We start from the raw sequence: 69,167 nt of genomic DNA, 5'->3' as shown, positions 1-69,167 counted from the left end.
TTGGGAAAGAAATAAAGCCCATGTAATCCTTTAAATTGGCTTAAGGATAATTTATCTTACTGAACTGCCCTTCTGTTCTTCACCCATTCATTCTTCTTAGGAGGAGGATTCACTGCGAGCTCAAGTTAAGGACCTGGAGGAGAAGCTGGAGACACTGAAGATGAAGCGGACAGAGGACAAGGCCAAACTGAAGGAGCTTGAAAAACACAAGATCCAACTGGAGCAACTTCAAGAGTGGAAAACCAAAATGCAGGAGCAGCAGGCTGAGCTGCAGAAACAATTCAAAGAGGCTAAGAGGGTAAATATAAGAAATATTAAACAGTAATACTCAGTTTGTAAGAGAACAAAAATGACAGTTTTATTATAGTGTTAATATTATATTGTGATATAAATTTAGTAGTGGTCTGTAAAATACAGTCCCACTCTTGTCATACATGCCCAAGATTTTTTTACTTCTTCTATCCAGGAAGCACGTGAGGCCCAGGAGGCCAAGGACCGCTACATGGAGGAGATGTCTGACACAGCAGACGCCATAGAGATGGCCACACTCGACAAAGAGATGGCTGAGGAGCGGGCAGAGTCTCTGCAAGTGGAAGTGGACACACTAAAGGAGAAATTGGAGGAGCTCTCCATGGACCTAGAGATCCTTAGGCATGAGATCTCAGAGAAAGGTTTGTGCTCTCCTCACTTATTCAAAAAGGCCACTGTTTCACCTGTATTTGTGTAAATCTTTGTTGTGTTACTGCCCTCATCATGCTGTGACGCTTCCTGCTGCAGGCACAGATGGAGCTGCCTCAAGTTACCATGTGAAACAGCTGGAAGAGCAGAATACCAGACTAAAGGAGGCACTGGTCAGGTTGGTTTAAAAAGCATTTATTTTTGAAATAAGAAGAACTTGTTAACTAATAGTTGATTTTGCATTGGAAAATGCATAGAAATACACATAGAAATAAACTACCAGGTTAGTTGCACAACCTATTTAAGAGGAGGCCTACAACAGGGTTTGTGCCTTTTAGATGTTGACATTATATTCTGCAGGCAATAAACAAATCCTGTTTTTTGTCAGGATGCGTGACCTGTCTACTTCAGAGAAACAGGAGCATGTGAAGCTGCAGAAGCAGATGGAAAAGAAGAACACTGAGCTGGAAACGCTTAGAACTCAGAAGGAAAAACTGCAGGAAGAAGTTAAACATGCTGAGGCTACTATCGATGAACTGAAGGAGCAGGTACTGCCTAGAAGAAATGAGCATTAATCTGTGTTTACAGTATCTAATGCTGCTTTCTGAAAGTTACACACTATTGACTATAAAATATATTTATCTAGTAAATATTTAAAATTTGGGTTTGTCCTACATACATACAAAGTGATTATTCTTGTTTTTTGTCATGTAATGATTTAACTGTATGTACATGCTTGTACCAGGTGGATGCTGCTCTGGGTTCAGAGGAGATGGTGGAGACCCTGACAGAGAGAAACCTTGACCTGGAGGAGAAAGTCAGAGAGCTCAGAGAAACTGTAACCGATTTGGTTAGTGCATTCAAAGTTTTAAGAAACATTCTGGGCTAAAATCCGATTTACTAAATCTGAAACTTTAACTAGCACCCTTACAAAATTCATGTGATTTTTTTTTTTTATTTTTTATTTTTTTGTTTTTCCCATCTACTAACAGGAGTCAATCAATGAGATGAATGATGAACTTCAGGAAAATGCTAGGGAGACTGAAATGGAGCTGAGGGAGCAGTTGGACTTGAGTTCTGCAAAGGTTAGAGAGGCAGAAAAAAGGGTGGAAGCTTCCCAAGAGACTGTAGCTGATTACCAGCAGACCATCAACAAATACAGAGAGCTCACCGCCAGGCTACAGGTGGGTGGAAAGAAGTCAAAACATGCTTTAGGAAATGAGCTTGAGATAAACATATTGGGGCCATGTTTTGTACACAGTCCTGTTAGAGTTTGTGCTTGTTTCCTGTTTATCAGGAGGCCAACAAAGAACTGGTCAGCCAGCAGAATGCCAATGTTGAACAAGTACAGCAACCACCTGCAGAACTTTTTGATTTCAAGATCAAGTTTGCAGAGACTAAGGCCTATGCCAAGGTAGGGGATGTGCATTAAGAATGACCAATTTTACATCTTGGAGACTAGCTTGGTTGTTTGTTTATTGTTTAACTTATTTGTGTCTTCAGGCGATTGAGATGGAGCTGAGGAAAATGGAAGTGGCTCAGTCAAACAGACAGGTATCTCTCCTTACCTCCTTCATGCCAGACTCCTTCCTCCGTCACGGGGGGGATCATGACTGTATTCTGGTGCTCCTGCTCATCCCCAGGCTTATCTGCAAGGTTTGAAGCTGTGCCTATATTTACATGTATTTCTTATTTATGTTTTTTTTTTTTTTTTTTTACTTATGTTTCTGTATGTATTTGTCTTCTGATATGTTACAGGCTGAGCTGATCAGTAAACAGGCTCAGGAGAAGTTTGATCTAAACGGAAACGTGGCTGAAGGAACCAGCCTCAGAGGGCCCCGAGGAGAACAGTGCAGTTTTTCCTCCGGACTCGTTTACTCACTCAGCCTACTGCAGGCCACCCTGCACAAATATGAACAGTAAGCATTACGGCTTCGTCAGAAAAATAATAATTATTGTACCTAGGTTGCTCTTTTTTTCTCACAAAAATCATTAAAGTGCTCTGGTATTATCTGTCGCAGTATATTTAGATTTAACTTTAAACTTAACGGTCTTTCTGTTCTTTCTTTCCTTGCCCTGATTATAGGGCTCTGAATTCCTGCAGTGTGGAGGTATTTAAGCGCATGGGTACGCTCTACTCAGAAATGAGCTTCCATGAGCGCTCTCTGGATTATTTCATTGACTTGCTGCATAAAGATCAGCTAGATGAGACCATCCAGGTGGAACCTCTGACCAAGGCCATTAAGTACTATCAGGTACAAAAGCATTCATCTGAATTGCCTATTTACACAAATGGAGACACAAGTAGCAAATCTAACCACAAAACTACACACATTAATTGTACACAATTTGTTTGCATGTTTGGGACCATAATTTTCCAACTTTCAAGTCAACATAATATCCTAATCTAAATTCTTGTGGCATGTATTGGGTTCTGCATCTGTCCTATATTTGGTATCTGATAGAATTTCAATAAGCTTTTGTTTAGGGGCTCTCATCAATAAATATGTACTGCCCAATAACATTGTACATGCTAACATATTTACCACATGTACACAAGATCAGTGTTACAGAAGAGTCAGTTACTGTTGTTTTGTTTTTCAGCAACTTTACGGCGTCCATCTTGCAGATCACACTGAGGACTGCACAGTGCAGCTGGCTGACCACATCAAGGTGCTTAAAGCTTCTTTAGTGGCTCTACTGCTTTCATGTACTAATAAATACTTTCCTGAAATGGCAAATGAAAATATTATCCCCACAATGTAATGCATAGATGAGAATATATCCGTCTGGCCTTCTGACTTCATTGACCCAACCCTCTCCCCTCCAGTTTAGCCAGAGTGCCCTGGACAGCATGAAAGTGGAAGTGGCTCGTTTGCGGGCATTCCTATCAGCCGGACAGGAGAGTTCCGTCTTTGCGGTGCTTCTGAAAGACCTGGACACTTCCTGCTCTGACATCAGACAGTTCTGTAAAAAGATTCGCCGTCGCATGCCTGGAACAGATGTGGTTGGGGCACCTGCTGCTCTAAGTTTTGGACCACAGGTATTAGACAAAGAAAGTAAACACAAGGAAGCTCAGGTCTTGGGCTTTTGTGTGGTGTCCACTGATTATACTGATATAATGCACACATAAAAATGATTGACTTGCCAAATATGTTAAACTCATGACTTTCCGGCCAGGTGTCAGAGACTCTGACAGAGTGCAGGCGCCAGCTGACCCGTGTGGTGGCTGTGCTGCAGGAGGTGGCTGCAGCTGGAGCTCAGATGGTTGCTCCTTTGGCAGAACAGGAGGGTCTCAGTGCCCTCAAACTAGAGGATATTGTTGGCAAAGCTGTGGAGCAGGTAATGTCACATTTCACAAATATAACATTTACCCCATCCTCTTGACAGACGAAGTTTGAACACTTAAGAGATTTTCTTTTTGTTCTGATAAAACAGAGGAATGATAGTGAAATTAGCTCTCATCAAAACCCTGGCCAAATTGTTTGAAAATGTATTCCTTCTAACAAGGTTATGGTGTACATTATTCTACCAGATCTGTAAGGCTTAAATCATCAATTGGAAAACACTAGCAGGTCAGATTTATGTTAAAGGTTTTTAGAGCATGTTCTGTGTTCTTACTAAACAACTGTTGTTTGTTAAGTATTGCTGTTTTTTGATAAATATGGTGCTTTTCTACATTCTTTTTGTCAAGGTTTATGGTTCCCATGGCCTGAATGGGCCAGAGTGTCTACGTCAGTCCTGCAGCTCAGTCATTGCTACCATGAACAAGATGGCCACAGCTATGCAGGAAGGAGAGTACGATGCTGAAAAGCCTCAGGGCAAGGTATTGTTTATACTGTAGCCTTTTCACATGTATTTATCATAAACGTTAGATATGGAAATCCAAGCATATTTCTGCCCTATTCACATTCTTACCACATCATTTTCTCTCACATCTTCAGACTCCTCCTGTGGAGATAAGAGCAGCCTTGGTCAGGGCTGAGATGACTGATGCTGAGGGTCTAGGAGTTAAACTAGAAGACAGGGAGACGGTCATTAAGGAGCTCAAGAAATCTCTAAAGATTAAGGTAACAGAGAACACTTGAAGTAACCTGCATTTTCCTCTGAGATGTATGTATTGCATGTATTCGAAATAAGCCCACCAGTTTAAAGTAAAACAAACATCTAAAACTGATGTTGCTGTACATCTCTTTCCCAGGGTGAGGAGCTGAGTGAGGCCAATGTCCGCCTGAGTCTGCTGGAGAAAAAGCTGGACACATCCACTAAAGATGCAGATGAACGAGTGGAGAAGATTCAGACTAAACTGGATGAGAGCCTCGCCTTGCTGAAGAAGAAAGAAAAGTAAGTAATGTGCTTAACAGTAGATGGAGATTTAACATTCTTCTCTTTTTTTACGTATTTCATCTTTCTCTCACCTTGACCTTTTCTCTCCCGCACCTCTATTTGTTTTTTTTTTGGTTTTTTTAACCTTTCTTCTCTTCCTCTTCAGGGGTTTTGAAGAAACAATGGATGCTCTACAGGCTGATATTGACCAGCTCGAGGCAGAGAAGGCAGAGTTGAAACAACGCATCAATAACCAATCAAAGATGACCATTGAAGGGCTGAGGGGTCCGTCTGCTTCTGGAATTGCCTCCATTGTTCAGGGATCTGTAGGAGGTAATTACTGTATGATTATGGTCACTTCTTGTAAGCAGGTCAAAAGGTTTGATTTTTAAAATGGGATAACCTCTAATTTAACCTTATGAGATAACATTCTTGTAGCTGTCAATGTGTTATTCCTGGTATACAGATTTTTAGAATCATAAAAACTGTTTTGGGAAGAAAGACAGATTGTGAACCAAAGACAGAGACTGTTCTCCCTCTTCCTCCAGCAGGTCTGCCTCCCTCCATGGCAGGATCAGTGCAGGTGGTGGACTCTCCTCTCCTCAGACAGCGGGTTGAGGCCCAGAGACTGGGAATCAAAAATCTGAAGAATGAAAACAATAGACTCAAGGTAAACTGCTTTGGAAAGGGTATGGCTAAATTACTGTATTAAATGGCTGTAATAATATTGACCTTGAGATCATTTATTGTACAGGCAGACAAGATGAGAGCTCAGCTGGCCTCCCTGCCTCCACTCTATCCTCCCAAACTGCCACAGGCATCCAAAGACAGCTCCATGCCTCCAGAGGGACTAAACACAGGCATCTATCGCAGGACAGATCAACTGCTAGCAACTCTGCTCAAGCTGAGTGCAAAGGTTAAAGTGGTGGACATCACTGGGAAGACGGCAGGTTTGTGTTTGTACTGTATCTGTTTAGACTTTCTCTTCTTTGTTTGTGTTTAATGCTGTGCTTATCTGATTGCATGGCTTCATTGTCTTTGTCATATTTCCTCCAGTTAGTGCCAGTGCCCAGTTGCTGGAGCAGACAGCTAGACTAAAGAGCCTCAGTGATGCTCTGGACAAACTTAAGGTGAGAAAGCCAGGAGTGATGTGCAAAAAGTAGTACTGATACTCTTAATTCTGTGCTTTATTTAGTTGTTTTGTGTGAGAAACATTATAAAATTCCGATCTCAGCAGGTCTTGTTATTAGGCAAACACAGCCTTAGATTAACAACATACAGTCAGGTTTGTTAACATTGTAACAATAATTTTTTGTTGCCATGGGCAATACTAAGAACTACCTTTCTGCCTCCATAGATTTAAAAGGGGAAGTTGAAGGCAGCTGCTTCTTCTTACTAGCCAATCATTCATTGAGTCTCAGAAGGTCTGCAGACATCAATAAAAGCTGAAGTTTCTGTAAGATATGAGAGATTGATAGTCAAACAAACAATATTACATCAAGTTAGTGCTGTTAAAGGTGGATCTACAAGCTATGAAATAATGGGTACTTAATATTGTCCATTTTTTCTGTTTTGGCTCCGATTTATAAAAATGGCAGGCTTAAATAAGTTCTCTTGTTGTTTGTCTGAGGTTGTTGCTTTTGCCTAATACAAAGCCTGCTACAATTATTTTTACACACACACATAAAAAAAAAACCTTAGAAAAACAGTTACTAACTTTTGCAAATGAAATCTGTTCTATTTTAAATTGACAGTCAAACTAACCTTAAAAACTTTGATCTTTCAGGGAGAAGTAGCTGATCATGTAGTTTTGAATCAACTTGGAGCAAATGCATCCTCTGATTTTGCCACCTTCCCAGTCTCCTCATTTGTTAAGGTAAAACAACAATAAATCCACTATTGTCAGGTGCAATACCTTGGAGCTAGGTTTGGTTTCTGTTTAGAATGTCTTTTAGTGGGGGGAAGTTTTCTTTGCACCTGGACAAATTCCACAATTTGTTCAAATTTGTGTTGTTTCCTAGGCCAAGGAGGAGAAGCAGCAAGGAACTGTGTTAGTAGGTCGTGTTTCCATTCCATGTACCCTTGGACAGGAACAAGTCCATCGCCTTGTCCTATCTCAACAGCAGCTGCAGAGAGTGCACAGCCTCCTCATTGCATAAGGCAGCTTGTCATTGGTCCACAGTGACTATTAGCAGCACACTAAGTTCTTTCTCATTCCAGGTCCTTCAATATCCTTGTCTATTTACCACTTTTCCGTAATCTCAGGAAATTGACTCACATACTAAAATGTAAGCAGTAATAAAATGAGTGTCTTCATGGTGACAAAATGGGCTGGTGCTTTTGTTGATTTAAAAAAATAAAAATGAAGTTCATGTGGACCACGAATGTCACATTAAGAAAGCGTCATGTCTGAAACAACTTGTATGCACTAGTTTTGTTAAAATGAAGAAAATTAACCGCAACAAGTTTTTACTGAAATTGCACCTCTTTTGCTTTTCTTCTTGGGGTCTTTTGTATTTGTAGGAATTCAAACAATAAAAGTAAACTATACACTTTGGACCACAAATTTTCAGTTTTGACTGTTCTTATGTCCTTGTCCTTTTAACATTACACACACTAAAGTGGGTACTCTGGGCTGAATAGGGCTAGCAGTTAATCATAAAATGTATTTTTCTGATAATTGTCAAAATGTAGCAGATTGATTTTGAACTCTAATAAGTGATTTAACTTTAAGATAAACAAGTCTGTCTTCAAATCTACTTAAAATCCACTTTATTACAACACAGCATGTTACACATTTAAAAATGCTTTGGAATGAAAAGTGCAGTTAAAGTACATCTGGTGTCAATCAAACAACGTTACAAATTTACAATATAAGAAAATGACCAATGTGTATGTTACATTGAGTGTGAACTAAACAGTTAAAGTATTAATGTTTCTTCCTGGTTAAAAGCGTTTTGTATAATGTCAAGACCACACTTGTGTGAAATATTACTGCAGATGATGCAGGAGATGGACATAGGACATGTTACATGGACTTTGACCAAGATTGAATTATGTATGTATGTTTTAGTAGTAGTGGGCATGATGGGTATGTTGCATTGGTCTATGATGAGTGTATGGAGCATAGTGGTGTCTGGTGTGTCTACTCTTCATCACACGATGATGATGGTGCATGTTGTAGGGTTCAAAGTGATGGAGAGGACTGTAGTCAAAACCTGAAAAGCAAACAAAACGGTTATTTCTTTAAAAATTAAAGAAATGCAAAAAATAAACACTTATCAGCCATAACATTACGACCACTGATAGGACTTATGGAAATATGGGTAAGAGTAAGGATTTAAGCGACACACATTTAGCAATGACTAAAACTGGGTCAGAGAAACTCCAACACAACTGTCGTGGGATGTTCTCGGTATGACCAAGGTTCACCAATGCAGATGGGGAGCAAAGGCTGGACAGTTTTGTTTAATTCAGTAGAAGAGCTACTGTAGATAGAATTGCTGAAAATGTTTATGCTGATTCCAATAGAAACAAGTCAAAACAGAGTGCTGAACATGTAGCATAGCCGCACACCGGGCAGGGTACCCATGCTGATCCGTGTAAAATGGACAAGTAGCAAATTAATCACATTTTCTTTAACATGCTTGTGGCCAGGTGCGTCATTTACCTGGGGAAGAGATGGCATCAGGATGCACTATGAGAAAAAGGCATGCCACCGGAGACAGTGTGATGCTTTGGGCAATGTTCTGCTAGAACCATTTGGGTGCTTCTATTCATGTGGATGTTACTTTAACACACACCACCTAAACATTGTTGCTAACCACGTACACCCCTTCATAGAAGGGCTGATGACAATGTCATGTGTCAGCATGATAATGCACCTTGCCACACTGCAAAAGTGCTTCACGATGACCTCCAAATTCTCCAGATCCCAATCAAATCAGGCATATGTGGGATGTGCTGGAAAAAATAGAGGGCTCATCTTGCAACCTACAGGACTTCAAGGCTCTGCTACTGACAGCTTGGAGCCAGATATGACAGCATAACTTCAGACTTCTAGTGGAGTCCATGCCTCGACAGGTCAAAGCTGTTTTGGGGGAACCTATTCAATGTTAGGCTGGAGGTTATACTTTTAGGGCAAAGTGTAATTGGACCTTGATGCACACTTACCACTTCTAACCTGTCCATGTTTATACTGTTGCCTGTGGACTGGTAGAGGGGGCTGTGATGTGGTGAGGGCAGGTCTGTAAGCTCCAACAGCCCTACGGCGATATGTCTGTGGCTGTGGGTTGTTCTCAAAGTTCAAGTAGTCATGAGGAAGGGAATCACTGAAGAACTCCTCACTGTAGCCAGTGTAATTTTCCTTTGCGGGGTATCTCTCTGAGCAAAGAGAGACAAAGAGTGAAAGCTGAATAGATTCAAGAGAATGAGAGGGGGGAAGAAAACTATAATGTACAATTCTGTTAAAAAAAAAATACTTTAGAAGGAAACTGAGACCTACTATTTTCAGCCATGTTTTAAAACTGCAACAACATTGTCTCTTCTGAAAACATGTCTACAGCACATGACACTGAAATTTAGTGTTTATGGTTTAGATCTCTAAAACTCTTGTGCACTCACACTGCACTAAAAAGGAGTTAGAATTTGACATTGTATAGACAATGTAATTGTCTGGCTGTAAAACAAAAAAATCCCAACAAGACAACAAAACATGTTTAGTAGCTCAAGGACCAAACAAAATTAAAAAGCCTTAAAATTGTCTGTGTAGATGTTTTAAAGCTTACCCATATTGAAAAAATGGTTACTAGGGAGATGGTAGTCGTCGTTAGAAGACCTTGCTACTTGATGCACTCCTAAAAAAAAAGACATCAGAAAACAGATAATTTTAAAAACAAATGTTTTACTACTTTCTGCCGTTTAATCTCAGTAGGCTAAAAAAAAAAAAAAAAAAAAGAACATTAATTGAGGACATTTACAAATATCAACATAAAATAATTATGTTTTCACTGCGATCACCTCAACAATTTCCTTGTTACTGTGATGCAATATCTTTGTTCTGTCCAAAAAAACAAACAAAGAAAAACAAAAACTTATTATTACCTGACATTTTATCTGCAGAACTGAGAGAATTTCCCCAGGCTGGCTGCTGATCACTTGCTTTAGTATGATCTGGGGAAAAAAAGCAATTTTTTTTTTAAATTAATAAAACATCTATATAAAAAAAATCAAATAGCAAAATGAATGCATAACATAAATACACATGTTACTGAGTTATGCTATTAACAGTACTGAAAACACCACCCTATTACTGCAGTGTCCTTAAACTACACATTTTGCATTGGGAGTGTATATTCTGAGACTGTGTGGACTCTTCCTCCTCACCTACAGAAGTCAGTGGACAGGGCATTATGATGCCCCAGGCTTGTGCAATGTGCTGTAATAGGAGGGAGGTTATCTTGCGGTGGGCAAGAGCATTCCAGTGGGCTCCATCCTTTGTACGGTGGTGCAGGGAGAAGCGGAAGTTAAAATGGAGGTCCAGCACATCCATCCCATAGGCATCAGCCAGAGTTGCACTGTAGAAATTAGCTTCAATCACATCAAAACGCAGGTGGGAAGCCTTGTGTTGAATCTAAGGCCAAGGAAAGAGGACCAAAGCTGGAATAAGTACACAAACACATTACAAATGTACTTAAAGTACAAAAACACAGGTACTCCTCTAGAAAATGACATATTAAAACACTAGTCACCTTGATGCTGTTTGTTCCACATGTGCCTCAAAAAAACAAAACAAAAAAACCTTCCAGCAAAAATCTACAATTTCCAGATCTTGTTAAATTTATGTACATATTCGGGGAGAAGATTTGACCAAAAACCTGATTTCTGAGAATTTAATTTGAAAAATCATTTATTGTATTAACATATGGACAACACCCTCACTTAAAGGAATATTGGGGTATAAACACCAGTGAAACAAAATATTTTGTGTGAAAGGACAAAACATTTTATTTGTGCCGTAAACTGCTAAAACGGTTTAAAGCTAAAATGTATGGCAAAGAAATAAGTCTGATTAAAACAAATAGGGTCTATAAGATCTCTGTTATAATAGCAACTTGGTGTGAAACAGAAAATAGGCTGGACCTGATTTAACCACTTTATGTACTGACAGCTGGGTAATAACACATTGTTTATGTTAGACTGGCTTTTGTATTAGGATCTGAATCTGCACAGTGCATAGTAACTGAAGGTTTCAAAATGTAGAAAGCATAAAGTACATTTCCACCATAATTGTAGTGAAGTACCATGAAATATAAAGAGTATAAATGAGTACCTCAAAATTGTAAGTTTAGTATGTAAAAAAATGTACATGGTTAATTATCACCTTTGGAAATGGCAGGGCTTTAATGGTTCTTTTATAGTTGTTTCTGTTTGCATCCATAACTCGGTTGCAGGCTAACAACAGTATTTTATCAAACCTGTTAATGTCATCAATCTTTGTCACGGCTTTTAAATCCAGTGGGCTCCATCCTTTGGAAATCCTTTGAATCTCTGTATTAATTATCCTTGCATATAAATTACATTGGAATATTAAGAAACACAATGTTTGTTAATATTGATGAGAAGAACAAAGGATCTGGACACTGGGGAACTTTGAGATTCAACAGCTCTGAACAAAGGAAAGGAAATGGGGAGAATTGCACCTGCCATCCTATGATTAAATCACACAAATGGACAAAGACTGGACAAACTAATAATTAGGGCTGGTTCTGTTCTGGGGAGAAGCTGGACCCTCTGCATGTTGTGGCTAAAATGGGGAATGTTGACCAAACTCCTCTCAATCTTGGACAATCCCTCCCAGCTATTCCACTTCGTGCTGGCTGCACAAAGGAGCACTTTCAACCAGAGACTAATTCCGGTCACGTGCTCCACAGAACACCACAGGATTTCCTTTCTCCCAGTGGCCATTGAACTGTTCCAACTCATCCTCCTTCTGTAAAAAGGAGGAGGACTAAATGGTCAAAAAGTATTGTTTTTATTTCATTTATTATTTTTATTTAATTTAATTTCCATGCTTACTCCTCTAGCTTGGGCTTTTCTTACTTATTGATCAGTAGATTATACTTTGGTTTGGTGGAAGTTTTTTTACTTTCTTTATATGACAAGAGCAGCCAAAAAAATTTCCTTATGGGATCAATAAAGTTGTTGAATCTTGAATCTTTAATAGGTGAACACAAATATTATCAGTGTTTCCCACACATACAATATTTCTGGGTGAGCTGCCCAAGTATATTTAATGCATGGCCAAATATATTTAGTATATTTGGCCTGATGCGTTGACCTTTGCTGCATAAAAGGTCAACGCATAAGTGACCTGTACCACTGATGTGTGCATCTGATGTGAATTCCCAGGGAGAGTTTAAGAGGAGATATTATAGGCAGACTGTTACTGTAGACAGTGCCAATTTGACCCAAGTCCACAGTTTTGTCTTTCTGCTTATGATGCAGGTGGGTGTTGATATCCTACCTCAGGTACCAGGAAACCACCTCTAATCCTTTCTCCTAAGGGCATTGTGAGGCTCCATATGACCAGGGTTTCCTTTGGCAGAGTCCCTCTAAGCTCATCAAAGAACTTACATAGGTGGTTCTTGTAGTCATCGGTCCAAGTGGACTTGTATCTGCATACCCCAACAAAGACAAAGACATAACTATGACAAACAGATTCACTACGTAAACCTAACTTGTTATGCAGCAAATGTGTTCACATTAATTTGGATGTGTATGAAGTTTGTGAAACAGTAGTTTTTTAGGACACTAAAAACATAGCTGTATTGAATTGTTCATACTAACCTCCCCCATAATTACCATTTGAGTAAGGGGTAGAGATAAGATTTTGTGTGCACTGACAACTTTATTTATCCCAGAAGGGAAACTGCTTTGTCTTGGATAAGGAAGAAATGATAAATTTACACTTCAACCACATCTTTTGGGAAATGTAAACACAGTTTTTCCCAAACCAAACATCAATATGTCTGGAATTTGATTACAGGTTTGTATATCTCCAAATGCACGCTGACTTTTAAAAATAACATCTTACACATCGAACAAGTGCAATTTTAAAACATGAATAATCCTAATATTAAAAAAAAGATGTACGCAGACACACACACACACACACACACCAAAAGAGCAAAAATCTAGTACCACTAAATAGGAACTACAACTAAATAGGAACTTTAAAGTGACTATTTCAGTCACTTTAAAGTACTATATGTGATCTGTATCAATCTCTGCTAGCGAACAGCTTACCCACAACCGTTCAACACTGCGTTCTATTTATGACCAAGTCAGTTTTGCAATATAAAAGAGATTGCTAGGTAATCATTACTAGTAATACTATTAATAATTACTATGGCTACTGACCTTGATATATCCCAAACACAAGAGTTGACAATGACTACATCTGGTTTCAACCCATTGCGGAGGTCTTCTAGGATGCTCTGCATGTAGCAAGAATAGATACGTGTCACAAAGTAGAAGCGGACCAGGTGGTGGGGAGACTGAAACTGCCGAATCTCTCGATACGCTGTTCCATTGTGCATTTCACCCAGACAGCCCCCTTCCACTAGGTGGTCCTGCTCAAAGCTCATCTCACCCTGAAGAAATGAGGATGTGGGAGTGAAGACAAAAGTAACAAAAAGGATGACACACACAAGCTACCCATTTAATGAAGTAGGCAGTGTTAGCGCTTGCCTTGTTCTTGAGTTGGTTTAAAGTGAGGTATTTCTCCTTCTGTAGCAGCAGAACCAGGTCTTTGTATACAGACCGCTGAACTGGTGAGGAAATGCACAAAGCATCAAAACGGACTATGTGACAAGATCTGCGTTCACAAACCAACAATTTAATACAGGAAGCAAGATTAATTATTTTGTAAGGTTAATTAAAAAGGGTCACAATCTTGACCTGCTGGAGCACTGTTTGAATGAGGTGGTTAATTGAAACACTACTCACTGGAGTCTCCCACCACCACAACGAACTTGTTATGCAGCAGCTGACGGGCCTGCTGGTGGCTCACAGACTGCATCACCTCCCTCTAACAATGACAAAGGCACTTTTTGGCATTAGAACATTGAAAAAGTGAAACCAATTTAGTCTTATGTTATTGAGTTACCGCAAGAATATTTAATTATATCTATTTAAATACTTACCATTGTAGAGTTTAAGTGCACAGGTTAACTAAAGAGGCGTGTTTCAAAGTTTTCGCGCTGCTTAAAAAATCTAGTAAACACTAACGCTAGCTAGCTAACCTTAGCTTTACGTTAACCGACTTCACTGTTAAGGAAATATCACAACCTGGACCTATTTACTTCGAGGACTCAACCCTCATCAAATGCCCTCTTGCTCTTCTCTAAAATTATTTGGCAAGTCCCACTATTTAAAAGTTGACACTACTGAAAATATCATAACTTCTCGCCACTTGACTCTGCCGTTATTCTTACGTTTAACGATGCCTTCAATGACTATTAAACTTGTGCGCGCTTTGAACGCAGTCTCGCGATGCTAATTTACACCTGCAAATACGTTGAAGCATTTCCCATGCTCTGTGTCAAGTCATTAAGAAACATTATTTTCATATTAAATTATTTCATATTTAATATTAAAAACTAAATTAATAACATATTTAATATTAAAGTCTTAAAGCATCTGTATATGTAAAAAGTTCTTTCAATTGGACATAAAATAATAGAAAAACAAACATAAATAAATGGCAAATAAATGGTTTTTAATATTCCAAATGATTAACTGACAATTTACATTTTCTCTCTCTGAGTTTGTGCCCTGTTCCCTTAAGACTCAGTTACTGCATCCCTATGTTTGAATAACACCATCGTAGGTTCACCAAGTTTCAGTTAGTTTGTGGTAAAAGATGAAGACAAGTACAAGTACTTTGTTCCTATACTAAAGTACATTTCTCATTGCTTATTTGAGTAGATTCAATTATTGCTGCTTTGGCTGTTATTCCAATATATTTAAGAGCAATATTTATACAGTTTACTCAACTACATTTATAATCAATGTTGCATTATTAGATACATTATTAGTTACAATCACATTACCTCGAACATTTCATAATAAACCACTTTTCCTTTTTAAAGAAAAATTAAAACAAATCACTTGCAAGGCAGGAAACACTTCACTATAACAGGCACAGGAATAGTGTCAGTTCCTCCTTATATGGTCTTATTTAAAAGAGTTATTATTCATGAGTTTTTTACAGACATACAGTACAACACTCTAGCATAGTGTGTTATAAGGACGGACTACAAAAAGACAGCACTAGTCCTATAACCTTAATACCAATCTTACCACATGTCATCTTCAATATTTGTATTGTATTTCATGATAAATACACATAATTGTGTAGAAGCAAGTATGAAGAAATGTCAAGTAAGATCATCTGGACAAAATTGCTTTATTTCTGTGCTTTTACAAATGTGGATGGAACTATTAACATGTGTGCTTCAAAACTAACGCAAGTTCTCATTTCATCTCATTTAATCTTATTAGTAAAAGTCACTGTCATTAGAATCTATCACTTGTATTTGATTATGTTTCCTCTGTTCCTCTTGCTCCTCTTCTTCCTTCTCCTCGCCTTCCTCTTCGTACTCCTCCTTTTCCTCTGTCTCATCCTCTTTCTTGGTCTGGACTTTCTGTTGAAACTCCTGGTATATCCCATTCAAAGCTTTTGCTGCTTCCAGGGACACCTTCAGATTACCTATCACCTCCTTCTCTTCATCTACACTGAAAACTGGAGGAAAGAAAAAATAGTGGCAGAAATTTACTTTAAACATTATTAAAGTATACACATGGCCAATGACCTGCAATTGCCTGAAGCTGAAGGAGGATAATGATAAATGTGCAGTCTTGGAAAGATTGTTGGTAATATGTACTATGCTACCAGGCACAATGATTTTTTTTTCAGTGTTTCTATAATTTATTTTGCAGCCTTATTTTGCAACTTTTTTATTTTTTGTTTACAATACATATAAGCTATAGTATTCAACACATTGTGCTACAAACATTCTGGTCACACATAGATGCTCTAAAGTACTTTAAAGGCTCTTGGTAGTGCAATGGCATTAAATAGAGTAGTCCATATTATAAACACAGCCAATGGGTTTCACTTCTTCCTCAGAAAAATAACACTAAAAGTATCAATTAAATACACCTACTATCGATTTGCTGTTCGATGATATCATTTCCTGTGAGCAGCAGTTCCTGTAGGTCCAGAAAAGCATGCCCGATGTCCACACACTCCTCATCATCATCCATTGGCTCGCTGACTACTGTGAACTTTAACCTGCAATTATACAAACACCAACACAGGGTTACATTTTGTCATTTGGCTATAGAGACATCCAAAAAGACAAACAACACTACCTGCCCTGGTTGGGGTCAGAGCCCTCAAGCATGGTGTAGAGATATTGTCTGAGCGGAGCTGACTGTGAACCATCCACATAGATCACTAGTAGAAAAACAAAGAGGTTTTGGGGTAAAAAAAAATTAACAGTCACAATAAAACCTTGTAGGAAAAAAAAACATACAAAATCTCTCTCACCTCGTGTGAAGTTGTAGTGAATCTCCTCCCCCTCTGTGGGTTTGCGGAGGGACATGGGTGTTTCTGTTGTTTCCATAGGGACACCCAGCAGCCGATATTCCACATAAACCCGCTGCACTAATTCATCCAGCGCCACGTGTGAGGATGGTTCAAACGTTAAGGACATAATCTCGACTCTCAGCTTGTTTCCCTGAAACCCAATCAAAGCCTGTTCATTTAAGAACTTAAACAGATCAAACAAACTGAAACATTGCAGGTCAAACTTGTGCCAGATCTACAGACGTAAAACATACAAATGTTACACCACTTTTATTCCTACACTTCTCTCATTTATTTATTTAGCATGTACCTTTTTCATGTTTTGTTTTGGTGGAATGATGATTATGTCGCTTTCTGAAGAACTTGACTCTGAAGATTCAAAAGCTTTAGTGTCTTCTGCCATAACTGTAGGATAAACAAAGTAGCATGAGGGAATTTATTTACTTTAAAATTACACTGAAAATTTAGGTAGGTATTTTGGTTCCAACATGATATTGCATTCAATTGTTTTGCATGTTTACATTTGACACTGGCAGAGTAAAGTAAAATAACAGAGAAACTCAAGGCTTATGTTTAAAGGCCTATAATGTGTATGTGAATAGTTACCACTCTTATTCCTCTCCTCATCTACCTCCTCTTCATCCACTAACACATTATCCACAGAGGGAAGGTCCTAAAGAAAAAAATAAATGATACATGATGTACAGTTATCATATAGCACAGTTTTGACCACTGACATTTCCTGCAGAGGTGACTCAATCAGATGATGACAGAGTAAATGAGGACTTACCAGAGTCCCAGCATCGCTAAGAGAGCTTCTCCTGGATAGTGTGGCTGGTGATGCTCCCTCTGAACATCTTCAATAAAATTAAATAATTTTGTCAATATTTAAAAAATGATTGACTGAACTGTAATTTGAATCCTTTTTTCTGTTTACTTTTTATAATAGTTTGCTTTATGAGGATCCTGTTTTTGCACAACAGCTTCAGGAACACCGGACACAACAATAGTACAACAACAAGAGAGTGGTTTATTAAAAGGACAAAATATAATCAACAGCTTACTTGCTAGCTGGTAAATGAGAGGGTGTGGGCAGACTTGGCTCGGGTGTCACATGGGGTGTGCCAGGGTACAGGCCGGTTGACCTCTTGGTGGATCGCTTCCTGCCTGTGAACTGACGAGTGGCTTGTAGTTTCACGGAGATGGTTTCCTTTGGCTGGATGTTCTGTGAACTTTTCTGTTTGACAGGTGGAGGCCGAGGCTGTGGCTGTAAACAAGTTATTGGTAAAGAAACTTTAGTTATTGTCCTAGTTCTGTTTGGTGACTATAAATTACAGGTGTATAAACTTCACCAAAGGTTTTGTCTCTTTAAGATAGTTGATTACTCTGGCTAGAACTTGTTTACATAAGCCTTTTGGTGCCACAATGTCATTGCCACAATATCAGTAAAATGCAAACTTCTTGGAAATACATGAATTTGATCAGTTCTCTCTTTCTTTTTTGAAAACAAATGTCTATATACAACTGTACAAAAATATACACTATAGTTTCACCTTCACTCTGGGCTTGGCTATGGGCCTCTGTGACACATCGGTCTCCCCTGTCTTCTTCTCGTTCAGCTCAGTGATTTCCATCTTGCTGTCCTGCCTGTCCACTTCCTTTCTCTGTCTGCCCAGCATCGTGTCTGCAGGTGGCTGGAAGGGATACTTCCATTTTAGCATAACCCTGACCATGCCCCGTGGTGCTCCAGCTGGATCCCTCAAAACATAGTCACCTGACAGGAGAGAAACATTTCTGAACAGCTGAGTGGGCTCTTTAAGATAAGGCCTTGACTTGTCTTGTCTTGACTATTGCTTTTCTGACTTTGATGATATACTACTAAGTATTTCTTCTATTTTCCTTTCTCTTACCTCTGATCTCTCTGCCGGTAGCCAAAGCTCGCAGTGGGATTGGGGTCTTGGCCAGATAGGCTCGTGGTATCTGGTCATCACCGTCATCAAATACATACACCCAAAGACTACTAGACCTTGGCAAAAGTACAGTTGAATCTTTTTGTAATATTTTGCAGAAACGCGCATTCTATATCATTAAAATAGCATATAACATCTTTAGAATTGTTAAGAACATCGGTGATGTTATTCGTGAATTTGAGCGACATTGTGCTTGTATCCTAAATAACAAAAAAATACCTCAAGTATTGAAACAAATCAGTGGTTACAGCCAGTGGGTAGCTGGTGGCATCATTGAACACTGGGTCAGTGGTGCACTGTACTGTCTGAGAGACGTGAGGTGGCAGATCATAGAACCTGTATGTCAGGTAGGCATCAGGAAGGAGTCCAGGCCAGCGAGTATTAAGGCCCACACAACGTTCCAACATAACCATCAGCTCATTTGGGATCCCCCCTCCAAAGTCATGTAACTCCTGTTGTAATTAAAAAAATATCTCATACATACAATATAAATCTCTAAGAAGTTTAATAGTTTTTTTTTTTTATTGTGAACTCAGCAAAAGAACTGCAGTCATGCTCTGGAACAAATGACATCATCTTACCTCATGGCAAATGTCTTGCCACCCATTAAAGATCTGCATTGGACTCCTCTGTGTTGTTTCAGTAGGTCTCTCTACCACAGTATCCACTGGCTCTGCAGGAGGGAACAGCCGCACCCAGAAATCCACAACACCAACAATTTCACCTTCAGGACCTTACAAAGAGACAAAAATAATCACCTTGTTGGAAAAGAGTTGAATCCTGCTTTTTTTAAACTAAGGCAGTTAGGTGATCAAACACAGGTGCTTTAGGTTATTAGGATTTGTAAAATATGTATACCATGTGATTATATCAGACTCTATGCAGAGGGAACACAAAATTCTGTATTGTTTATGTATCCAACATTACTTACCTGTGATATTGACACAACCACCGATACGCTCCCCTCTCCTCTCAATTGCAGCCATAAGAGACATCCCCCCACTGCCGTGGGTCACAAACCTGACCCCTCCTAATGCCTGGTGGAGCTCTACTGTCACTCTTGACCCCTGACCTCCCAGTCTGCCCAGATCACGGGCTGTTAGAGCATAGCGGGACGTGAACCCATAGTTGGGCTGGTTGCCTGACACCAGAGGAGTGGAGTGCACCTCAAAGTCCAGGAGACAGTAGGTGCAGAAGGTCATGATCTCCTCACCTTTGTGCACTACTGGCCCAATGCTACCCATAGTCCGAAGTCCTGCCGGGGTGAAGGTGGCAGCCTGGAGGTGCAAAAACAGTAGATATAAGATTTCTGGGAGATTTGCTTGGACTCTTTCCGTATGAAACTAAATTATTTCAGGTACAAAGTAAGGCTTTCACCTTGAGGTGGATCTCCAACAGTGACTCTCCAGGCCTGAGCTGAGAAAAAGGCATGTCTTCCTCAATGGGCCGTACCACATCTTGATCTCCACCTGGCCAGGTGTACTGTATTGGTATGGTTCGTTTGTAGTTCCTTGGGCTGTATGCTAACTCTTTCAACTGAGCTAAAGAGCAGAAATAGGAAAATTCTGAAGGCTGTACTTCTACAGTACAGTTTTAAACACTCGGTAACAACAAAAACTAAGTTATCATGAACTTTAGTTTTAAGATACTGGTTGCCTTTGCTGTCATAGCTGTTTTTACCTTGTAAGGTGTAGATCTGTAGCGCTCTTTTTGATAAAAGTTTGTCCTTCTCTGCCACCCCTTTCTTGCTTTCCTCTATTACTTTTTCCATCCTCTGGTTGGCTGTGTTCAACTCTTCCTTGAAGATAAACAGGAACAGAAAATACAGTGACAGATGGCAATGATATCTGTATAAGTACTCACCGGAATTGTGTATATTTGACAAGTGTGTTTAGTGTGTACTCTACAGTATGTGTGCGGACCTGCAGGTCTTTGCTAATTCTGTGCTCGAGCAGTAGAAGTTTTCTGGTTTTCTGTAACTCCAGCGAAGTCTCAGCATGTGATGCCTGGATGTTTATCAACTCAAGGGGTGAATCCTCGACCTTCCCATCAGCTATTAGGAAACTCAGACCCTCCCTCCTCTCTTGCTGCATCCTAAATGCCTGAAGTTGCAGGGAGAAAATGAGGCTTTTAAACAATTGATTGAGTCTGTTCACTAACAAGCAGGACTAACAGATGTATAACAGAGTGCAAACCTTTATCTGCAAAAGAGTTTCACTGAGCTCCTCCACACTCATGTCGAACTCCTAGGAGTGAGGAGGCACAGTTAATTAAAACTATGTGAGGAGATGTTCCAAAAGCAGGGTAACACAGTGGAAACTGATTTGTTAAACAGCTCTCCAGGAGTATATTATTATTTTTTTTATCTCTGACCTTGGTGACAGAGTCCAGTCTTTCCTGCAGAGCAGACACCTTCTCTCTGTATTGGAGAGCCTCCTGTTCCAGATGCTCTTGCTTTTCTCTCATCATCACAGAAAACCCTATATAAAAAAAGCTCAGGACATTTTAATCTTTTTTTGGCCCATTGGGGGTTGTCAAATATTTTAAAAAGTGAATCCTCCTTGATTGAGTTACCTCTCTCTTGCTTCATTTGCTCCTCTAGTATATCCTTCTCTTGTCTCAGTTTCTCCTTCTCCAGTTCCAGTTTGCCTCTCTCCTCCCTCTGTACTTGCAGCATTTCCTTTAGTCTCTGGATTTCAGTCGTACAGAAGATTTCCTCTTCCTCCTCCATCTTTTGGTCGCCTGCTCTTTGTTTTCCTACTTTTCCACTGGGGTTGCTTTGTGCTGATAATGTACTACGAAAGAGGACAGGTGAACAGGTGAATAAAAACACAAAAGGAGAAACATGAAAAAGAAAGTTAAGATTTGTCATTGTCAAATGTTGAGTAAATACGAGTGTCCTTGTTTTCACAGAAGCAAATCTGATATCTTTCAGGCCTCATGGTTAATGTAGTTATCACTTTCAGTACATTGCATATTAGGGATTAGTTTGCAGGGAAGTAAAGACTTTATCATGCACCTTTCTAATAGCGAGTCATAGTTGTCTTTTATCAGATCTCTCTCTCCCTCCAGGTCTGATATTCTTTCCTGTAGCTGAAAGACAAAGAATTACTTGTTTCTTAAATAAAAGTCTTTTACACTGAAACTTTTATCTGTCATCTGTGGCTCTATATTTCATATTTACTTGCAGGCACAGACATGATACCTTTTCCAGGTTCTGTAATGACAGGGTGTTGGTAGTAAGTTGCCCCTCCAGTGCCAGTGCTCTTTCTCTCTCCTGCTTCAGCTGATCAGTCAGTTCCTCTACTTTCTCCAGCAGAGCTCCCTGGCTTTCCTTCAGTGACCTCTGACACTTGGATGAAAACATGACAAACTGAAATTGAATATGATCATGGTCCTGTAGTAAAATATTAATTGATCTTTGATTGTGCAAAAGCTTTTACCTCTTCCAGTTGATTCTCATATGTCTGGAAAGAAAGTTAAAACAAAATAAAATTATACAACAGCAAAAAAAATAAAACTTTTGTGTGATTTAAAAACCCAGCGAAAATAAATCACATGCTCCTAAATGAACAGCTGACAGACAGGCCATCTTACTTCTTGGAGGTCATTGAACTTCTCCTGCATTACTCTGAGGGCAGTGCTCTTGTCTGACAGCTGCTTTTGTAGATGGATCAAATCCACATTCTCTCTAATAGTTATTCTGACAGGAAAAGAAGATGTTATTACATAATTAAATACTTTTATTAAAAATGTTATTGACTGGTACACTTGTAGCCATACTGTGTAGCTACTGGTCGAAAGACCAATACAATGTCCTTCTGTAGAAAATGTGCTACTTCATTTATATATAACATATTAAATGGTTTTTAAAAATCTACTTGAGTAAACAGCAGTACTAGCTGTACTAACAGTAGCAGGAGTGGTAATTGTTGTGTAGCTACCTGTGTCTATCGGCCTGCTGCTTCCTCATGTCTCTAACAGTTTCCTCTATCTCCTTCTCTTTGTCCCTCAGTGTTTCTCTGAGTGCCTGTGCAGTCAGCTCCAGTTCTGCCATCCTCACCTGCTCTGTCACACTGGACCTGCTAGATAGTAGGGGTGGAGTGGTCAAGGTAGAGGAGTTTTAAGGTACAGGAGAAACACAGATAGTGAGATGAATATAAATGGATGATCAGAGGTTTGCATAAAGGATACAAGACAACGATGATTAATGATACAAACAGAAAGAAAAATAGGTGTGGAAGCACTTGTGGTGAATAAAATACAGAGGAGTTTTAAATAAAAGAGAACACTCTAGACACTTACAATCTCTCCATCTCTGCCCTGGTGTCCTCCAGTGTGGGGCCATAGCGAGGCGGGGCTGTCTGAGCTGCTCTCCTCACTCCAGCCTCTACTTCTATAGTTTTACCTATCAAGAAGAAAGTACAGATGAAGGTCAGAGATCTAAGTGGGAGAAATCACTGTAGCCTGTGTTTATATGCAAGATTGTTTTTATTTTTTATTTTTGCAACACACCTTTGCTGAACTTGTATGGTATACGTCCCCCCAGATCCATAATATGCTGTTTGGCCAGGCTGAGTTTGCTCTGTAGTACCCCTTTCTGGCTCTCCAATGTAGCCACACGAGCTTCCAGCTCCTGGATGGTGTCCTCCATGTCCCTCTCTTTTACCCCGCTGGACCCAGGAGTAGCCTGTTGGAGACGCAGCAGCCTTGTGGACATCCTGCGTTAAAGAAAAAGAAGTAAACTTGTCATTTATTTTAAGGGACTTGTTTTCATCATATAGCTCCGTAAATCACACATACAGCTGGAACAAGAATGGGTGTCCCAGCTTCTCCATTATTAATTATGCTCAAAAGGTGTAAAGTAAAGAGTTTGGTGTGTGTGTCACTGTCCCTGTGTCACCTGCGTAGCCTCTGCTCCTGTGTACGTGTGTGTTGTCTTAGCACACTGTTTTCCTCTTGCAGTCGATGACACAGGTCTTCCAGGTGCTCCCTGGGAAACCGAAACAGACGCTGAGGATCTGCTGAAGACAGGCAGCAGAAATATATATTTCCCTTGATTGAAGAGGCACATAGAAATATATATTATATAATGCTTACATATTAGACAGAAAGGCTATGTTTTGAAAAGCGCTGTTACTTTTTGTTACATGATGCTTCCTCCATGGCTTCACATCACGTAGGGTATCTAAGGTCATAAGAAGAAATTGACTTTTAAATAAAGTATAATTACAGACAGCCAAAGGTTAAAAAATAATATAATAAATATAAAATGTACTTCTACTGTTGAACTTTATACACCTGCAACACCAAACTGTATGTGATGGGTTGACATATTGGACAACATGATTGTAAAGCATTTTATGACACAACTGGTCTTGGTTGCCTTAATGTTTTAAATGTATTTTAAACATTGTATTTATAACTAATAAACGCCTACTCTCCTTTTATTTGGATTATAGTTGACTACTAACCTGCTATCAAATAACCGTGACCCAAAAATTAACATTTGTATGTCTATTTTATCCTTACTGTCTCCTTTTGAGCTATGACCTCTGGTGGTAATTTTTTGAAAATTAAATGACTTGTCACACACATGTAGACTTATTACAGATCATTGCACACATCTATACACACAGACCTGGGACAGTTGGCATCAGTCCTCCTTTCATCAGTCCAACATCTCTGACTGGGAGATCCCCAGCTGTCTCGTCCACCACTGGCGACATCACACCTCTCCACTCATACGCAAGTCAAGAAAAGGAACACTCAGAAGGTTTTGGTTCTTGAAATATCAAGTTACAAATTCAGACAAAAAATTAGGTTTTTAGGACTGCAGAAACACAGATGTAACTAAATGCATAGTTAAATAAATAAATAAATACAACTTTGTATCACGATCTAAGTGGCCATTAAACTGTTCAACTTACCCCCCTTCTATAAAAAGGACGGCGGCTGAATGGTCCAAATTGACAATTAATATAGTTTTTATTTCATTTATTATTTTTAATTCGTTTAATTTTACTCTTTTAGCTGTTTTTTCTTACTTATTGATCAGTTGTTTATATTGTTTATTGTCTTGGTTCTGTGGGAGTTCTTTGCCTTTCTTTCTACTTTCACATGGAAAGCAGCTGTAACAAGGCAACACAATTTCCATTCGGGATCAATAAAGTTGTTGAAGCTTGAATCTCAAATCTTTGCTGTTTTTTTGCCATTACAGTGAATATTTTTTTACTTTCCATCATTAGCTTAATATAGAGCAAAACTGCGAGAAGCAATACTTTCTGTTAAACCCAGAGAAAAACCTGTAAACTCCCTTGGTGAAATGGTACACGGAGAAGCTTTAATGTTACACTAACAGTATCGTGCTACATAAAAGCTTCTTTTTAGGACTCATTCTTATAGGACAGTGGGGCGTTTTGATACACCCTCCTACAGTATGACCCAGTAAGAGCTTTATTATATAAAGTTAATGTATGACTTACCCTTGTTTGCTGGTCCGTTAAAGCTGTTTCCCTCTAGAGTAGCATTCCTGCTTTAATGGTGTCCATTGTAATCTGCAGGCTGTCTTTGTGTGTGTGTCTCTGCTCTGTGCTTGGATGATACCATTTTAATCCTTTTTTATCCCTTCGTCTTTCACAGTCCATTTCATCCCGGTCTTTACAGATAGATTCCCAAGTGGAAATCCTTTCTAAAATTATTAACACTGTGAAATGTGTTTGTTTTTGCAATATCTGTGTTTGTATGCATGAATTTAGTTTATTGACATACCTTTTAGTGTATAGTTTTGTGTACTGCCAACCCCCAAGACTCAATCTTGTGTCAGTCTTAGTGCTCCATCTGCTTTGAGGGTAATCCTATATCTTTGCTAATCAGATTATCAACCATGAGGTTGTAAAATCTAAGACATGGTCTGAAGTCAGTATTGTACCTGTACCAATTGAGGTATTATTTGACTGTGAAATATCAACTGTCTGTACATAGGTTATAAGTCCTAAAGCAACACGTGATGGTAAAGAAACAAGGAGAATAACGCAAGGGAGGTTTGATAGATCGCAGTCGTAAGTTTATTAATGAAGGAACAAAATCAGAAACATGCATCCAGTGTGTTTGTTGGGAACGAGATAATAAAAGACATGATGACATTTTAATGCTATTAAAAAAAGAGTTTCAAGTCATTTTTTGACATTTACAAAAGTTTTATTTTGGAATATTTGTTCTTTATGTTTTATGTATTCATATGAACACTGAGCAATTTCATGTGGTGTACCTGATAAAAAAACAGATAGATTATAGATTACATTATATTGTAATATCATCTAAATCCCCACCTCCTCTGACTTCACTAACAGGGCAAATGACGAGGGGTGATTTGTTGCTGCCACTGTCACTCATTTCTGGGTTAAAAAAGGGAAACATGGTCTCAGTGAATTGGAACTGTGTAAAGGAATAGATGAGTGATTTGGACTCAGCATCATAAAAAGACACTGTCCCGTCGTCATAATCTAAAAACACCCCAACAACCTGTGGCCTCTGAGTGAGACACAACAGTTCTGCATGTTCTGCACATGCCCGGTACTGGATGCCCTTCCTCAAACAAATAGCCCAATAACCTTCCTCTGGGCACAGTGTCACCAAACCTTTCCGGTGGACTGACTGACGAGCTAGACCCAAGTCCCACGCTGTCTTGCCTCCTACCTTCACCTCCCAGTAGTGCCTCCCTGTGGTAAAACCCTGCAGAGAAAGAGAGCTTCAATCCCCTCTGTATATATATTTACAGTATATATGCAGTATAAGGAACACACAAACTACATATTTTTTTTCCCACCTTGGTAGCCAGGACACATGGCGCTGTGTCAAAACGTTCTGGTATGTCCATAAGGTTTTGTTCAACATCTCCATCCCAGACCTGTCTCCCATCTTCTGATAGAACCAGCCAAGGGTTGGCTGTCTTGGGGTCCAAACGAACATCAACTAGAACAAAGACACAGTTTACGTGAAACTTTAACTTGTTTTTTCTCCAGTAACAATAACAATGCTGACAGATAGACAGAAGAAATATGAGATTCTGTAAGTGTAAGTGTACCTGCATATGGCAGCATCTTCTCATTGTCTGTAAGAGAATAAAAGAGCCAAACTCTGTCAAACAATGTTCACGTGTTTGAGCTGTAGTGAAATTCAATAAAAAGAGCAAATGAAGAAATGAGAAACATTTTCAAATACTAACCTTCAGTGGAAAGCTTTTTCAACGCCAACTGAAGCTGCTCTTTAATTATGGCCACAGCTCTTGTTGTGATTCCCAAGCATGTGTCTGAATGGACCATGATGTCAGAGCAGACTTTAGCAGGTGGAGAAGAATTCAGAGCAGGAAATCTCTGATGCACAGAAATAGGAGATAAGACTGGACAAAGTAACATGAGACGAAATACAGTTTGAATAAAAAGAGAGGGAATATACTCATGACGTTTTTACTAACTTGATAATTTCATTTCAGTTTATTTCTTCAAAATGCTCTCTGGCAGATCTGTTTCTACTATATATTTCTCCCTTCAAAATCACATTTTACATAATGCTGAGTGTAAAAAGACGTTTTGTGAGGATTCAGAGCAAAACTGAATAACACAAGTATTCTTCCATTCAAACTCAAGTACCTACTTATATTTTTAATGATTTTTTCTTATAGCCTATCATTCCCTCTTGCTGTGGGTAAACTCCTAACCTGCAGAAGATGGAGGTGGTCTTCAGTGTGGTAAAGCTGCTCCATCTCAATTCTCTTTCTTTCCAGCTCTGTGATTTCCAGCTCCAGCTCTGCAATCAGCCTCTGTGCTCGGTGCTCTGCTGCAGCCTGCTTTCTCTGGATCATCTCCACCAGCTCAGCCTGACTATTCTTCATTAATTGAAACAGAATGGAGAAGACCCTCGTGCTTTCTTTAACATCTCTCTTTGAGTTTTCCTGGACACATTCAAAAAAAAGTTGTTTAAGTAGAGGCATCAGGAAATGCACGAGAAATGCTTATGGAGTTTCTTTAGTATTATTAGTGTAGGTAATATATTGCATGGTAACATTCTAAAAGGCCTTTTGGAATAACTCTAATAAACCACAATTTTTCTGCTATTTAGATGTGTGTGTGTCCTGCCACTTTTCTTAAATTTTTCTACATGGTAACATGTTTTAACTGCTTATGCAATAATCTAACTGAAGCACTTCTATGCTGTAATATTGACACACTTTGCTGAGCTGCACAGAGTGTTTGATTTCCTCCACTTTCTGCAGTCGATCCTGGATCATCTGTTGAACGTCAGTCTTGTTCTTTTTTATCTGAATCTGAACATCATAGGAGGAATAAAGACAAAACTGGAATCAAAGTCCAAAAGTCAATAAAGAATTGAACAATTTGATGATGAGGATTAAAAAATCTCACCTTCCTCTCCTGACTCTCTCGCTCCACTGGAACAGTATCATGACAGCGGTGGTCGGTTTCAGTGCACAGGATGCAGACACACCTCTGGTCGCTCCTGCAAAACAGCTCCAGCAGCCGTTGGTGCCTTTTACACATTCTGTTCTCCAGCATTGCTACAGGTTCAATCAGCTTGTGAATCTTCAAAGTAGCAACTCTTAGGTGAGGCTCCAGGTGACTCTCACAGTATGAGGTCAAACATATGAGGCAGGACTTCAGGGCCTTTGTCTCCTTCCCAGTGCACACATCACAATATATACATTTCCCTGCCATTGATATTAAATCGTTCTGCTTTCTCGCTCTTATCTGCTCTGACATTTCCTTGGCGAAAGAATTTTCACAGAGCTCTGGGCGGCCCTCAAAAATGGCCTGACATTTGGGACAGCTGATGGCAAAGCTCTCATCCCAGTGTGATGTGATGCAGGTGAAGCAGAAGCTGTGCCCGCAGGGGATGGAAACAGGATCAGCGAAGACATCCTGACAGATGCTACACTGAAACTGCATCTCTGACAACATGATGTTTGGGGAAGCCATGACCTTACAAATAAGTGGGAACATCAGTGTTACGCGATTATGAACAACAAATTAATATAATTAATAATTTACATTTTGAGTCACAGAGGCATTTTATGTTTTAACTGCAATCACCTCAGAAATAATGGCATCAAAACAAACAGTACAGGCCACAAAACTGTTTAGGACTTTTGTCATCATTGGCTCAGTCAGTCAGACATACCACAGCTTACTTATCATTAACTTTTACCAACCCTGCCCACTGGGCAAAGTCCGGGTGCAAAGTCACTTTACTCTGCCTTTCACTCACCCTGTTAAGTTTGAAACATGCACTAAATACACTAACATGCATATTTTTTTCCATCCAGTGTAATTCATTATCCTGCAAAGATTTAGTATATGCTGTAGTGAACACAGTCCCACACTGCACACTATGCCAAGACATGAAGAGCTTCGAATGTAAATCCACATTTTACCTGCCTGGTAAAAAGTACAAACACATTGTAAGTTACTAACTACAATGTGGAAACATAACTATCCACTATTCTGTCTTCATCTTACCTTGTTGATTAACGTGAGGCTTGACTTCTGAGGTAACAAAGACGAACACTGCATGGAAGAAGCCAAAGTCCTTTCCATCTCGCTGTTACCACTCCCTCTAGGATTTTTTTTTATGCAGAGCTTTTAAACTAACATGTTTTTCCAGTGTGGGAGGAGTATATAGATGCCTTACAGGGTTTGCATTGTGTTTCATTTCTTTGTATTGTGTTATATAATATTAGTGGTATTGCTTTGTAGTACCTAGAACAAACAATTAAGTACTTAAATACATAACTCACTTCCAAGACACTCTAGTTTGAATGAAAATGGAAAGAAACATACACCTAAAGTCACACACATATCACAATAATGTAAACTGTAACGTTTTCTAAGCAGAGATTATTTAACTGTTACAGAAAGGATGATGTCAGTACGGTACAAAACAAAATCCCAGATCATGTGACTTGTACTTGACTCCCAGCCATTATGGCACATTTGCCCTCAATACTACACAACATCTTATGAAAATGTTCACAAAGAAAGTGACCAAATTACTTCAAATTCAGACATATCAGGCTTTGACTAAATTAGATTATGTTAACTCCTTGTTGATCATAAAGTACTCTCTACTATTATTTTCCATTTAAATTATTTAATTATTATTACTATTTAGACTTTAGTTAGACGGTGCACGGTAGTGCAGTGATTAGTGTTGCCTCCTCACGGCTAGAAGGTCACTGGTTTGCATCTAGCCTACAGCCTTTCTGGGTGGAGTTTCCATGTACCCCAGTTCTTGCGTTGGTTTCCTCCCACAGTCCAAAGACATGCATGTTAGGTTAGACTCTAATTTGCCCGTAGGTGTGAATGTCAGTGTGAATGGTCTATCTGTGTATGTCTCTCTGTGTTGGCCTTGAGATGGACGCTGAGACCTGTCCAGGGTGTACCCCACCAACGATAGGTGGCTCGAGCCCCCCATGACTCTGAACAGGACAAGCAGTAACAGACAATGGATGAAACTTTAATTAAAGGCACTGGATTCACAACTACATATATGATGCACATAATCACTGAAAAAAGACAAAAAGGAAGAGAAATAGCAGTTATTATCACCTCCACCAATAATACTGTCTGTAGAAGACAGATGCGTAAATAACTTTGCTCTAATGTTAAGACAATAAAGTCTGTTGACATAAAAACTGTAAATAATGCTGTATTTATCTTTTACTATTAGCTTTGACTAATAAAAATAAAGAAAATCAAATACTACATTTCCTTTTAACAATAATTAATTATGCTGTGAAAATAAACAATCATAATAGATTTTTAAAACATGGTATTAATAGATAATTAGGGTAAATCAATTATTCAGCTTATTAAGATTAGGTTAATAAAAGACAGTGTTAATTGGGAACTATATTTAAATGTTGAATGTCATCCTATTGTGTACTGTATACAGTAACACATTTATATTAATGAATGAAATAATTAGTTCTTAATAGGAGAAGTCACTAAAGTCACAAAAAAATAATCCTAACAGTATCCTTTGAAACTGGCTTGTATGGCGCTGGTTCAAAAAAGAATAACTTAATTCTCAGGAAGGAAAAGCACACTTTCTTCAGTGTGTGTTGTAAGGCACTTCTCTCGTGCTTGGAAATAGACAAGAAACAAGAAAAGAAAAAAATAACCTAATGGGGCATTTTAAAGTACATGAATGAGAAAAAGAAAAAGAGATGTGAAAGGAAATCATTACAGTTCCTTCAAGTTGCCACCCAAATTCTGTTCCATTTAAGTGATTTTACTGATGATTACTTATAGGTACAAGCTAAATGGTAAATGCTGTGCACTTATATAACACTTTTTTACCTGTTGGCACTCAAAGCGCTTTACACTGCTTCTTATTCACCCATTCGCACACGCACACACTGATGCGGGAGGTTTTATACAGCTGGCCAACACTCACCGGGAGCAACTAAGTTTGGGTTCAGTGTCTTGTTCAAGGACTTTTAAATGTAATGAGCCGGGGATTGAACCAACAGCTGAGGGATTGGTGGATGATCGCTCTACCCTCCTGCACCACAGTTGCCCCACTATTGACCACAACTACATTGCAAAAAAAAAAAAACTGTTATCAATACACTTAGCAATAAACTTAAAATATGACAAAATACATTTTAACAGAAAAATAATTAAATCATTAAAAGTCATTTAAAAAGTAAAGTTAAAATGTTTATGTATGATTAGAAGAGGAATTAGAAGAGGAATTGTGTAATTTATCCCTAAATTCAGAATTAAAAATCTTTAACATGTGCATATAACATATATATATATACACACACACACACAAATGAAAATGCAAATAAATGCAAAATGACATGGTTATTGATTCTATGTCTCTTTAACAATCTGCTGCTTGTTTGTTTGCAGTGTGTAGACTTTGTGAATGTGGACAGGTCTTAGCAGAGGGTGTAGATAAGATTTATGACAGACAGGCTCCTTTGTGTGGGAATCAGGAAGTAAAGGCTTGTTTTTAGCATTTTGCCTCTGATGTGCATTTTAGGAAAAGGTATGCAGATCCAGTCTGATCCAATTGTGTACTTTCCCCCTATTTTCTTACATAAGAAACTATTGTATTTGTCCTTTGTTTTTCACTATATTTGAGATTTGCTGCCTCATATTTCTATGGTTCTAACAATGCCACATAATATTTTGTGTAACATATAATCCCAGTGTACACTCTCCCGGATTAAACATGCGAGTGGCTTGAAAAAAACAAACAAACAGAATAAAACACATACACACTATCAAACTATAAAATATAGATGAAAACGGTCTGTTGCGGATCTGTTACTGTTTGTTAGGTTGTACTGCCTCTCGTGGATAAAAGCGAAACTGCGGTGTGACCAGATGATTACGGTTAAAATCCACTGGCTGCCAGCGTCAGTGGGACGGGAAACGTTCACACCTGTCCCGCTTTCATTTTGCACTAATTTTCAACTGTTGCATCGACTAAATTTACTCGATTTAGGTCAGTTCAGCCTCTGATGCACACCTCAGTGTTTCATAGTTAATTAAAAGTAATTTGCCTGATCATTGAAATACACAGTTTTCAAAACAACTAATTTTGCACATGGCACCGTATAGCTTTCAAAAAATTAACAATACGCTCCACACACCACGTAGGACCTAAAATTACCCAGGTAAAATATGAAAACCACTCACTAAACTCTCTTTCTTTCACACACACACACCTTATCCCCTTGCTTGCAGCAGGCTAGTGCGCTTGTGCGAACTGGAGCCTACAAGCAGAGACATATGTTGCCTTCATGGCTACCCGTAAAATATGAATTATGATGAAAACGGAGGGAGAAAAATTTGGAAAGGTAGGAGGCGTACATGAGAAAAGTCTGCATTTTCTATGCACAGGGTTATGTGTTGGTAGACTTTTATTAATTGCTGGCCGTTTATCCCCATGCAACAGTCTATTTAACGTTGTAGCTGAACATTTTTAATTGGTCTATAGATTTCTGCTGATGTCAAAGAACAGTTTTGTATAATTATAATTTTTGTATAATAATAATACTTTGCGGTTTCTAGGTATAGAAAACACAAAATAATTAACGTAAATACTGATAATCACACGAAGGCAATTACAACATTGGTGCTCGAAAGCTGTAGCTTCTGCTTAGCACCTGAATGCACCACGAGAGCTACGGTGCTGTAGAAAGAAGACGGAGAGGAGGAGGTGGAGGCAGTTGGAGGAGAAGCATGAAGAATATACCCGGGATCTAAACTGGAAGGCGGGGAGAGCATCTCGTCTTCCCTTGCTTGTTAGGGGCCTACTGGTTCGGAGGGGGGCAGTGGAGCAGAAGACAGGATGGAGGAGGAGAAGAAGCAGTTTCTTTGTGGTGTGGTGGAAGGTAAGAGCGACTTCGTAACTGACCTCCTGGCAGATCATGTGATTTTTTTCTTTACCTCGGGAAAATGATTGTGAATAGACCTCTGTCTGACCTATATTTGCAAACCAATGTTTTGTCACCTGCTTTGAAAGGAAAGGCGTGTGAGTGGTAACGTGTATGTCACTGGAAGCATGTAAAGATGTTTAGGGTGATATGGTGGTGATTAGTCAGACTTGGAGATCAATAAAGTGAGAGCATTCAATAGTGTCTGGTTCAAAGACTGAAAATGAAGGGAAGGAATACAGTAATCTGGATATACTCATATAAATGGTAGTGAACATAATAATGGAGATGATGGTGATAGTAGTACTAACAGTAGGGAAGAAGAAGATGATGTCCTGTGATGATGCTGAAAATAAGAACAATGGTGAAGGTGTAGATGATGATGACTTAGTACTGGGATGAAGTAACAGTGACAGTAGTTTTTGTGACAGCAAGGTGGGTTGAAAAGCAAATGGGTGTAATGATGATAAAAAAAACAATAAATACAGTGAAGTAGAGGATAGTTTGCACATTTTTGACAATAATAACACTGACATTGGTGGCATTTGATGCTAAAAATGTTGAGAATAATAGTGATGACAGGTTAGAGAAGATCATCAACAACAGCAATGGTTATGTTAATATTAATGATGCTACAGGTTATGCCAATGCAAAGTGCTCTAAACCCTAAAAATAAAGCAAAATAATTACTTTACTGAGAGGATTTGTCCACTATGACAGAAAAAGCTATGTGAATCTGATGTAATCTGGATTCACAGCTATTTAGGAAGTTTTTTCTCTGTAAAACAGTAATACAGTAATAAAAGTGCCACAGCTCATAGAGATTTAGCTAAAAACAGTCACACACACACATTATTACCAAATCTTTGTGAACCCCTTCAAACCTTTCCCAGTTTCTCAGTTTCATGTGTGACATCTAGCCAAGGCAGTAATTGGGTGTAGCTTAGTGGGGGGCCACTGCGCAGGACACACACATGCACACAGGTAGAGATGCACATCAAAATACACACTCCTCATACTGTAGGTATGCAAGAGAAAAAGTCTGGATTGTAAGTAGGTTTGATTTACTTCTCACTATGACCAACTTGATGCACGCACGCACGCACACACACATACACACACGCAATCACACACACATGCGCACGCGCACACACACAGACACACGCACATGCAGTGTAAAAAACATAAAAGAGGAACAGGGACACTGGAGATGCTCCCATTTCTAAAAATAGAATTTGTGGTGGAGAGTGTAGCTGGAGATGAATTATGGTTCTGTCAAACACAGAAGGGATGTGACCAACTAGGAAGTGTTGTGTCTTCCAATACATAAAGTATTATCGCTGTAATCTCAGTGAATAGTGTCCAGGAGCTGACAATTCTGATTATTTGCATAGCTGGAAAATGTGAAATATAACAGAGAACTGTACTAATCATATATCATAAATACCAAACAATGGTTTGCTTTAATGCACATTTTTTGCTGTAATGATCTAAACTCAACATACAAAAAGTGTGGGAAATTGTCATTTGTTGCAAAGATAATATTTATTGTGAAATGACACATTTCTTTTAGCTCAATGCTCAACTGAAAAATTACAAAATGTTAAAACGTTTTCAAATATTTCCACAAACAAGGTAAAGAACTGCGTCGCCTGCATGGGTTTTTATCTCTGCACTAATTTTGCTGATATACTTGGTCTGCAGGTTTTTATGGGAGGCCTTGGTCTATGGATCAGAGGAAAGTCCTCTTCCAATGGTAAGTGTGCCAGCACTACATGCATATAATAAAACTTATGTCCACAAGCTGTCTGTAAGTATGTGAGCACAGGTGTCCATACACATAGCAATGTCAGACGGGGAGATTTTGTGCTGTTGGTCTTCTTCACATGAATATCATTAGAAGCTATACTGAGCTGATGCCAGTAGGCTAACTCCAGATTCTCACCTCTATTTCACTGCTAGAAAGACCTGAGAGAAGTCACTGATGCAGAATGACTTCAAAGCAAAGGGCAGGCTTCATCCTCGGTCCTGAGGCTCAGCCATGGATGACAGGAGGTGGTGAGGGAGGGGGCACATGCTACACTTTGTTATAGTGAAGGGAAACAGAAAGAACATCAGACCTATGCCAGTGGTACAGCTGCAGGAATGGAAGCTTCTGCCACTTTAGTTCAGACTGAAATATCTCAGTAACTATTAGATGTATTGCAGTGAAACTGTCTGTGACATTCATGGCCATTAGGGCAGAGCTTCTTCTCTTCTTATACCATGGCTTTCCCTGTAGTGTCACTAAGAAATTCACATTGGTGTGATGGGTTATTTGTAAAATATATCAACATCTGCACATGGTTTTGCACAGGCATTTGTAGTTACTAGAAAATGAATGTTGTTGGCTACATGAGGACATTTGTGCAAAATGAGTACGTCCTCAATAATGTTGGTTCCTGCAGTAGGCTTTAGATGGCTTTAGACTATGGGCCACTAAAATAGAACATATGAAATTCTTCTCTCCTATTTAATGAGAAAGTAAACGTCTGAAATGGTATGACGAATTAGTAAATCACTTTGCCACGTTTTCTTAATTTAAAACATGTATATGTCTGTTATTTTAATAGAGAAATGAGGTGTGTCCTCTTTATGGTGGTATGTTTTGCTGAGCCTTAATAAGCTCTTTATTTAGCAACATTTTGTTTTTCCATGCAGAGACTTTCACACCAGGGAGCTGCTGTTGGTCACAGAGTCTGGAACAATATCAATTTAGCTCTGTACAGTGTTTTGCAGATGAGGCCTGGGTATCATGACAACATAAAAAACATGGATAAAAATGCGGCCACAAACCATTTAAACGAGATAAAGTCCTCATTCAAGACAAAAATCTAATATTAATCGGAAACTACAATTATAGTAGTATCAGTATCCTGTTTCTTTGTGTCTTGACTACATGAAATAATGGCAGCTCCTTATCAAGCCTGCCACAGCTTTCATTAACTGTTTCATCAGCTCACAAAGAGGGACAACTCTCTCAGCACGAATCTACTACAAAAGAATATTGAAAGAGCATTTTCGAGTGCAAGAAAATTCATAAACTGCCAAATGCAAAAACATTCATGGGATTCAAAGTATGAAAACACTGATAATAGGACAATGGTGTATAAAAAATGAGTTGATGCACTAATAAAGGAAGTGACTTTCCCTTTTCATGTGTTTTTTTATTAGCCCAAGTACAGTATATGTGATAAGGAAACCATCAATGTTAATAATGCACTGATCTTACATCTGCATCCCTGGAGATAAGTTTTCCCCTTTGCTTTCTGCTTTCCACTGCTCTTAAATATATGCTCACATCAGTATGCATGTATATAATGTTTCTTTTGATTTTATGATTGCATAATGTTTGTTATGAAAACATACGGTCTGTAATAATGATCATGCCCATGAAGTCATATCGATCAGCTACAATATTGCCTCATAATGTGATGGTAGACAACAGTCAGCATTACCACTCTGAGCAGTCTTTAGCTACACATCCCCATAAATATCAGAATGTGATACACTGTATGCAGAGGTGGTGCACAAACACAAAGAGTACACAAACTCAAAACTAAGAGTAGGACTTTAAATGTTCTCTAATACAAGTCCTTTACTCAAGTAAAAGTACAAATCAGATTATCTAAAATTTACTTCAAGTACAAAAGCAAAATATTTAGGTAACTATGGCAAATTAAAAAAATAATTAAAAATATTATGGTCAAAGGTCAGTTTTGGTAAAGTTGAATTTGATTTTAAGATTTTAATGTGCTATAGTAATGGAAAGTAAGAAAATACAAGTACTTTGTCACTATACATTTTTTATGTATCTGTACTTAAGTAGACTTTATTATGGCTACTTTAACCTTTACTCCATAATACATTTTTACTTCACTACATTTCTAATGAAAGTTGTGTTACATGATCTAATCACATTATATTACACATTTCATAACACAACACATTTTTTGGAATCACTGGAATCGCTTCACTAAACCAGGGACCGGCAGGTATTGTGTTAGTCCCTCCTTCCATGGTCTTAACTAAAAGACTCATAGTTTTTAACATAATAGTACTCAAAGTAAAGTGGACTCCAGCTGTCTTGATACTTTTATCAGTGCTCTGTGTTTTATTCTTGAAATTACAGTCACCATGTGATGTTACAGCATTTATAGTATTGAACTGACACTTATATGATATTGTTGATGTATGAGGGTCACTGACTTTAATAGAATACCACATGTATTTAACAACAAAAATAAAGCAGCACTAATATACAAAAAAATGTCAAGGACTGTTATTCTTATAGATAAATTAAAAAAAATTTTACATTTTCTTACTGTCAGTGTGGTACAACCACATACTGTAATATTTTTAGATTAAATAGCACAGGGGATATTAATTTTGTGGCTTATTGGTGTATAATGACAGTACAATTCGTAATGCATGGCTGTGGTGTGGAGCAAACAATACTATGCTGAATAGATCATCACTGCTTTATAAAGAGACTATGAGGAAGAATTTGACTTTGTCAGTGTAGCAGCAGAATAATGTGTGGGCTCCAGGTTTAATTATAGATCAGCTTTTTTAGTCTCAAGTGTGGGGTGCAGGCAAAATTCATACAATTAATGTTGCATAAGTTTGGCAGAGCAGTGCTTTGGATGGGTATGCAGTATGCTAGTGTGTGTCTTTAAGAGAGGTAGTTAACCGTCTTGTGGAGGCGACTTACATACCATCTGTCCAGGAAATGAAGCAGAGTGAGAGTCAGAACACAGTCTACCCACAAATGACAAGGCAAGAGCTGGTCCATGTCCAGAGAAAGAATCAGATTCATGTTTTTAGATGGGTGCATCAACGCATACTGATGCAGATATGGTTTCACTCCTAGTACTATGCTCTATTTATAATTCAAGAGGTCATTTCCTGTAACTGGTGCAGCCATGGAGCTCCACGATCAATAAAGGGGATCTTATTTCTTGCTGTTTGTTGTTTTTCCATTTCCCCCCCTCCCTTTTATCTTCAACTCGCTCATTCACTTACAGCTCTCTCCAGGGCTCATACCTGACAACTGATAGTTAATGCAAAGCAAAAAACCTATCTTTATAAATATACAGAGACTTATAAAGACTTATAAATTTGAACCAGAATTTATTTAAATCAAAGTCTGGATCCCAAAGTAAAATGATAGATATAGAAAAGCTACTTTTAAAGTGTTGTTTATAATATCAAGCAAAATTGAATTTTACTTGCTTTATTTTCCACCTTGTTCCAGGTTCAACATTTGGCAATAAAATTACCTAAAACTATCATCTTTCTCCCAAAACTTCTTTGTCTTTGCCTTCTTCCATCAGGATGCAGACCTGGGGGCTGAACACCTACCTGTATGGGCCAAAAGATGACTTAAAACACAGACTGCTGTGGAGAGAAGTCTATTCTCCTGAGGAGGAGGGTAAGAACATTCCATTCAGGCTTTCCACCTTTGATCTGCTGATTTGTTTAACCTGTTTAGCCAGGCAACCCTTCTTTTCCTATTATGCCATTTACACTGATCACACATAACATTATGTTCACCTATGCAATTTAATGCAATCCAATACGGTGGCTCTTCCATGAATTCTACTTTTACAAGGTTAGAATTTCTCAGGTTTTAGACTGAAATTGGCAGAAAGGTGATAATTCTACTATGTGTTTATTATTGAGTTTATAGTGGGTAGTGAACTCATATTAGAGTGCATTATAAGAAGAGGTGGTTGTAATATTTTTAATTGGTGTAAATTTTTAATTGTAATTGGTGTACATGTAAAATGTAAATTAACTAACTCCACAGATTTTAGTCTAAGTCTAATCTAGTTTAAAGCCTTTAGTGGCAAGATACAGTTAGTTTTGACTGATGATTAAGAATTAAATTTTAACATTGTAAGAACATTTGGTGTGAGTTTACATCTTTCTACTATGGCTCTGTATCATGTATCCCACCCTTCATCTCTGCTGGAGGCTAATGATTTGAGATTACATTAGACACAACAAGCTCAGAAGTTACATTGTGGGTAATGTAGGCACCATGTTTTGGAAAGGAAAAATTTGTGTAATAACCTCTTCGCATTGGTTTTGATCTTTTTGTTTTATACTGGTCACCATGAGCCTGACAGGGTTGCAATGATAAATCACAGAAGAACTAATTATGTTTTTAGGAAAGACTTGAGTGAAATGTGTGTTAGAGCCAAGATGAATTCCCTGCAAATGCATAAAATTCAGATTATAGAAATGTATCATTCTCAATGTCTGTAACTGTTATATAACCTTTACTGCTTACTCCACACATAAGCACTGTATTGAATTAGTTTTGCTAAAAGTGCTGTAGCCCTCAAATTTTATACAGCACAGGTTCTCATCCTTCTTATTCTTTTAGTTAATACGATCATTTTATTTCTCTTTTAATTGGCCGGGATGGCTCTTTGTCCCTTACAAATTTAGCAATTTCCTTTTCTCCTCCTCAGTTCAATTGCGTACTCTGATTGCGGAGGCCCAATCCAGAGGGTTGAAATTTGTTTACGCTCTCTCCCCTGGTCAGGACATTGTCTTCTCCTCTTCCTGTGACCTGACACTTCTTAAACGCAAGCTGAGACAGGTACATGACACACAGTAAGAAAACAAATGCTGCTTTCATTTTGATCTCTTATGCAGAGTGTTTTTTTCTCTTTCTAGGTATCAGACTTGGGTTGTCAGGCATATGCTATTTTGTTTGATGACATCGATCACTCCATGTGTCAGGCTGACAGTGAGGCCTTCTCATCATTCGCCCATGCTCAGGTCACAGTAACCAATGAGATTTATCGATTCCTGGGGGAACCACCAGTCTTCCTCTTTTGCCCAACAGGTAGGATCGGTGGTATAAAACCTGTTGTTTGATGTAATTTGATGTAGGCTGTTTTAATACATGTTGAATAAACAAGATCTTGAATCACACCCCTTTCTCTCCCTCTGTAGAATACTGTGGTTCCCTTTGCTCTCCCAGTGTGTCTAAGTCTCTGTACCTGCAGACTATTGGAGAAGACCTACTAGCCAACATAACAGTAATATGGACAGGTGAGACACAATCATGTTGACATAAATATTAAATCTTTTCTCTATAAACAAATTAATTTAAAGTGTTAACATTAATAAAATCAAACTTTTTTTATTTTTTGCCTCATTAGTTGACCTGCCGTTCCTTTGATAATAAACACACACACACACTGGTTAACCACAGCTCAGCATGCACAAATGCAAATAAGTGCAAGCACAAATCAACACTCTACCTCCTCCACAGACCAAAAAAGATGTAGGTGCACATCCACCCACATGCGTATGGAACTGCAGTAGAATCACATGCCTGTACAAACATTAGCACCTGCTCTTTTTTAAAGTTAATTTCTTAAGTGTTATTATTGTCATTATTCCTTTTTTCCACTGAAGAGTTTTTATGGTAACCAATGTATTGTTTATCATAAATGTTAAAATTTTTATTTTGATTAATGGTTTGTATCGCATTTAAGGTACAACAAAATGGTTGTGATGTTGTTGTGTCTAACTGAGATGTAAATGTGGCAAAGACTGTCTCTCAACTCTTTAAGCATCAGCCTTCACTGTTGTTCCACAGGCAGTAAGGTCATCTCCAGAAAACTGTCTGTAGACTGCCTGGCTGAGGTGGAGGCTGTCCTTCAGCGCCCCCCACTCATCTGGGACAACCTACACGCTAATGACTATGACTCCAGACGTCTTTTCTTGGGGCCTTTTAAGGGTAGAGAGCCTCAGCTGAGGAGCCACCTTAGAGGATTGTTACTCAACCCAAATTGCGAGTTTGAGGCCAACTACATCCCACTCCATACGCTGGGGAGCTGGTACAGAGCTGGGGAAGAGGGCAGAAAAGGTAAATAAATTGACTGAGGGAAGGAAGATGGAAGGAGGACAAAGAAATTATGAGACAGAAGATGTTCCATGTTAGTAAACTAATATTGGCTCTGTCAGACCACAGCCATATACGATTAGTCCTATTGCCTCGGAAGAAATGTTTAATAAGCTGCTGTTGCTTGGCAACAAACACAATTTGAACTACCAGCTAGACATCTTGCCTGATATTACTGAACAAAAATATTAACTTCTAGGAACTGAAGCACCATCTGTTGTTCTAGACAAAGTCACTGAAAACTTGTTTAGAAAATGTCTTTAACTAATACTGAGTTGCTTTCATTTCATTGGCTGTCATCTACTTTCACAGAAAAGTGGATTATAGTTACAGAAATAGTATCATAGGTAATTCTGTTGGTCAATTTCACAGTATTGTTTAATGTTGAAAGTACAGTATATTGTAAGAGTTAAAACTCTATGAAAGGGATCTTTCATAGAGTTCAAATCACCTTAATTTGTAAATACTCACAAGATTTAATACAAATAACATTTAATATATTGTAAAAGTAAAATACATAAGAATGCAATCAGAAAAAGACCAAGGAAATTAAAGAGCTGGATGGAAAACTGTCGGAGAGAGAACCACTGGAGCGTGTGATGTTCTGAAGACTTAGCGGGGGGAGAGGTGGTGATGGAGGGGTACTGTAATTGCGTGGTGTGATGAGCGAACAAATAAGACGAGGAAGGTCCCTTGGTGGAGGAAAAAAGAAAGAGAAATAGACTTTAAGGGTGGGGATGAAAAAGGAGATGAAGGGCATGCTGAGGCCTGTTATGTGGATGGAAATGGGAGAGGAATTTTAATGGCTGCATAAAAAGCAGAAGGTTTAGATGCTGGTCGTATATGAAAACATTCAGCTGAAATTCCACTGAAATAATTCCGTTATTTTCTGCGAGACTGATCCAAGTCTCAGATTTCGTATGCAAACTGGTGGACAGATTTTACAGTAAATTCGAACAGTAATGGCAAATGCCATGTTTTAGGAGTAATTAGCAAGGTGGTTCTGAGGAAGATGTCTTCCTTTGTAGACATGCATCATGATTGCAGATAAAGCCAATGAAGTACTATGTCTGCAGTGTCTAGTGAAAGCGATGCTGTGAAACAGCAACAGAACAGTAAAGATATTTGAGGGTGGTTTCTATGCTGTGTGTTTGCACATATGCTGTTTAGGATGTACAATATTATGACACTGTTTTGTACATACTCTAGATGAGGAGTTTGAGTACTGTCCTGATAGAGCTCTGTCTGCTGCTCTACATGACTGGATGGAGGAACTCAACCAACCATTACAAGCAGGTGAAAAATTATGAACTGCTTATTACTTTAGAAGATCTTCGAGTGCTGCACTTCAATCTTTGACTTAACTGCATTTCATAAGGCATTGGTCACTACAAACTGAACAAATACTTTTTATTGACCACAGCATTATAAAACAAAACCTATTTTTAAAAATGATCATAGGTCGTCAGAACACTCGAGCAGACCAGCGCTCCTCTGCTCCATTGTCTCGCTCCAAAACTCCTGACACATCCGACAACCCCTCCACATTCAAGGGGACCTGTGCTGTGGCCAAACTCCCTGTTTTCCCCCTCAACTCCAGTTCACCCCCACCATCACCCACTAAGCTCAAGGGGGAGAGAGAGGGACGAGAGGCGGAGATGAAGAGGTCAAACCAGTCTAGTCAACCCAATCACCAACCTGCTGGAACTAAACCTGGAGCACCTTTAGGTGGACGACAGTTACAGAAGGCCCAGGGTCGTGGACTCTGTGGGGGCAAAGCTCTGCTAACTGAGTCCCAGGTGCGACTGCTGGTTGGTCTTCACTATCTGCCCCATGAACACGGCCCATCTGCTCAGACACTCCTACAGGATCTGACTTGGCTGAAGACAAACTGCCACCTGGTCAGTGCTAACAACAAGAAGGCACAGCCTCAGAAGGTAGGTGTTTGTTCTGATTTCTTCTTGGTAAATGTTTAACTCGTGTATGTAGCTTTATTTAGTTTAGTGCCTTACCCGAAAACTTTACCCGGTCTCAAGGTCGAAGAGTGGCGTGTTCGGGCTTCCAGATTCCTGTCTCTGTGTGAAGACATAGCCCAGCTCCACTGCAGCGTGGTAGGTGGGGCCAACAGGGCTGTGCTTTATGACCTTTACCCTTATGTGTGGGACCTGAGGAACACGGCTCTGGCGGCAAAGGCCTTCATATGCTGGCTGGGTAAGACCACAGAGAGATAAAGGCAGGAAAAACACTGTAATAAAGACTAATATAATGTTTTCTACTGCACCGGACAACTCTACTGCTATTACTATCATATCACTTTTAGGCACTGTGCTGTTCTCTGACGCTTTACGCTGTACTAGGATAAACTCTGCAATTTTCTGCTGCAGTATACAATAGCGTAGTGTTGTTTGGCATAGTTAGTATGGATTGGTATAGTGGATATATAATAATTGAGAATAATTGAGGAGTTACATCCTTAGTGTATATTGCTGTCTCATTTTAATGAAATGTACTTTCTCCAACCGACTCACCTACCTCAATCAGATGGACGAGTGTTGAGTGACAGCTCCACCCTGGGCTCCTGGAAGAACTGCTTTCATTGTGAGTAGGCATGACTATTAAAATTTTTCTATCTGTGTAAAATAAGTAACTACATGTATTCCTGCCACACAAGTCATTTTTATCCTAGGTAAATTGCCACCCAACACTCAGTCATTATCTCTCAGCACTAGCAGATTACTGACTTTATCTCCAACACATCTAACATGAGCTGTCCCTCTGATGTCCTGAGTTTCATTCCTCTGATTTCCAGAGAAGACCTCCACCTCTGTAGATTTTCCTCCACCTGCTCCCTGCTCTCTCTACAAATCACAATGTCATCTGCAAACATAGTTTGCATAGTCCATGGAGATTCCTGTCTAACCTCATCTGTCAGCCTGTCCATCACCAGAGCAAACAAGAAGGGGCTCAGAGCTGATCCTTGATGCAGACCCACCTCCACCTTGAACTCCTCTGTCACACCTTCAGCAAACCTCACCACGGTCTTACAGCTCTCATACATGTCCTGCACCACTCTAACATACTTCTCCGCCACTCCAGACGTCCTCATACAATACCACAGCTCCTCTCTCTGCACCCTTCATACGCTTTCTCTAAATCTGTGAAGACACAATGCAACTCCCTATGACCTTCTCTGTACTTCTCCATCAGCATCCTCAAAGCAAATACTGCATCAGTTGGACTCTTTCTAGGCATGAAACCACATTGCTGCTCACAAATGTTCACCTCTGCCCTTAACCCAGCTTCCACTACTCTTTCCTACAACTTCATTGTGTAGCTCATCAGCTTTATTCTTCTGTAGTTGCCACAGCTCTGCACATCTCCCTTGTTCTTAAAAATCAGCACCAGTACACTTCTCCTCCAGTCTTTGGCCATCTTCTCACTTTCCAAGATCTTGTTGGAAAGCCAATAGTCAAAAACTCTACTGCCACCTCTCCTAGACACTTCCATACCTCCACAGGTATGTTGTCATCAGGACCAACTGCCTTTCCACTCTTCATCCTCTTCAACGTCCTCCTCACTTCTCTCTCACTAATCTTTGCTACTTCCTGCTCCACATCAGTCACCTCTTCTACTCTCCGCTCCCTTTCATTTTCCTCATTTATCAACTTTTCAATGTTCTCCTACCATCTGCCCATCACACTCCTGGCACCTGTCAATACATTTCCATCCTTATCTTTAATCACTCTAACCTGCTGCACATCCTTCCCATCTCTATCTCTTTGTCTCACCAACCTGTACAAATCCAAATCTCCTCTTTAGTGTCTAATGTAGCATACGTTGGACACTATGCTAAAAGTCCTCATAAGCTCTTTGTTTTGCCTTTGCCACCTCTACCTTCACCTACATTCTTAGCTTTCCTCTTCTTTCTCTGCCCATAAACACGCCTTCCTCCTCTCCTTCTTTGAACAACAGTATTCCAATTTCCACCAGTACCCTGTAGGTCAACAGCACTGGTGGCGGCCGTTGTTAACTGGGGCCCTGACCGATCCGGCATGGAAGTCATTTTCGGTGTCATAATTCACATTTGTAATTTGGCATGTGTTTTACGTCGGATGCCCTTCCTGACAAAACCCACTGCATTTATCCAGACTTGGGACTGGCACAAGAAGATATTGGCTTGTGTTCCGTTGCGGTTGCATTATCTTTTGAGGAGTTGTAGTGAGGAGTTGTAGTGATTTAAAACGCTGAACTGTTATCATGAATGTGTGATTTAACTGTACATTTACCGTCTCTACTAATAAACTTTCTTTCATTTTATTGACTTTAAGTGTGTGATGCTACCACACTGACATTAGTTTTTGTCTGTGCTAGGGTGTGGGAAGACCACAGGGGGAGACCTGCTGGGAGTGGAGTCAGAGCCATGGGTGTTCAAAGGGGGTGTGTCTGGGGAGGTCCAGGTACAATGTGTGTTTGTATAACATATTATTTTGTATGGGTTTGTTACACTACCCCTACTGTGTAAGTGTGTACACTTGCAATTATATATTTTTAATATTTTCTGCTTGGTTAGTTCAACCCTTTTATAACTGCCTATTGTTTGTGTATGTGCGCGCGTGTGCATGTAGATGCTTCTTCCAATCGGCGGCAGCAGTGAACTCTTCTCTCATCCTCCTCCTCTTTTCCCTACCTCTCGTCTCTACAACATCCGGCCCTACCACAGTAAGGACAAGGTAGGAGAGGTCCGACCTACATACAGTACATTATTACCTCAAACATAATACCACGATTATTCATGGAACATTATAAGGCCAAAGGTGGTGCATTTAAATTTAAAAAAGAAATTTGACAAGCCTGGATGCTACCAGAACAGATTCTAGGTCACACGGACACTGACTTGGTGATGGAAAGTCATGGAAAATTTATGGAATTTTCAATCTGTGCTACAGTGCGATCTTTATATGGAGACATGCTGCAAAATAAAAGTCAGTTTTAAAGCACCCTGATTGCTCAGTCACTTGTAGATTTTTAGTTCAACATTTATTCAATGTGTTTGGGAAAACATATGGTCTAGAATATATTGACATGAATCCATAGCCACTGCTCAAAATATTGTCCTTAAATGATCATTTCATGATGTATTTGTGTTTGTGAAGGTGGAGTTGTATCGGATGATACGCCAACTTCACTTGAGGACTCAGGGCGGCCAAGAGTCCAGTGCTTCTCATCCTGATGTCATAGGAGACAGGTGTGTGTTTGAGTTAAAGAAAGAGAAGAAATAGTAATCTTCTGCATTTGAAAACATTATCACAGTAGATATTTATCATATCAGAAAACTTAAGCCACACATTTTTTCTAATAGTAGTTGAGTAATCGCTCTCTCTTTTTAGATGTCTCGGACCGTGCCTGGCATTGTGCCCCGATTACAGCTTTATCCTGGAGGATGAGCTGGGCGTGTGCGGTTGTGTGTTGGGTGTCTTGGATTTTCGCTCCTTTGCAAAGCGTTGCCAGGCCAGCTGGTTGCCTGCCATGAGGGACAAATATCCACCCAAAGGAGGCAATACACACCCCAACACTCAGGTAAGTATGAGGAATGGAAGAACATGAATTTTAATCATAACAATATTGTCACTCTCAAGGGCACAAGCAAGTTATAGGCACAAGCTGTACGCAAAGGTAAAATTAGCACACAAATGTTACATACCTGCAGTACATGTACTTACACCATCTGGATCTCTCTGTGATAGATTAATAGCCCACTGGGAAGTCTGTAATACACACAGGTGAACCATGCACATGACCCCTAAAAACTAACATATTAAAACTTGTGCACACCGAGATAGGACTTAAGACTCACAATTGTTTTAAAAGTACACAAGTAGAGAATCCTTGTGTTTCAGTTTCTTTTTCAGTAGTGCTCGCCATCGGTGAACACTTGGTGTTGTTGTTTCCCAAAGTGACAAGCAAATCAGTGGTTTTAGACAAAGATCCACACAGAAGCGGTGGTGACTAACATCAAACAGTCACTCCCTGATATCTGTGGAGGATTTATCTACCCACTTTGTGCGTCATGTTGCAGCTGACAGTCCCACTTTGGATGACCATCATTCATGCTGCAGCCCCAAGTGTTGAACGATTCAGTCCAATGCAGAATTGGCCATATAGAGACTGTAAGTTTTATAATAGAATCGTTTCCTGTGTTACTGCACATGCATTAGGAACAGAAGGGCAGTATTTTATGAAATCAATTATTACTGTAAGTTTTTTTTTAATATTTATACACATTCCTAACTCTGCCTTATTATGTATTTTATGAATTGAAAACCTCCCTGCTAGCAATTTCTGTTCCAGGAATAAATATTTACCAGCTTCTCAGACAGGAAGTACGTCAGACTAATTACCGAGGTCTGAGTCCACAAAATAAAAGCTACTGATACAGCAGAGACTGCGGTTATGTTACAAAGGATTGAAAGTATGCTTCTGAGGAAATGTATGGTGATCAGTCTTTAGAATCTCTGTTTGCTTGCTGTTGTTTTTTGTTGAAGTTGATGGTAATAGCAAAGTGTGATAAGTTAATGGTGCAGCCTGTCAAATATGGCTCATTGTTATCATCTAGTGGCAGCTGTGGGGAAATACAGCAACATAGGAACATGTGCCAAATCTAAAAATCATCTTAGCTGCTTGGGTCAAAGTAACGTCCAGGACTTTGCTTATCATTAGCAATGCACTGTGAAAGTGTCCAGTGTTTCTGCTTTCCCCTACATAGGACTTAATTCAGCTGATGGAGGAGGACCAGGGTGAGTACCCAGACTCCCTCCTTTATCACTTCCCCTCTCAGCTGCGACTGGATGCCCTGCCTGAGCTGGTCGACATCAGCGTGAGCCGCACCCTGCTCACCTCCCTCCTGACTGCGCTCAAGGCCAACGGTAAGGGCAGACTGCCTTATAAATATTAGAAAACGTATTATGTAGTCAACAAAGCAAAAGTAAATACTGGCTTGGAAAGGATTCACATACATTATTAAAAAATGTGCATGCTAAAGGATTCATATTGTGGTTATTAGCATTAACCTCTGTGCTCAGCACCTCAAGGCTAAAGAGAAAGGTTGGAGAGAGAGAGAGAAGAGAAATGTGGAGGTATGAACACTACTGTACCATATCCCATTTATGAGAGCAGGATTTTACTGTCAAGCTGCCTGCAGGTGTTTTCACACCGTTAAATTCCAAAAAATGTATTCATCTGCCTGCTGGGGAGCTGATGCTAATCCTGAATCTTGAAATCCTGCAGTACTGGACAAGTATACTTCATGTAGATCACGTATATGTATTTGTATGGAGAGGGAGAGCATGATCCCCATTTCACATTTTATATTGCTATTTTCTTGTGCATTTGTGTGTGTTTAGGTTCTCAGGGTGTGTTCTGTGAGGTGCAGCCAACAGACCGTCAGAGGCTGGAGTTCTTGACAAAACTGGGATTCTTGGAGATCCTCAGAGGAGAAGCCAGGAACAGGGAGGGGGTGGTGCTCGGGAGGCTACTCTGAACAAAAACATACATGCAGAGAGCGCACACACAGACACACACACACACACACACACACACACACACACACACACACACACACACACACACACACACACACACACACACACACACACACACACACACACACACACACAAGGTCATACAAAAGCTGTAAAGACACACACCATACAGTAGATACACAAAAACACCTGTGTACACAGAAAGATAGAAACAGATAATAATACAGCATAATACAGCGTAGAGGTGGCTCGGCTTTGCAAATATTCAGGATCTGTATCTTCCTCCTCAAGAGGGAAGACCTTGCTGGATAAAATCCTGGATTCCTTTTAATCTGTGTGGCAGCAATGGGGATGAACCCTGAGGGATTTGATTTGAATTTAAACTTTAAGCAGAGCTATGCTAACCCATCACTGAGTTTACCAGTGTTTGAGGATTTCAAAATTCAAGGAAGTCCACACAAACATAAAGAGACAGAGGAGCAGAGTGCTAGATCACAGCAGCAACAAATTTCTCCTTTGTGTCATTCATTCATGATCTTTTTCTAAAGCAGCTGTAATCGATGGCCACAGTGCTTCTCACGACCAGTACTATGTGAAAGGGTTTACTGCGCAGAAATTTTATTTGACACTGTAGTTCTCAGACCTGTGCAGCATATCAGCATGTTTCAATTGTGGCTGTAACCCCTGCATAGTTTATTGTTTGTTTCCAGTTGCAGTTGTCTTATTTTTAAGCAACGGAAAACAATAGCTGAACTCTTAAGCTATCAAGAATCTGTTCTGCTTTCTAAATCACAAATCCTAACCCTTCAATATCAAACTGTAATAACCATTCATTCACGTTTTACAGGAAGCAACCTGTGTCTTGTCATGTCATTACCATATGTAGAGGAGCAGGGAGGAAATGCAACCAGTGGAGGCACCTTTTTTTATGCAGATTAAACCAATGAGTTATTACTTGCTACTGTATGTTTATCAGGTGCCTGCAGTTGGTTTTTCCAGATTATCTGTTGCCCCTTTTCTGGTATTTGTACTAATATATGCTCCATATATACTGTACAGAGTGTGGTATCAATTTAATCATCTTACGCTTGGCAAAAAAGCAAACAAGCATAACATTTCAAAATGTTCCTTTCATTTAGACAATCTTCTCGATCTATGACCACATTAAGCTACTGGTCGATCTTGTACTCTGCTCCCTCTGCTTTGTTTTTAAATGATCGTTCTTTCTTAAGAGTTAGGATCTGTTATCTAGCTCCTGCTCTGTTGGTTAAACAGTCTGCCAACACCAGACCAAACCCAGGCATGACATCACTGTTTACACTTGCTTACATTAGATGAATGTTTACTTGCATGAAGAAAAAACCATTGTGTGGCTGTTCACAGAGTAGAAATTACAGAAAGTAAATATACAGAAACGACCATAAACATACAATTATAATTTCAATGGAATGCTCTAACACGGCAACATTAATAAAGATTTTTTTATTGGACTTTTCTCAGTTGTCATAGCCATAATGTCTTAGGAATATTAGTGATAATAGAAAATGCAATGCATGCAAATTCCTTAGAAATGCAAAAGAAACAACAATCTTAGATTTTTGTGCATGACAACTCATGCAGACATATGAGACACATAAAGTACATACACACACCTAAAGTTTACAATTATTTGGACTTACGATTGGACATAAATACCTCTTATATGTGTGTGTACCTTGTGTGAGGTGTATGTGCGTGTGAGTGTGTTCTAAATATATCAGCTGTGTCATTCTGCCTTTGCAATTTGCACACACATCAAGCATACACACATGCACACGTACAGAGCAGAGGCATGCTAAAAGAAGCACAACAGCACTCACAATCAAAGTGAAAGTATGTAGAACTATGAATGTTCATTTTTTGTAATGCAGCTTAGGACACAACTACTGTTTGTGCAAGTATTTATATTTCTACTTTAGATTTTTTCTTCTTTTTTTATTAGGATTCTTGGTAATTGTAGACTAAAAGGCACTTTTGCACACAAATTAGCCACAACTTTAAAACCACCAGGTGGTATGAATGCTGTGGCTGATCGGTATATGTTTCTTTGTTACCAGCCGTATCGCCATGGTCATGATAAAAGTCTCCAGTCCCAGAACAGAAATGCATGATATAAAGACAGTTCTAGAAATAGTGTCAATGTTTGCTGCAGAAGGTTGTCACTTATAAAAAAGACATTTTTCTAACACTAAAGCACCACTACATCAAATGTGGGTGTGAATGTGTGTGGTTAGGAATAAGTGTGGAATGGTGAAAATAAAAAATAATGTACACAGACAAAAATAAGACTAAAACTAGTCAAATTGACAAACCACATCATAATTGTGTAATAATATGAAAAACAACAATAATAATAATAAGACGAAGAATAAGAATAGTAATAATAACAGTTGCCTTCAAACTCCATGCTTGAGCAGCTGACCGCTCCTTCCACCTCTGTAACACATTTCCTGTTGTCGACTGTGTGTATTTATTGAGTGTTTGCCTGCACTGAGGTACATGTACAGTTTGTTTTAACAATGAATTCACGTGGAGTGCTTTGTATTATGTCTATGCAGGGTAATAAGGGGGTTAGCAATTATTTCTGTAGAATCCAGTCTGGTCTGTGTTTCTATTGATAACAGTAAAACTGTCATTTTAAAGACAAACAATTTTATTGAACTGACTTTGTTGATTTCATGCCAATAAAAAGACATTTTCTTTCCCTTTTGACTTGGCTATGCTTTGGGTTTTTTCAGCCAGTATTTGTAGAAAATAACAGTACTATAAAAAACTCTGAGAAATCTGGAAAACATTTGCTGTAATAACACAGATTGAAAAACATTGTAAACATTTCAAGTTTTAGTACCAAAACTCAGATAATCACTGCGTGATTTGCTGACCAGAAAGTGCCACCTTGTGGACAAAATGTATACTGACACAATTGTGATATATATATATATATATATATATATATATATATATATATATATATATATATATATATATATATATATATATATATATATATATATATATATATATATATATATATATATATATATATTGCATTTGAAGCATTTAAAAATAATAATATGTTTTGCCATGCACTGTCTAATTCAGGAGTTCTACTGATACATTTTTCTATGTGTGTGTTTGGCTTGGCACTACACATCAGTGCTCTCCTTCTCTCTAGTTCTTCCAGCGTCACAATGTCTGTGAGAACGCAGATTGTGTTCAGGGGCCATAACCTGAGCAGTTGGGATGCGGTATGCTGCTAGACTACCGGTCAGTAGCAACATGAGTGTGGTTGTGAGAGTAGCTGCCCAGCTGGATACAGGTAGACCCACCTGTAGATTAAAGTAGAGAGATGTACATGCATGTTTTTGCAGTAATAACTGCTTCCCTGTTTAGTTCTCCTGTAAATTAAATACTATAACTAATGAGACAATTCACTAATTAACAAAGCTTTCATTCTAAGGTGGCAATCTGCAATTTTCAACCCACAACGCAGTACAGCATGACAGCAACTAAAAGCCTAAGACATAAAGGCTCCTTTTATCATTGTTCATTTTAGGCGTGCCTTAGTTTTATGTGCTTCTGAAAAATGTATATTATTTTGTGTTTGATATGTGGGGGACAAGTAGATGGAAACAATATGCAGAAAAATCTTCTGTATGGTAACAACATTGTACCTGCAGTGTTCTACATCTTGCATTAGAGAGTGCTAATTAAATCAACACCGGTGTTAAAAAAAAATTATTGATTTCTTTGGCAAAGCATAAAATTGTTCATATCTGGGGGTAGTGTAGAAACAAATTATATCTTTTGATCACAAGAGGTCACAAGTGGAGCAGACCTTGTTTGAAAAGGTCAAGTTAAGATTTCCTAATCGCTCTCTGCCTGGAAAATGTTGAATGCTTTCTTAGTGTTGCTGCCCTTTGCACACATGGCTTAAAGTGTGTGTACTTACAGTTCCCAGTAGATTGCCCAGAGCGATGCCAACATATGCAGAGATGAAGGCTGCGGGCAGATGAGAAGAGATTTTGGCTAAATATATCCTCCTCACACTCACTCTGTATCGCTCCCTGGGTTGCTGGTTTATTTTGGCTCATAGTAGAAAACACTGAAATTTCCAATTAAGACCAATTTACCTAATGTGGACAGATTAGTCAGAATGGCCAACATCAGTGTCCACAGTGCTCCAGCTGCAATTTCAGATATGTGCATGTGTGCCTACTTTGTCAGTTTTGTGAATACAAATGTAAATGGTGAGGTTAAATAGATTAATTAAATCAATCATGAGTTCGAAAAATGTCAGAATTATTATCTATTTCTCAGCATTTAGAGCCATTCAGCAGACAGACATCACAAAACGATGTAAAGAAATGTTGTGACAAACAGATATACACAAAGGGATGTAGAGTAAAAGGAGTAGGCTGAATGAGCTAAGATGTTATATTTCCATACTAGTTATTTTTAGAAGAGCAGCTGAGTTTGTCTCCACACACCTCACAATTTATAAGAAAAGAGTCAATTTCATGATGGATTCAACAGAAGAATGAGTTGGTGATTTACTCAGTAAAGTAACATTGATGCAGGAAGTAGGATTTTGGTGACTCAAAGGTTTGGACAAAAAAATTCTAAATGTGAGGCATTAAAATTCCCATAATGTTTGGAAAAAAGTGTAAAACCTAAAATGTACTTTCACCAAATGTGCACGAAATATGAAAATTTAACACAATGAAGTTAAAAACAAACCTCTTTGAAGTGTAAAGACAAAAGGTTGAGGATTGGACATTCCTCTCAACCTTTCACCTTGTCCATTTTGTTTTTCATTTTGTTGCATTTAATGCCTAATGTGCCTGTTCAGTTCAATTGGACTAAACAAAACTGTTAAAAGAAAGAATTCTTTTAACAGAGAGTGAAAGTGTTCTGATTAAGAGAAAAAAAAAAGAATGATAAATATTCCAGTTGGCTGTTTCAGCACCATGGACAGAGCACAGTGATGGAGCTTGAAGGTTGCCCTCCACTGACTGAGTCCAGCAATGACAAAAACAATGACACCAGCAAAATTAGCAGAACTATAATATAAAATGTAATATTTTATATATGATGAGTAAAAAACTTTGAACTGTGATGTGGAGTGCAGATAGTTTCTGGGGAAATCAAAAGTATTAGGCCAAAGACTAAATGGAAGAAGGATGAAGGATGTGATACATGATGAAATTACAGTATCAAGAACAATGTAGTGCTGTCCAGTGTTAGGTTTACCCCAGTGTTGAAAGATATGTAAATTAACAATCATTTAATAAATAAACAGTCAGTATGTCAGACAATGTGGCCAGTTTTGTTTTGGCTGGTGAACTGATGTATTCATTTTAAATTAAGTTTTACATCTATTGTTAATCAAACCTGTTAAAGCTTTACACCATTGTTAGCATATTAATACTGACCTCATGTACTTCGATCAATAAATAGAAGCTGTGACTGTGCTTATCTGTGTGCATTTTGTGTGTGTTTGAGTTACCGCTGGCAATAGCAAAGAGGTGGGTCTTCCAGTTGAAAGTGAAGCAGAGTCCTCCAATAGTCATGCAGGCCAGAGCACCATTAAACCCAGACAGACCTGAGTACAGATATCCATGATTCACAGCCATGGATAAACCTGCCAGACATACACACAGTGTGTGTGTGAAAAATCATCATCTTACATCTTTATAAGTCTGATTACAAAAAGCCACACACTACTTTCAGTAGAATTGGACAATGCTCAGGCAGAATACATAAAAAACACATATAAGAATTGTGTCCTGTTGGGTCTACAGTACTAGATTTACCCATATGGTGGTGCTACAGACATACTCTTGTATGGTTACCCTCAGTGCAATACTTAATTTGCATGTAACCTAATAAGGAAATGTCTTTTTCCACAGGATATGATGCAGCACTAAGGAAACAATTACTGATGGGACCACGTGTCTAATGAATGAAGGACGTTTCCAGTTTGGAATAGACTGTGTGTTTTAAGACAATAGTCATTTGATTATGGTGAGTCCAGGGCTGGGCCAAGAAGGGGGGATGCCAAGGAGCCTGCTTCTCTCCACTGAGCTGGAATTAGACAAAAATCTAATTGTTTTCAATTATTTTATTTCAAAGACACTGTAGAACTATTAAGAAGAGGAGATTTTGGATGGAGATGAATCACAGAGGACTGAGAAATTCTTACTTGGTTGTCACACTGCTCTTGACTTTATTTTGCATAGTAACATCAATGATCAATTATGCAATAAAGAACATCTGTCTGCATAGTACCACAACCATAATATCAATATATGGACTTTTTATTGGACAGTCTCCTTGTCTAGTGCTATTGCAGAGTATTGATGCAGTGCGGGTGGATGAGCACCAGGTCAGTATCTCACACCTGACACATGTCAACATTGCACAAACAGCCCACTTTGCTGCTGAAGCTACAAGTAGACTGCACACATGGCACGTTGACCCACGTACATTTTGGCGAGGCCAGAAGCATCAATCTTTTTCTCTGCCATCATTTAGCTGCAGCCACTTTATACCCATATGTGGGGGAAAGTAGCAATAATGTCAAGGTGACATCAGAAAGAGCAGGGCTACAGAACTCAGCTACATAGATCAGCAGGCTCCATTCAGAATCAGCACTATAGTGCCTGGCATTCTTGAATTGTTTAACATTTGTATCTTACTTAAGTCACTTTCTTGAAAATTCTTGATGTTAATCTGAAAACGTTTCTCTTTGTTGATAAAATGGGAAGCAAAAACCAAGACAAAACCTCCCCCTCCTGCACCACTCAACACTCAGCCACCAATAATATCAGTGTCAACAGCCACACTAGTTACTCGGTGAGATGACTACGTGCTACTGTAAGAGGACCATGCTAATGGACACATGCCAATCAGCTATAATGTTGTGCCATCCTAATGAAATATTTGAGCATTAACTAAAGATTTGGACAAATTAAGAGTTTCCCTAATGAAGATGTGAGATGAAGAGCTGAGGCATCACCAAAATGATTGCAGTCCATCCTGAGGTAGACGTGAATGTGCCTCATGACAGTTCATTACACACTGTAGTTGTCAAGATATTTTATTCAAAATCACAAACGTAAACTTCAAGATTGTGCCATAAATGCATCATGGAATCATCAAAGTCAGTTTGATACATCGAGAGGGGCAAAATTTTATAGCTATTGATATCTCAGTCACACTCCTGCAGTGGCTAAAACATTAAATCTACTCCCCCCTGACACAGCCTCATTGAACTGCATATTATAAGCTCTCTCATCTCTGTGTGTGTGTGTGTGTGTGCGCGTGTGTGTGTGTGTGTGTAAAATCAGTCCATCTGTCCTGTGGCCCCACCCAAACCAATCTGATAGCTCTATTCAGCCGTAGAAAGGACTCAGCTTTAAACTGATTTTCCCTTGATCTGTACTTTACAGTCAACAGTCCTTTTGTTCGTGGGAACATGGAGTGATTAGAGCAGGGATTGTGTATTTTTACCTTGTTGAGTAAGAATACTATCATTATAAATTACTGAACACTGTCTGTGTGTGCAGAAGAAGGATCTCTCTTGTATCCCTATGTTTTATTCACAAAACCATGCAGACAGCTGAATGTGCTACTGAGTGAAATAGAATTGGGAAAGAATTGTCTTTTGCTCCCTGCAGTCTCAACATAGTGACTCTTTTTTTTTTTAAATTGACATCATTTTACATAATTTCACAGAATCCTTGCATATGTTTTAATGCTGCAAAAAGAGCAATGCTCCAAAAAGAGTTCATCAGCAGTTGCTGTACATTTTGGAAGCTCTTCTGTAGCAGTTCTGACTGACCACGCCCCACGCTGCCTCCTTAATCTGTGTGTCTGCTGGGCAACTCTCCATCCACGACCTCTTTCCTTGCTCTGCCGTCTTTAAATGCTCATTTTGTCTCTGTTTTATTCTTCACTCCATTATCCTCTCAGTCTTCCTGTTGTTGATTATCACTATTTCCCTTTGTTTGTCCATCACAGTACCACCCTTGTTCCTCTCCCTGTTTCCTTGCTGCCTTCATCACATCCCTGTGCTCTCTTTGTTCCCTGCCCACACAAGGGTGTCATTAAAGAGTAATGGTTCTGTGGGAGGGAGGCCCCAGAGGATATTAAATATTTTACTGGTTTTCTACTATATGTGTGTGAGTGTGTGTGTGTGTGTGTGAATCACTCTCACTGTCATGATGTTTTCTATGCTAATAGCATGAGTCAGACAGCTCTTATAATATTAAAAACAAATTTCTCCTCTCCTCTCCTCACCTCTCCTCTCCTCTCCTCTCCTCTCCTCTCCTCTCCTCTCCTCTCCTCTCCTCTCCTCTCCTCTCCTCTCCTCTCCCCTCATCTTTTGCATCACTTCATAGTGACCGACTGCAGCCGTAATGGAGGAAGGGATAATAGGATGGACTGAACAAATGAAATGAACTATGTTGGCAGGTAATGGCCAAGTTTGCTCTTCATTCAGCTGGTGAATCCATCATCGTGCCCTTTAAAGCCTTCAAGGGAAAACTGTTTGCGGGTGGAGCTAAATGGATTGCTCTGTATGTGTGCTCATTTGTTAGCACAGTCCAGACATTGGTGCCATGAGCTGTAAGGAGCTGTTAGTTGCTGTCCAGGAAGCATCTAAATGTTCTATTGCTTTGTATGTGAGAAGTGTTTCCACCATTTCTTCATCTAATTGCCTCATTTCATCCTCATTTCATAGTAACTTATCCAGTGCCTCAAATATTAACCTCAGTCCCACACTATAGGAAAAAAGAACATTTCATTTGGGACCGGGAGCGAACTAAAAAATCTGAGCCTCAAAGCCCAGAGCACAGCATCTAACTTTCTAAATAAACAGTTCAAACTGTTCAGTTCAGACATTTGCAGTAAATTCTCAGTTGTGTTATGTAACACCCAGAGCTCTGGCTGCAGTTACAGTATTATTTAAGGAAATAACTCAGCTGCGAAAATAAAATTGAAAAGTGAGCTTAGCCCTTACAGTGTCCTCTCTAGTTTGTCTCAGGTAAACATCCCTACACAATTTGACACTGTGATTAAATACAGGTCATAAACAAACATCATACTCCTCCTGAAAAAATTATCTATTCCTGGGCAGCAGAGTCCACGGCTTCTTTCTCTGCTTGCATGTCAGATGATACATACCCGTTGTTAAGAGCTTGTGAGTTTCCTGCCTGTATATATCTTCATAAAGCTACTTAATTAAGGCAAGAACTTCACTGAGAACCTGAGCTGACTTCACTGACAGCCTGACTTTGTCTCACCCCTTGATTCTGATCACACTCTGAAGCCTTTTAGCAATTATTCTCTGCCGCCGGCCTACTTACAGCCCTTAATCTCCACATCTGGAAGCCCCTTATGGGAATCGTTTCAACCCGGATGTTTTGAGTGACAGTTCTAAATATGGCCTCACACTCGGCCTACCAGTATCACTCCATCATTTCCATTCCCTCTCAAAGTAGGAATGAGACAAAGTAGCCATTAAGAGGTGAGGAGGCTGATTACTCATGGATTCCTCATGCTAAATGTCCACATGTCTCTAAACCTTTACTGTCTGCCTGCATTTGGTCTCCCACTTCAGCTTCATCCTTGAAATAAAGAATAGATTAAGTGGATGACAACAGCACAAAAGGTGAAGATGGATGAGTAAGCAGTGGTGAACAACAACAATGAAGATAGCACTACTGAACATCATAAAAATGGTGATTATAATATACAGTAGAGATTACTAATGATAATAATAAATGAATGAGGAAGACTACCATTAAGGTAAGGATAAAGCTAATAATGAACAAGATGCTGATGATGATCACTGTTAACCACACAGGCCATATCATCACATTCATCTCAGACACTATGGGAAACTATTGTATGCATGGTATTAGCAGGATTTTGTGAACAGCTATCAGCTATCTCTCTCTCTCTCTCTCACACGCACGCACACACAAACACACACACACACACACACACACAAACACACACACATTTTTAGATTTATTGATCATGTAGGAAATCCACTTTTCTTCTTTGCTGCATTTATTAGCATCTTTCTCTTCTTCTTTTTCCAACGGACAATTTATGCCCCTTTCCTTCCTTCTCTTCTTTTTATCTCTATCTGACCGTTTCTTCTTTGTCAACTGAAAATGAGCCTTCTTTTCTGCTTCTGCTTCTCTGTTAGAGAGGATTAAGTTTTGAATCTGACCTTGTAGCATTTATTCACACCCTTAACTCTCTGTGTACAAAAACTGTGTACTGTGACTTCATTTGTTTCTGTGTGTGGGTGTGTGTTAGTGCATCTACATTTATCCAGGGCAGGCAGTTCACCATCTTACAGAACAAATCCAACAAATGTGCAGATGTGATGACCACCAACAAGAGTGATAATTAACATTTTCTTTGCATTCTTCCAAGCAAAGTTTTAACATGCTTTAAGACAGAAAAGCCAGAAACTGCCAATGGTGGAAGCCTGAATTACAAGCTAGAAAAATCCTTACTGTGCTTATTTAAAGGAATAGAGGAAAAAAGGATAAAGGAAACAAAGAAACACACAAATGACTGTAATACAGACCTTATTTGGTATTTTGTTCTTGTGGGTTTAGCCGCCATGCTCCAGCAGGCTGTTTCAGTTCTGTTGCCTAGACACAATCTCATTACAGTCACATATCTTTGATTGCCTTTTTGTCACACTGTTGTTGTTTTTATTGCAGCAGTGTGTGTGTATATACCTGCCAGTTTTTGCATGTGTTTACAGATTGCATAAGCATTTGTGTGCGTTTGTCTGGTATGACTCATAGCTACAAACACACATGCACACACAGATTAAAAACTATTTAAGATATTGTATTGTACTTATAGCAGCAGACAGAAGCAGGGGGCTGAAGTCTTTTAAACTCCTGTCATTTCTCTTTGTCTCTCTCTGCCTCTGTGTCTTCCTGAATTGATTTGCAGTAAGTCAGATGGAAAAGGCACATGTAGCCACAGGCCTGTATATAAGCCAGTGGTTATCAGCACCCTGGCTAATTGCTGTTTGTCTTTCAGAGCCCTCAGGCTACTGCTGCCTGTTTTACAGTTGAATATTTATGTATGCTGGTGATTCATAAACCTTTCCCAGCTTAAACCTTCTTATATCATTCCATAATTAAACATTTGCAATGCAGACAGCTAAGCCTGCAGTTTATTTGAGGTCTTGACTCATGGTTTCTTAAATGGAAAGTTTATTCTGTCAACTAAGGGAAACATTTATGGTCATAGCTATGTTTAAACAACACAAAACAAGTGCAATGTAATATAAAAACAGAATATAAAAGTTGTGTGTGTTTAATTCAGAGTTTCTCCCAGTGACACTGCATATTTTTTTCCTTATATTTTCAACAACATAAATAGAAAATGGTGCTATCATCAGTGAATACTTTGTACTTGTATTTAGTAACAAAGGGCCTCATAGAAGCAGAATGTGCAAACAAGACAACATAAAACTATAATGTAGCACTAAAATCTTAGCGTCTGCTAGGTCTCATTTAAAATTGTACATATCTGGACTTCCTTGTCAGACTTCCTTGCAGCAAATGCATCTATGATATCATCAAATGATGCCTAGAAACCTCACAAAAGCTGTATCTGAGGGCTTGGACGGGCTTTTCGAGATGACAATACCAATATGACAAATATAAGATTAGATAATATCAAGCTTTATTGATCCCACAGCCAGGAAATTCACTCCTTAAGTAGCTCACAGAACGGTATACAGTGCAAAACATTTTTAAACTATCGAAGAGTGCAACATACAATCATATAGTATGACTGTATGTTGCAGTTGATTTCAATACAGTAATCAAGCATTAGCAGAAATATTCATCTGAACTGTTGAGTTGTACATTCTTACAACTGTAAGAATGAAAAGGAAAACGCTATCATGAGTTATCGCTGCACATCTCATTTAGTGGTTCCTACCTAAAGGAGATGCACTGCGCCTCCACTGTCTCATCCAGCGGGTGAGAGGTATTGTTTATAATGGATGTCAGCTTGGCTAACATCCTCCTCTCACCCACCTCCTCCAGGGAGTCCAGTGGGCAGCCCAGAAAAAGAGCTGGCCCTCCTTTCCACCTCGTTCAGTCTCTTCCTGTCCAGGTCAGTGCTGCATGCACCCCAGTAATATGACTTGTTGTTGACATCTGTCAGTAGGAACCACTACCTGAGACACACACTGGAGTTTGAAGTTCCTCTAATGCTTGCATGGGTCTCTTCTAGGTACTCTGGTTTTGTTTCACAGTCCAAAGACAGTCCAGGCTAAATTAATTACATAAATATAAGAGTAGATGACTATCTATTTACATATCTACCCCCCCCAATCAGGGTCTGTACAGTTTTTACAACCTCTCTTGTCACCTGGGATAGCCTACAGTCACCCTGTACCTCAATTTACATGAGACAGATTAAAGGTTGAATAGTTGACTCTAATTCAATGCAAAAATTTAACCCAGATTAGTTAAAAACACACACACACACACATACACACACACGGACACACACACACACACACACACACAGACACACACGCACACACAAGCACACACACACAGAGACAAAACAAAACTGAGTTTTCTCACTAATAGCTCTGTTGGTTGCATGAGGTGTTAGGGACAAACAACATCAACAGGCAAGAGCACTTGTTGATGTCTGTTAATATATTAATAAGTCCCTTGTCAGTTCTCAGAGATAGACATGTTTACCTGATAAACACCTACTATAGCTTTGGTATAAGCTCGGGGTTGCAATTCTCCAAAGCTGTGATGATATTTAAAAAGTGTAATAATGATGGCTGAAACTCACCAGCCAGTGTTCCAACTGCTGATCCCAGCAGAGCATGGATGGCCAGCAGGGGGGAGTAAAGCAGAACAGCTCCCAGAATTAGAAGAGAGGGCCCCAGGGCTCCACAGACGAATATCTGACCTACACCAAGGGGGATGCCACGTATGACCTGGGTAGAGAAGTAGAAGCAGCAGGTTAGTTTTACACCTCAAAAATATGCATTTTTAAAAAATTCTATTAAATAAAATAGAGGTTATAGAATTTCAAGAGCAACACAGAAACACAACAACATCACACAAGGCTTGCTCAAAATCACATCTTTTCTTTACCAAGATCACATACACATTGCATGCGTATATGCTGCAAGTGAAGCGTTTCCATGGCAATGTGATGGGTGCATCTACCTGTCACTGAAATTTATGTACAAGTCTTTAATTATACTGCTGCCACACAACTTCCTGTGGGTGTGTACATGTGTGTAAGCATGTTTATATTTGTTTGCTGTAAGAATCAATACGCTGTCACTGTAGTGCTGCCAGAGCTCGCTTTGTACAGTATATAAATAGGTCCAACGTCATCGCCATCTCTGCAGAGACAACCAGAGAAAAGCTGAGAGGAAGAGGCAAGGAAGGAGGAAATGGAAATGGGTGGAGAAACAAGAAGAAGAAATAGAGAAGCAAGGGGAATGGAAAGGTAAGAGAGAAGAGGAGGAAAAAGAAATATGAGAGTCATGGGATGAGATTGTTTCACACAGAGTAGAGCTGGAAAAAAAAAGACTTATGATGTCCTTGAGAATATAGCTCTAAATCTGTTGTAAATTGAGCTACGTGAACTGAGAGGAAAAGGGAATCAAAAAAAGACAGGGACAAAAAGAGGGTGGAGAGGAATGAAAAAAGTGGTAGATGGAGAAGGGAGATTTGCATAGCAGAGCAGGGAAATAGAGGGTGACTGGGGAGAAGAGAAGCAGTAAGAAAAACGATGGATTTAGAGGTTTAAGATCTTTCTAAAAACAAACCAAAGGGAATTTATGAAATGAAAGAGACAGCATTTGCAAAGCAAGAGCGCATACATGGTGAGAAAATGGACGGAGTATGTGGAACAGTTTAAAAAAAAGAAACTGAAGCAAGGAAGGAAGACAGAGACTGAAATAGAGTGAGAGGAGAAGTATTTGAAAGGGAGGCTGTAACTTGTGTTAAGTAATTATTCATGGTGAGTGACATCCTAGGGTAGCAGGCGTGATGCTTGTTAATAGAATCAGGTGTAAATCCAAATTCTATATGCAGGTCACCTTACAGCGCAGAAAAGGGTTAGACAGCGGAGCTAATATAGTTTAGACAACTTCACAGTTAGTTTGTGCAGAAATCCACAAATACAACATCCTTCTACACTCCTGGCTCTCAGTGCTCTTCAAAAACAGACCATGAGCTAAATAAATCCACCAGCTTAAGTCATTGTTGTCTGACAGACGGAGGTCCTCCTACAGGTCTTCATAGTGTCTATGATATAAATGGTATAAAAGGATGAGCCACAGTTGTACTGGACATTGATGAATTAAATGTGGTGAATGTATTAACTTTAATTGTCTTAATTTGGGGCAGTGAAACACAACATGGATCTATATTATCTTCCTATCAAGTTAAATAGGCAAATGTGTTAGCAAAACAAATATCCTATTTACACATCCATTAGACAAAGAGCAACATTAATATTCATATGAAATCAGATGTCTGGGCACCTGATGAATACAAATCCCATATTCACATACACATTAGAGTGGATTTACTCCAATCAGCAATCATTTTGAATTTTGAATGAACGTGTGTCATTGATGTCCGCATAATGAAAACGTGATATTAAACTGTATGCAGACAATATATAAAAACAAGTACTGACAAGAAAAACTCTTCGTTCATTCCATTTGGTAGAATCTTTTGTGTTTCTGGCTCACACAATCTGCCTGGAGATTTTAATTCACTCAGTATTGAAGTTCAGAAATAGCAACTGGCTCTCAGAGATCAAAAGCCGACCACAGCAGGTGGTGACAGTCTGGATTTTTTTCTCCAAAGTCTTGTGAAAAGCAACAGAAAGCGAATGAATTTTATTTGAATTCAGTAAGTAGAAAAAAAATTTGTTTACAGGGCACAATATGTATTAGCTAACTTTTTAATAAATTCATTTTCAGTAGCAATCCTCTATTGACTTCTCCGGGTTTACCAAAATAAAATTGCCTAAAAAGTCCACTTTAACATATTCTTCCATGAACCCTCCATAGCAGTCATGATAATTAAACCCAAACAACAATGTTCATAATCTGTAAAAATATTATACACAATCTATTAACAGAAAGGAAACGCAATATTAAAGACTTGCTCTCAAATGCAATATCTTCACCTACACTATGGATTTCAATCATCAGGACTATTAATTAAAGCAGTTTTCGCTGATTATCATTTCCTAACGGGAGCTCCATCACTGACTGTTGCTAAGTAACTGGTGAGTCATCGCTGGCTGATCCTGTGCATATTGTGCTCCTATCAGTTACGTGCCCATTCTGGAGAATAGGCTGCCTCATAGCAGACTTACAGGATAACTCTGGCCTTAATTCACCTTTTAAGGTCTTTTTTATGCGTTTTTCAGCTTGTGCTTCATCATATGTCCTGTCAATTCGAATATTTCCCTTTACGACCGTAGATGATCTCCACCTGTTGCTGTCATCATGTGTTGTGATAATGAGCTGCCTCTGTTCAAATTTTAGTTTGACACACACCCTCATGATGGCAGCTTACCTATTCAAATGCTGATGATGTAAAAAAGCTAATGAAGCCTGAGAGTGTTCATTACTTCCAATTTGAGGAAGTACTAAACAAACTTTATAGTAAAAGACAACCAAAGCCAATATTGCAAATAACCATTTAAATATTTACAACTAACATGATTTAACAGGATTTTAAAATGTGTATAAACTGTTGAACCCATGTGACAAATTTAGAAACTAAATTAAATGAGGATAATTTATTGTCAATGCAGTATGAATAATCTGCTCATATAAATATTTTAACCACAATACTTTCCTATGCAGAATGAAATCAGTGACCATTCAGTGTTAATCTTTAATTTACAGAGTGGCTGCCTAACCAACACAGACATCAGCATGCAGACCGTTGACTCTTAAGTTACATCTCTATTAACTAAATACACTTTTCTTTTAGTGTGAAAGATACAAATTTTAAAGACAATTTTAATTGTATTAATCATCAATTTTGCTATTTACAGCTGTAGGTGGCATCTCGGTGACAACTGTGGCAACTTATAAAATAATGAAATAAGTCTGTCCTTACTAAAATATTTCAGCTGCTTGCCGACAATCTTGGACAAGAATGGATATTGGATAAGAAGGTGAGAGTGATTTGGCGAAGGGACACAATTTGGTGAAGTTTAATCTATAACAAACTCTAAGTGAAAAGTTAAATAATACAAAACAGGTTGAGTTGGTCTTAGAAATGTTTGGCCTTATCTGGGTGTGTTACACCCTTCAGTTTATTTATTTTTATTTTTTTCACATATTTTGCAGGCTATATGACATATTTCAGAAAACAAAGCAATGGAAAACATGTCATGTGGTGTGATGTTGCTTAATGTTTATTTGACTCAACAAATTTACCTTTTAATTCAGTTTACTGAGCATAATGTTTTATTCATGATTGTTTTCTGGTATTTATTTGAGATTTCCAGTTATTTGCATGACTATTAATTATATTATTATTGTCATCATCATTATTGTCATTATTCTCAATATTTTTCCCAAAAATGGTCTTTGTCAGTAAAATATATTTTATTATAAAACCAAATGCACATAAAAATGACTAATAATGAAACCACAGTACCATCGACTTATAGTTGTATAGACCTTGATGCTGTTAAAATTCATCTAAATGTCTGAGAGGCTGTATATTTTAACCCAATGAATGCAAGTGCTTACTTACCTCTACTGCATTCAGTTTGGTGTCATTGGGCACCAGAGCCCTCGGTGGTATGGCTGGGTGGTGTGGGAAATAGGGATGATCTGAGCCAGTACAAAGGAGGTAGAGGAGGATGATGGTGTTGAAGGGAAACACAGAGACAGGCAAATCCCAGTGGTCCAACAGCGAAGAGAGACCACTGTACAGAAAGACACTGTAGAAGGGAATTTTTGAAGTTTTATACTCTGAATGTAATATTATTTTGTCTAGTTTTAAGTCTTGAAATGTGTGAAAAATGTTTTATTATTCACAAACTGATTAGCAGTAGTGTAATTTGGTTCCTTTGAAGACAAAAGGGATTGTTTCTTACAGTGACTCACAACTGCTGTTGCAAATGAGGTTAATTAAAATCTTAAATGGGTTTCCAGGAGATGCTGGACAACTTCCACGACTGCTGTGCTACAGTGAGAGTAGTGTGTGTGTGTGCGTGTGTGTGTGTCTTACCACATAGCTGACCCAAGGCAGACAGGCAGCAGCAGCCACCAGTACCAGTCTCCAGCTGAGCTAAACACACCCATCAGTAGAGACACCAACATGCCGTTAAATCCATGATGACCTCCCGACACCTCGGTTCTACACACACATACACACACATACACACACGCACACACGCACGCACGCACACACACACACACACACACACACAAACACACACACACAAAACCTTTTTCTAATGTTGTCAAGTGTTAGATATTTTGAAAAGCAAAAGAGAACATTTTTTTAATACAGTGTTGTCCAGAAATGCCACAAAAATCTTTGATTTTATGTTCAAAACACACATTAGTGTAGCTTCTTCCTGTCCCTAATGACACAAACTCTTGAGGTTTAATGAGCAAATGCCCCAGGGTGATGTTATGTTTATGTGACATGTCAGACTTAAAAATATTAGGAGCTGTAGTTCTGGAATTAAGCTGGAATTATTTTGGAAGCTGTAAACCAATGCTGTGTTTTGGCCAATCAGACTGCCTAAATATTCGGACAGGAAGTAAAATACAAACTGCTGCTGTAGGTGGTGGGGGTCGATGGGTGCAGGGCTATCAGTCATGGAGCTGTTATTCTCATTCTCAATTTTAAATGGAACCTTCAGTTGTACTCCTGTTGTATTGGTCAACGGATTTTTAAGACTGTCTTAACCAGCCTTCAAGTGAGAGACAGATATACAGCAAATATGTGGGTTTTTGAGTTTCCATATTCTTGGGTAGTTGTTTTCTGTAGTTTGTGTTCTTCCACCTGTCTTGTCCCATGATAACAGCTGTAAGTGTAGAGGCCAGCACACCCAGACTTCCCAAGAGGCCCTGCCACGGGGACTGCCAGCACAGTGCAGCCATAATGAGAGCACCACTCAGTGGGTTGTTGGCTAGAATGACCCTGGTCACCCCTCTCAGGCCCCATATCGCCAGCTGCAGCACAAAATACTTGTCTGAAGACACAGAAGGAAAATAATTATTATTATTATTTTCATTTGTTTCATTTTTCATAGCAACTACAAAGGCAAATGTGTTTCTTGGTTGGGATGTTTGATCCCAATTCAGGGTTTTAGAAAGAATTCAAGATGAGAGTTTAATGATGATTATATTTTATGTTGTTGGAAAACTGAAACAGCATTCACCATGGGAGTTGTGCGATGATTACATTTGCATATTTTAATGGCAACTTAAGCCTTTCAGAGTCATTTATTTATGATTATGGCGGTTTAACACATTACAAGTGTTTGAGAACTCGATCTTTTCAAAACATTTTGTCATTAATCACATTACAAATCCACTCAAACATGATGAATTATGCATTTTTCAAGCCCATTTGGAAAAGGTTGTGGCATATATTACATTTTATAAGTGACTTCAAGAGTAAAAGTGGGAAAAAGTTTCAGGGTGTTTTTACCTTGCATGTACTCATCCAAGTGCTTCATGTCTCCTGTAAACAACCTTAGACCCTTCAATGCACGGCGACTGAGGCTGGCATGACCAATCCTGGTCTCCTCTTCCTCTGTTTTGGTTTCCATCCACATCCTTGCAGTTTTTTATTACGACCACACTTCTACAAACGTGATAAATGTGTTCTCTTTGTTCCCTAAGCTCCTGATTTTGTTCTCCTGTGGCTTCCTCTCATTTTTATTCGTTTGTTCCCCTCTTTTAACCCTCGCTCCCTCTCCAGAAGGGGAGGGCGAGGGGCACCAGAGGGCACTGGTGAACTGGGTAATGTATTCACTCAGCTACTGACTGGTCCAACACCATAAGGACTGGTCAAGAAGAGGGAGATTGATGTAGCCTCTCTTCTTCTTTGTTTCTACACTTCACAGTCACCCTGTTTCTCCTCTTTTATATTCTCACATTCTTAATTCAGTGCACAAAATCTAGCTTTTCTTAAGGTTTTAATATATAGCCCAACTATCCTTGCTGCTCTGCATCATTGAGATGCCGGAGAGGAAGAAGTACTTTTTACCAAGTGTGTCACACTCCTTCTGCCTATAAAAGGCTTTTTGCTTCTGTTATGTTGCCATTTTGAGAAGCGTTGAGAGCACTCAGAGTTCAGAAAGTGGGGGTAGGTGTTTGTTTGCAGGCATACCTGCAAATCTGCCTCTTGTAGTCACCTTTCCTTCAAGTTTTAGAGTGACAACTAAATGACCTGAATAACACAAAAATGCTTTGAACTCGCCACTTTGACTTCACCTTTTAAAGTAAATGGAGTGAAGCTGTGTGTGTGTGTGTGTGTGTGTGTGTGTGTGTGTGTGTGTGTGTGTGTGTGTGTGTGTGTGTGTGGACACGTGTAGGGGATTTACTTCACTTTCATTAACAGACTCAGAATGGAGCAAGGGAATATAAAAACCACTGATACCATCACTGAGAGAATCTTTTCACCTCTTCACAGGCCTGTGCAGCAGGGACTCAACAGCCCTATTTTTGCAGGTGGACACTGTGGAGCCATTCAAGAACCTCTGACAGCTCATATCTCTCTCTCTCATTTCCTCTGTCTCCTTTCCTCCATCCATCTTTTATATGCTTCAATAAATTCATCTGCCTCTCTCTGTCTGTCTCTGCTCCTTGGTTTATTTCATCAATCAAAGACCGGGAAGGGAAAAGTAAAGCGCTTCAGCTAGACGCACATCAGTGGGCTGTAAAAAGAGGAAGAGATGCATATAAACGTCTTAACACTTATTCCTTGAGCTGTAATTATCAGGGCTAAACACCCAGAAACATGCAGTCACACACCTGGATTTACGCGCCATATTAAGGTAATTCACCTTATTGTGGCTATTGTCTGTTTTAATATTCACGTGTTTGTGTAGTGGCATGGAGTTACATAGATACCAATGAGAGTAAAGAGTGACAAAATACAGTAGAATCACACACACAAAAAAAAAAGCCATCATGTGACCATGGAGAGGTCATGAGAAAATGAAAATATCCCCTGCTGAAAACCAACAGGGGAAGGACCCCCCCAACATTTTATACTGTAATATTCTTTAGTCTTTATAAATAATTACCATAATTACTTTTAGGATTTCAGTGTTTTTGCTCAGTCAGACAGTTCTGAGACTGGATTATTATTAAAAATGTAATAAGCATTACTACTTTTATGTGACCGAATCACAACAAACCAACCAATCCATCAGCTTATGTGTGGAGCCTACATACTGTACATAACTAAAG

The 69,167-nt window shown here is 39.0% G+C and overlaps 6 protein-coding genes across 13 annotated transcripts in view; 2 read left to right on the top strand and 4 right to left on the bottom strand.

The window, feature by feature from the left end:
- LOC137137260 (dynactin subunit 1-like) overlaps window positions 1-7,318 on the top strand; it is a 13,332-nt gene extending 6,014 nt beyond the window's left edge. For 5 of the 6 annotated variants that reach the window (XM_067523305.1, XM_067523304.1, XM_067523302.1 and 2 more), the window contains 22 exons: window positions 101-298; window positions 467-671; window positions 778-856; window positions 1,067-1,226; window positions 1,424-1,528; window positions 1,671-1,862; window positions 1,976-2,092; window positions 2,182-2,334; window positions 2,437-2,597; window positions 2,765-2,933; window positions 3,283-3,351; window positions 3,509-3,721; window positions 3,859-4,020; window positions 4,373-4,504; window positions 4,623-4,748; window positions 4,880-5,022; window positions 5,171-5,337; window positions 5,553-5,674; window positions 5,759-5,954; window positions 6,061-6,134; window positions 6,791-6,880; window positions 7,026-7,318. In XM_067523305.1, coding sequence (XP_067379406.1) covers window positions 101-298; window positions 467-671; window positions 778-856; window positions 1,067-1,226; window positions 1,424-1,528; window positions 1,671-1,862; window positions 1,976-2,092; window positions 2,182-2,334; window positions 2,437-2,597; window positions 2,765-2,933; window positions 3,283-3,351; window positions 3,509-3,721; window positions 3,859-4,020; window positions 4,373-4,504; window positions 4,623-4,748; window positions 4,880-5,022; window positions 5,171-5,337; window positions 5,553-5,674; window positions 5,759-5,954; window positions 6,061-6,134; window positions 6,791-6,880; window positions 7,026-7,163 — 3,171 coding nt within the window. In that variant the 3' untranslated portion in view covers window positions 7,164-7,318. The remainder of the gene's footprint in view (window positions 1-100; window positions 299-466; window positions 672-777; window positions 857-1,066; window positions 1,227-1,423; window positions 1,529-1,670; window positions 1,863-1,975; window positions 2,093-2,181; window positions 2,335-2,436; window positions 2,598-2,764; window positions 2,934-3,282; window positions 3,352-3,508; window positions 3,722-3,858; window positions 4,021-4,372; window positions 4,505-4,622; window positions 4,749-4,879; window positions 5,023-5,170; window positions 5,338-5,552; window positions 5,675-5,758; window positions 5,955-6,060; window positions 6,135-6,790; window positions 6,881-7,025) is intronic. The other variant, XM_067523301.1, reaches the window with a different exon arrangement.
- Window positions 7,319-7,661: 343 nt separating this feature from the next.
- On the bottom strand, window positions 7,662-15,128 carry fam113 (family with sequence similarity 113). The gene is made up of 9 exons (XM_067523094.1): window positions 15,120-15,128; window positions 14,014-14,095; window positions 13,756-13,835; window positions 13,426-13,658; window positions 12,530-12,680; window positions 10,317-10,636; window positions 9,842-9,860; window positions 9,178-9,484; window positions 7,662-8,222 (listed from the first exon to the last, which is right to left on the bottom strand). Exons 1-9 carry the CDS (start codon window positions 15,126-15,128, stop codon window positions 8,074-8,076), a joined length of 1,350 nt encoding a protein of 449 aa, XP_067379195.1. The 3' UTR covers window positions 7,662-8,073.
- On the bottom strand, window positions 14,845-24,415 carry rpgrip1 (RPGR interacting protein 1). Its single transcript, XM_067524397.1, has 29 exons — window positions 24,272-24,415; window positions 23,771-23,818; window positions 23,534-23,654; window positions 23,146-23,351; window positions 22,936-23,038; window positions 22,575-22,715; window positions 22,228-22,333; window positions 22,074-22,097; window positions 21,836-21,982; window positions 21,650-21,723; window positions 21,205-21,425; window positions 21,004-21,110; window positions 20,826-20,876; window positions 20,553-20,732; window positions 20,311-20,428; window positions 20,008-20,171; window positions 19,562-19,907; window positions 19,212-19,363; window positions 18,850-19,082; window positions 18,571-18,686; window positions 18,214-18,434; window positions 17,725-17,927; window positions 17,451-17,517; window positions 17,267-17,333; window positions 16,971-17,065; window positions 16,622-16,811; window positions 16,444-16,528; window positions 16,236-16,363; window positions 14,845-15,811 (listed from the first exon to the last, which is right to left on the bottom strand). Exons 1-29 carry the CDS (start codon window positions 24,357-24,359, stop codon window positions 15,567-15,569), a joined length of 4,047 nt encoding a protein of 1,348 aa, XP_067380498.1. The 5' UTR covers window positions 24,360-24,415; the 3' UTR covers window positions 14,845-15,566.
- Window positions 24,416-25,676: 1,261 nt separating this feature from the next.
- Window positions 25,677-29,291, bottom strand: LOC137138306 (E3 ubiquitin-protein ligase TRIM39-like). The gene is made up of 8 exons (XM_067525373.1): window positions 29,163-29,291; window positions 28,053-28,625; window positions 27,860-27,955; window positions 27,350-27,583; window positions 26,858-27,005; window positions 26,717-26,743; window positions 26,459-26,604; window positions 25,677-26,364 (listed from the first exon to the last, which is right to left on the bottom strand). The coding sequence occupies exons 1-8, from the start codon at window positions 29,238-29,240 to the stop codon at window positions 25,933-25,935; spliced, it is 1,734 nt and encodes a 577-aa protein (XP_067381474.1). The 5' UTR covers window positions 29,241-29,291; the 3' UTR covers window positions 25,677-25,932.
- Window positions 29,292-32,808: 3,517 nt separating this feature from the next.
- Window positions 32,809-48,743, top strand: si:dkey-183c6.8 (protein O-GlcNAcase). 3 transcript variants are annotated; one of them, XM_067525097.1, is made up of 18 exons: window positions 32,809-33,058; window positions 34,805-34,856; window positions 35,063-35,155; window positions 38,476-38,573; window positions 39,622-39,752; window positions 39,830-40,001; window positions 40,112-40,210; window positions 40,764-41,033; window positions 42,279-42,365; window positions 42,531-43,006; window positions 43,106-43,280; window positions 43,611-43,667; window positions 45,441-45,526; window positions 45,695-45,799; window positions 46,223-46,314; window positions 46,457-46,646; window positions 47,833-47,992; window positions 48,470-48,743. In XM_067525097.1, the coding sequence occupies exons 3-18, from the start codon at window positions 35,142-35,144 to the stop codon at window positions 48,604-48,606; spliced, it is 2,349 nt and encodes a 782-aa protein (XP_067381198.1). In that variant the 5' UTR covers window positions 32,809-33,058; window positions 34,805-34,856; window positions 35,063-35,141; the 3' UTR covers window positions 48,607-48,743. The 3 variants fall into 3 exon arrangements, with proteins under 3 accessions (XP_067381198.1, XP_067381197.1, XP_067381199.1); XM_067525096.1 differs by lacking the exon at window positions 35,063-35,155 and having other exon boundaries at window positions 32,815-33,058; XM_067525098.1 differs by lacking the exons at window positions 32,809-33,058; window positions 34,805-34,856; window positions 35,063-35,155 and having other exon boundaries at window positions 39,696-39,752.
- A 2,988-nt stretch (window positions 48,744-51,731) lies between these two features.
- On the bottom strand, window positions 51,732-67,837 carry si:dkey-183c6.7 (urea transporter 1). The gene is made up of 8 exons (XM_067524221.1): window positions 67,399-67,837; window positions 66,748-66,937; window positions 65,962-66,090; window positions 65,482-65,671; window positions 61,520-61,667; window positions 54,156-54,290; window positions 52,599-52,648; window positions 51,732-51,975 (listed from the first exon to the last, which is right to left on the bottom strand). The coding sequence occupies exons 1-8, from the start codon at window positions 67,523-67,525 to the stop codon at window positions 51,793-51,795; spliced, it is 1,152 nt and encodes a 383-aa protein (XP_067380322.1). The 5' UTR covers window positions 67,526-67,837; the 3' UTR covers window positions 51,732-51,792.
- Window positions 67,838-69,167: the final 1,330 nt, after the last annotated feature.

The sequence above is a fragment of the Channa argus genome, chromosome 12 (genome assembly GCF_033026475.1).
Source record: "Channa argus isolate prfri chromosome 12, Channa argus male v1.0, whole genome shotgun sequence".
Classification (NCBI taxonomy): Eukaryota; Metazoa; Chordata; class Actinopteri; order Anabantiformes; family Channidae; genus Channa; species Channa argus.
This window is presented reverse-complemented; position numbering and strand designations above follow the sequence as displayed.

What these genes read in the sequence shown, in the direction of transcription:
- si:dkey-183c6.7 (XM_067524221.1), bottom strand. Translation starts at nt 67,525, where the DNA reads ATGTGGATGGAAACCAAAACAGAGGAAGAGGAGACCAGGATTGGTCAT. An exon ending in CTTGGATGAGTACATGCAAG is followed by an intron (nt 66,938 to 67,398) that starts GTAAAAACACCC and finishes CTGTGTCTTCAG; the next exon opens with ACAAGTATTTTGTGCTGCAG. An exon ending in CCTCTTTGCTATTGCCAGCG is followed by an intron (nt 52,649 to 54,155) that starts GTAACTCAAACA and finishes ATCTGCCCGCAG; the next exon opens with CCTTCATCTCTGCATATGTT.
- fam113 (XM_067523094.1), bottom strand. An exon ending in TGTGGTGGTGGGAGACTCCA is followed by an intron (nt 13,836 to 14,013) that starts GTGAGTAGTGTT and finishes TTTCCTCACCAG; the next exon opens with TTCAGCGGTCTGTATACAAA. An exon ending in TAAACCAACTCAAGAACAAG is followed by an intron (nt 13,659 to 13,755) that starts GCAAGCGCTAAC and finishes TCATTTCTTCAG; the next exon opens with GGTGAGATGAGCTTTGAGCA.
- rpgrip1 (XM_067524397.1), bottom strand. Translation starts at nt 24,359, where the DNA reads ATGTCGCCAGTGGTGGACGAGACAGCTGGGGATCTCCCAGTCAGAGAT. An exon ending in ACAGATCTACACCTTACAAG is followed by an intron (nt 20,172 to 20,310) that starts GTAAAAACAGCT and finishes TCTGCTCTTTAG; the next exon opens with CTCAGTTGAAAGAGTTAGCA. An exon ending in TGGTTGTGTCAATATCACAG is followed by an intron (nt 19,364 to 19,561) that starts GTAAGTAATGTT and finishes TCTCTTTGTAAG; the next exon opens with GTCCTGAAGGTGAAATTGTT.
- si:dkey-183c6.8 (XM_067525096.1), top strand. Translation starts at nt 33,016, where the DNA reads ATGGAGGAGGAGAAGAAGCAGTTTCTTTGTGGTGTGGTGGAAG. An exon ending in CATAACAGTAATATGGACAG is followed by an intron (nt 40,211 to 40,763) that starts GTGAGACACAAT and finishes GTTGTTCCACAG; the next exon opens with GCAGTAAGGTCATCTCCAGA. An exon ending in AGAAGGCACAGCCTCAGAAG is followed by an intron (nt 43,007 to 43,105) that starts GTAGGTGTTTGT and finishes CCCGGTCTCAAG; the next exon opens with GTCGAAGAGTGGCGTGTTCG.
- LOC137138306 (XM_067525373.1), bottom strand. Translation starts at nt 29,240, where the DNA reads ATGGAAAGGACTTTGGCTTCTTCCATGCAGTGTTCGTCTTTGTTACCT. An exon ending in GAAAAAGCTTTCCACTGAAG is followed by an intron (nt 26,744 to 26,857) that starts GTTAGTATTTGA and finishes ATTCTCTTACAG; the next exon opens with ACAATGAGAAGATGCTGCCA. An exon ending in GAAGATGCTGCCATATGCAG is followed by an intron (nt 26,605 to 26,716) that starts GTACACTTACAC and finishes TCTTTGTTCTAG; the next exon opens with TTGATGTTCGTTTGGACCCC.